This window comes from Coregonus clupeaformis, chromosome 21 (assembly GCF_020615455.1).
Source record: "Coregonus clupeaformis isolate EN_2021a chromosome 21, ASM2061545v1, whole genome shotgun sequence".
Lineage (NCBI taxonomy): Eukaryota > Metazoa > Chordata > Actinopteri > Salmoniformes > Salmonidae > Coregonus > Coregonus clupeaformis.
In genome coordinates this window covers 6,698,499-6,770,587 of record NC_059212.1, presented here as the reverse complement: position 1 = coordinate 6,770,587, position 72,089 = coordinate 6,698,499, and the positions used below count along the sequence as shown (strand labels likewise).

Here is a 72,089-nt window from a genome sequence, read left to right as displayed (position 1 = left end):
TTGCCTAAATGGGTAATGGAAACACCTCAATCACTAAATGTTTATTAGACACTAGGTTTTTGGAAACAATTATTTTTCTTAGGTGCAATGTCATTACGTCCAGCTGTTTTTAATCGACACAAGGCAGTTAAATGGAAACGCACCCTAGCAGGCAATTGTCACATCTATTTTCTATGCAAACTTTCTAAGTGTAGACAAAAAATCACTGGACAAGTTAATGGAAACTTGTCCCTGGAAAAAGGCTTTCTTCTAGTTCCATGTTACACTGGCGGTTGATCATCTTTAATGGGAGCAGCTCTATGGTAATCCTCGCAAAGGCCACTGTATCATTAATCAAATCCTGGAAAATTACAAAAACATAGATATTGAGGTAGAGAATCTGGCGGTGGAGGACAGCGAGCGACAACGATAATCTCCTCGACTTCAAAGACGACCACTCAAGTTTAATTCTTATACGCATGAAAGGACGTATAAGAATAGCAGTGCTCCCTCCGAACTGTCATTTACAGTCTTCTATAAACATACATGGTCAACCAGAAAGAATAACGCCAATGAATCACAGAGTGAACGTGACATTCAGATACACTACCGGTCAAAGGTTTTAGAACACCTACTCATTCAAGGGTTTTTCTTTATTTTTTTACTATTTTCTGACATCAAAACTATGAAATAACACATATGGAATCATGTAGTAACCAAAAAAGTAATGTGAGATTTTTGGTTCCAACCGCCGTGTCTTTGTGAGACGCGGTGTGGGTGAACGGATGATCTCCACATGTGTATTTCACACCGTAAAGCATGGAGGAGGTGTTTTGGTGTGGGGGTGCTTTGCTGGTGACACTGTCTGTGATTTATTTAGAATTCAAGGCACACTTAACCAGCATGGCTACCACAGCATTCTGCAGCGATACGCCATCCCATCTCATTCGGGCTTAGTGGCACTATCCTTTGTTTTTCAACAGGACAATGACCCAACACACCTCCAGGCTGTGTAAGGGCTATTTTACCAAGAAGAGTGATGGAGTGCTGCATCAGATTACCTGGCCTCCACAATCCCCCAACCTCAAACAAATTGAGATGGTTTGGGATGAGTCGGACCGCAAAGTGAAGGAAAAGCAGCCAACAAGTGCTCAGCATATGTGGGAACTCCTTCAAGACTGTTGGTAAAGCATTCCAGCTGAAGCTGGTTGAGTGAATGCCAAGAGTGTGCAAAGCTGTCATCAAGGCAAAGGGTGACTACTTTGAAGAATCTCAAATATAAAATATATTTTGATTTGTTTAACACTTCTTTGGTTACTACATTATTCCATATATGTTATTTCATAGTTTTGATGTCTTCACTATTATTCTACAATGTAGAAAATAGTAAAAAATAAAGAAAAACCCTTGAATGAGTAGGTGTTCTAAAACTTTTGACCGGCAGTATATGTGTGATATGAATATTGAAAGGACCTGCTGAGGTTTTGCTGTCAATATTTGTCCAACGAGTGAGTAGCCTATAGCTAGCTCTCATGCTGAGGTAAGAAATAATTTTTAGCTGTCACTGAAGTGTAGTTTCAACGTTGATCCTTTGTGAAAAATCATGTTTTGTCTGCTAAATGGTTCTTTATTGAGAGAGAAAAAAGCTACAATAAACATTAATTATAATAAACATGTAATTTATTTGTTTATGCATATTATTTCCCCGGTTTGGGGGTTATATGCAAAACAGCACTGAGATGCTTATTACTCACAATAGGATAGGAAGTCTTTATCTTGAAACCTCTCATGTAATAAATTAAACTGTGTACTGTATATGAAATGCATGCAATGCAACAGTAATAATAATTGATTGGATTTATACAGGGCTTTCCACCAAGTGCTCTAATGGCTTTATATAGTAGCCTAAAGGGGAATCTTGAGCAGGTAGCACAGGATTACAACCTCAATGCAATCTCGATCTGCAGTATTGTAAACTTGTTTTGCATGAATAGCCAATTCCCATCTACATTATAATTATTTTGTGCACTGCAAGTGTCCGACTATAAGTGGAAAATGTGAGCCTGGGTACTGAGTGTACAAAACATTAAGGACACCTTCCTAATATTGAGTTGCACCTCTCTCTCTCAAGGCTTAAAAATCCTTCTTTAACCTGTCTCTTTCCCTTCATCTGTACTGACTGAAGTGGATTTAACAAGTGACATCAATAAGGGATCATAGCTTTCACCTGGATTCACCTGAGCAGGTGTCCTTAATGTTTTGTACACTCAGTGTATAGTCTATTAATTGATTTTAGTGCGTTGCTAATGGTGTGGTGGTTTAGGTAGAGGGCTACGCTGTGCTGTGTGACTTCTCTCCAGATAGGTCCATACTGGCCAAGGCAACGTCCACTTCTACGACCAGCAGAGCACACGGACGCTGAACACGCTGCACTCACACCAGCAGGCCTGCGTGTGTCTCTGCACCCTGTGCTGCCCGCTGTGGTGGCGAGATCAGGATCTGGCAGTGATTGGCAAAGAACAGGGGAAGGTGAAGGACTCCGAGAGCTCTCATAGATGATTTTCTTCTTTGGAAATTTAATTGTAACACCCAGACACTACAAACATCCAGCCGTCCTTTCTATCAGAGCTGCCGGTGAGGAAGGAAACTGCCAAGGGATGTTACCATGAGGTCAATTGGGTGAAACGTTACACTTCATACTGAAATTTGCTTCCATTCAAAGACTTGCCTGTTTACCAAACTGCTGGCAGTTGTCCATTGGTTAGCTTATGACTTCAATCAAATGGATAGGCAAAAAATGTCAAATGGACTGTATTTGTATCGTACCATAGCTTACTCAGGAATTAGTGTACAGGATGTTCACTCATATTGTAGACGAACGACGTGATCAACCTCTGTCACAGGTACAATAAAAGTACCTCATTCCATTTGACAACCTATTTTACATTCATTCGCATGTATTGTACAGTGTCGTATGCTTGGCCTACAGCACTGAGCAAGGTGGCAACGTGAGAGGTGGCAACACAAAGGCTTTTTATGGAAATGTTGGGTTTTAAGTAAGTCACTCCCAAAGGGCTCGACTGCAGTTGCTTAGGCTTCCGTAATCCTGGATGGTGGGTGAGATGCAGTCAGGGCACGTTACAGTGCAGAGGATCAAAGACAAGTTTCCTAATTAACATTTCAAAGGGTAAACTGTTAAAAGCATTGGCTTTGTGAGTTTATTATTATTATCAGAAAGTAGCGGGTGTGGATCCAGCTCTAGCCTATCTGCCATATTCAGACACTGACCCAATTGCGAAGCAAGTCAGAATTACTCTCTAAATTCAGCAACTTGTATATTCTACCAATACAGTCTCTACCATTACATACATTTGTTCAGGAAATGTGCTTGCAATCTCATTCTGAAAATGATGGACAGAGAAAGTAGTTATTGGATTCTGAAAGTCTTTGGCAAGCAAACTTTCCTAACATTCTGGCTAGGTGAAATATAAAAGTTATGAAATCATGTGATGATTTGTTGTGGTATCCAGCTTCTCCTGCTTGATATGAGAGACTGCAACATGGTTCAATCTGCTTTGTGTCATTGTTGAGCGCAGCCACTTCTTCAACCTCCATAACAGCCAAATGAAATCAGAATGTACGCAATAACATTTGTTACAGCATTCAGGCTACAGTCAGCAAAAATGAGGAGCTGAACTGATAGTTCCAATCTGTGTGCGATGTAAATTGCTGTGCGACGTGCTTTACCAAACTGCCCTATAACTCAAATTCCAAATTCCCACTTGATAACCATCCTCTCCCTGTGCCTCAACATGGGCAGTGCTCAGGGTTGCAAGATGTAAACTGAACAATTTAGCAGCTTGCTCGGCGATTTCAAGGTAAGAAGTGCTTGTTTTTCCCAATAGCCTGCTGGAATAGGCTACTGAGGATGGGGTTGTCATTTCAATCACTGAATCAAATATTAATAATATACATATGAACTGAATATGCGTGTCAACAACAGCCAGTGTTTATTTGTATTTATTTACCTGTAGCCTAATCTGACTGACTGTTACCGTCAATCTAATGCCTTCTAACAACTGATCGGCAATTGCGACCCAAGGCTACAACAACAATACACTTACGTTATAGACAATTCATTAAATCCATTTGCCAGCTCCAGGTAGGCTACACAAGTGGCACAAATTGATTTGCAATGACTCCAGTGATATAGGCCTAGTCACATACTGTATTTATTGTGTCAAATGGTAGCCTACTTGGTCCAAATGGTAGCCTACTTGGTCCAAATGGTAGCCTACTTGGTCCAAATGGTAGCCTACTTGGTCCAAATGGTAGCCTACTTGGTCCAAATGGTAGCCTACTTGGTCCAAATGGTAGCCTACTTGGTCCAAATGGTAGCCTACTTGGTCCAAATGGTAGCCTACTTGGTCCAAATGGTAGCCTACTTGGTCCTTCCCCCGGGTGCACATTTTGTTTTTACACAGCTGATTCAAATAACCAACTCATCATCAAGTTTTTATTATTTGAATCAGCTGTGTAGTGCTAGGGAAAAAATCTAAACGTGCACCAAGGGGGGGCCCCAGGACCGAGTTTGGGAAACCCTGACCTACAGTAGCCTACAATGGCATATAAATGAATTGGCTACTTGATGGCCAACAGATGCAAATGTATCATTCACCACATTTAATGTCCGTTTCATTGAGGACTTTTCCCCATAACAGAAGCATGCGAGGGAGTTCCATACCTTACATTTCATATTTCCACTCGCGCAGTCCCCGAGACCCAAGAACTGAGCATGCATAAAACACTACGCTTGATACCGTTTTCCACAAGCAAAGTCGACGAATTATCTAATGTGCTCTAGTGCGACAAAGCCCAGTGCTTTGTCGCACTAGAGCACATTAGATAATTCGTCGACTTTGCTTGTGGAAAACGGTATCAAGCGTAGTGTTTTATGCATGCTCAGTTCTTGGGTGCTTTGTTCAGTGCTTTGTCACCGTTATTTCTTGATGGCGCATCAGTTCTAGCGTGTTAATATGTTTTATGGAAAAAGGTTTGAAAAAAAACAGGTGTCTCCATAATGACAAGTTAACTGGTAAAAAGTTGTCATGATGTGCGCTGCTCTGTCTCCTCTCACTCACGTGACTCAGCCAATAGTGGACTAAACTGCATGCTGCAGTGCTCGCTGAACACACACACAACCCTCCCCACTACTCACTCAGCAACAGCCTGCCTCACTTCCTGATATTCAGCAGCAGCAGGTCACAGTGAAATATATATATAAAAGAGAAATGCCATGGCTGCCACAGTGGAACATAGAAGTAGCCCAAAAACCCGCAACCCGCGACCAATACATTTTCACCCGTGACCTCATTTTCAAAGTAACTCAATTTGTCTGGAAAACCGCAGAAATGGCAATCCTGGCAGTGCTCTCTCTCTCTCAATCTACTGACTGTCTCTGACCTTTGCCATGACAACCAAATGAAATCAGAATGCAGGCAACAACATTTGTTACAGCACTTGGGTTATAGTCAGCAAAAATTAGGAGTTGAAATGATAGTGCTTTATAACTAAAATTCTCACCTGATGACCTGTTCGTCCACTCCCTGCCTCAACATGGGCAGTCCTCTCTCTTTCATTCTCGCTCTCTCTGTATTGCCTGCCGTAATCATATGACTAAATACCATTATCATGTGACAAAAATGGCTGGCCTTAACAATGAACTAACATGAATTCGATTCTGCTTTTGTTAGATCAATTATTAATTTACTGTCTGGCAATATGTAGAGCTAGCTAGCTGACTGCATAGTACCAGTCTATTATGAATTATAAACTGGGTGGTTCGAGCCCTGAATGCTGATTGGCTGAAAGCCGTGGTATATCAGACCGTATACCATGGGTATGACCCCCCAAAATATTTTTACTGTTCTAATTACATTGGTAACCAGTTTATAATAGCAATAAGGCACCTCAGGGTTTTGTGGTATATGGTCAATATACCACGGCTAAGGGCTGTATACAGTCGTGCCTAAGGACAGCCCTTAGCCGTGGTATATTGTCCATATACCACACCCCCTCGGGCATTATTGCTTAATTGTACAGTGTAGTTAGCTAGCTAGCTAGCTATGTAGCCATTTATAAATTTTTGTAGTCCTCTGCACTCCCCCCCCAAATCTTATGTCCTGCACTTTTCTCCTCTTTGGCGTTGGCACGTCCGTTAAGGGCGCTAGCTACTGTTACTAGGGTGACCACTGACTCACTGAGTGCTGCTCATCTGAAACTGAAGTTGAAAAGGGGAAGTTCCTGATACTGTGCTAGCTTTAGTGCTAGCTTAGCTAGCTAGCTCATGTTAGCCTGGCTAAAATAGCCAACCTAGCATCGCATCACTCTGTATAAGACTCTTTTTACACAATATCACCAATAGTTCGCTAGTTATACAACAACATAGGAATACATTTATGAAATGTTTACAAGTTTTAAACTTTAAAAACATTTATACATTGGAGAGCTAGCTACCTCTCCTCGGCAAACACCACAAAGAGAAAAAAAGAGAGCATGTAGTGTGAGCTGCTAAACTGTAACTGCAGACCAAAGCAAAACATTGCAGACCGATGAAAAAGGAAAGAGAGGAGAAATTGCTTGTTTCTCTGTTCTCCTTACAAGCCGTACTCAGCTCTTTTTCCCTTTACCACAAACTGGCTCTGGGGACCGGGCGCAACTAAAAATGAGGTACTGAGTCACTGTGATGAAAAGCCAGTAGCTGTCTGGGGATTGTTTTTTTATTCAATCAATCAAACTCATGGTATATTACTGGGGGGTCAAATTTGTCAATCTGAAGAAATATTCCCGAAGGCCAAAGATTCTGTACCAGGTGGCAATCATTCAATCTGCAGGTGTATTATTGATTATTGATGTCACTTGTTAAATCTACTTCAATCAGTGTAGATGAAGGGGAGGAGACAGGTTAAAGAAGGATTTTTAAGCCTTGAGACAATTGAGACATGGGTTGTGTATGTGTGCCTTCCAGAGGGTGAATGGGCAAGACAAAATATTTATGTGTCTTTGAAGAGGGTATGGTTGTAGGTGCCAGGTGTACCGGTTTGTGACAAGAACCGCAATACTGCTGGGTTTTTCACGCTCAACAGTTTCCCGTGTGTATCAAGAATGGTCCACCACCCAAAGGACATCCAGCCAACTTGACACAGCTGTGGGAAGCACTGGAGTCAACATGGGCCAGCATCCCTGTGGAAGGCTTTCGACACCTTGTAGAGTCCATGCCCCAACGAATTGAGGCTGTTCTGAGGGCAAAAGGGAGGGGCTGGTGCAACTCAATATTAGGAAGGTGTTCCTATTGTTTTGTACACTCAGTGTATAACGATGATAGGTGATCACAAAGCGTCAGTCCAACACTCCTCTTTATTAAGTCAATAAACATCCAGCAAAAATATAGAAACATGCATCAAACAACCAGCTGCCCTGTTGTTCCTTGAAAAGTTTTTTGTCGTACCGAGTCTGAGGTAGAACAGGACAGGTGAACATTTATTCAGGGGTCAAAGTAAAGAACATCAACGTAACCAGGATAAAAATATCAATAGTAACGATTACATATATTTATATTTTCTTATATTACATCCACAACAAAAATACTCTGTCAATGGGGGTCCGAATCTCGTTCCCTTCTGTACTGTAGTTAAGATTGAAGTACTGTTTCTCTTTAGGGAAACCATCAGGTCTGTTCACAATGTCACCTCTGCAAAAACGGACACAAAGAACCAAAATGGACACCTGGTGGAAGAGCTACTTTGCCCTCTCTGTCCCTGGCTTCAGCAGCATTTTGCAGGTGTCCACCTCCCCCAGATGGTATCCTGAGACCAGGGCATGAACAATGTATCCTGGTCATAAAGTTTTGGGGGAAGTTTATTCCCAAAATAATTGCCACAGTGAGAGGACTTGTCAGAGCAAGAAGTGCTTTGTTTTGGTTAGAGATCAATGTGGCTGCTGCCAACAATGTTCAAGATTGTAGAGTAGGAAACCTGGCTGGTATATTAACGATCTGTATGAAACATCAATGACAACATACAGTGCCTATAGAAAGTCTACACCCCCTTGAACTTTTTTCACATTTTGTTGCGTTACAAAGTGGGATTGAAATATATTTATTTGTAATGTTGTGTCATTGAGCTACACAAAATACTCCATAATTTCAAAGTGAAAATAAAATTCTATTTTTTTTAACCAATAATATGCAATAACTAAAATATAGTCGTTGCATAAGTATTCACCCCATTTTTTTAGGCAAGCCTAAATTAGTTCAGAAGTAAAATTTGCAGTGGTGTAAAGTACTTAAGTAAAAATACTTTAAAGTACTACTTAAGTAGTTTTGTGGGGTCTCTTTACTTTACTATTTATATTTTTTTGCCAACTTTTACTTTTACTTTACTACATTCCTAAAGAAAATAATGTACTTTTTACTCCATACATTTTCCCTGACACCCAAAAGTACTCATTACATTTTGACAGGAAAATGGTCCAATTCACACACTTATCATGTAACAACTTCCGCCAAGGCTGCCTCCCCTCCTTGTTCGGGCAGGCTTTGGCATTAGTCGTCACCAGCTTACTAACCACTGCCGCCCCAATTATCATCATCACATTTGTCTTGTCTTGTCAATCACACACACCTGGTTCTAATCCCCTCATTAGTCTGTGTATAAGTGTTCCCTCTGCCCCCTTGTCCTTGTGAGTGATTGTTTGAATGTGAGAGTAGTGTAGCTCGGTGGAGCTACTCGTACCATTTTGTTGCCAGGTTAGAATATTCCCCTGTGCCTATGTATTGTATGGAGATACCATTACAGTGTATTGCCAGGGTAGATAGTTTCCCCTGTGCCTGTTTCGTTTGTCACTATTCCAGCGTATTTCGTGTAATGAAGGAATAAACTCTGTATTCGGTGATTACCCTGACTCCTTCCATCACACGCATCACATATCAAGAGAACATCCCTGGTCATCCCTACTTCCTCTGATCTGGCAGACTCACTAAACACAAATGCTTCATTTGTAAATTATGTCTGAGTGTTGGAGTGTGCGCCTGGCTATCCGTCAATAAAAAATTAAAATAAATTGTGCCGCCTGGTTTGCTTAAAACAAGGAATTTGAAATGATTAATACTTTTATTTTTTACTTTTAATACTTAAGTATCTTTAAAACAAAATCTTTTTCCACCGCTGAAATTTTTTCTTAACAAATCACATAATAAGTTATATGGACTCACTCTGTTTTAAATAATAGGGTTGACATGATTTTTAAATGACTACCCCTTCCTCTGTCCCCCATACATACAACATCTGTAAGGTCCCTCAGTCAAGTATTGAATTTCAAGAACAGATTCAACTACAAAGACCAGGGTCGAAAGTCTCATAAAAAAGGGCAGTGATTGGTAGATGGGTAACAATAAAATATATCTTTAAGCATGGTCAAGTTAATAATTCTGCTGTGGATTATGTATTAAACCACCCAGACACATCAAAGATGCAGTCGACCTTCTGAACTGAGCTGCAGGACAGGAAGGAAACTGCTCAGGGATGTTACCATCCTGTGATGGAAGAAAAGTGACGATGGCTCAACAACATTGTAGTGACTCCACAATAATGACCTAAACGACAGAGTGAAAAGAAGAATACAAATATACAGAATAAAAATATTCCAAAACATGCATATGTATGCAACAAGACACTAAATTAATACTGCAAAAAAAAAAAAAAAAGACAGCAAAGGAATACACTTTTTGGCCTAAATGCAAAGCATTATGTTTGGGGCAAATCCAATACAACACATCACTGAGTAACTGCCTCCTTATTTTCAAGCATGGTGGTGGCTGCATCATGGTATGGGTATGCTTGTCATTGGTAAAGACTGGGGATGAAGCTGAGTGGCCAACTTACAGTTTTTACTTAAATCTGCTAGAAAATCTATGGCAAGACTTGAAAATGGTTGTCTAGCAATGATACCCAACACCATGACAGAGCTTGAAGTATTTTGAAAATAATAATGTGCAAATATTGCACAATCCAGGTGTGCAAAGCTCTTATGAGACTTACCCAAGAAGACTCACAGCTGTAATTGTTGCCAAAGATATTTCTAATATGTATTGACTCAGGGGGGTGAATACTTTTCTAATCAAGGTATATTAGTGTTTTTTTATTGTTTCATTCATCTTTTAAAAAACGTTAGATTTTTTCTTCCACTTTGAGATTAGAGTATTTTGTGTGGAATGTTGACCAGAAAATTACAATTAAATCCATTTTAATGTCACTTTGCAACATAATAAAATGTGAAGAAATCCGAGGGGGATGTACGCTTTCTGTATACAGTTGAAGTCGGAAGTTTACATACACCTTAGCCAAATACATTTAAACTCAAGTTTTCACAATTCCTGACATTTAATCCTAGTAAATATTCCCTGTTTAAGGTCAGTTAGGATCACCACCACTTTATTTTAAGAATGTGAAATGTCAGAATAATAGTAGAGAGAATTATTTATTTCAGCTTTTATTCCTTTCATCACATTCCCAGTGGGTCAGAAGTTTACATACACTCAATTAGTATTTGGTAGCATTGCCTTTAAATTGTTTAACTTGGGTCAAACGTTTGGTAGCTACAATAAATTCCACAATAAATTGGGTGAATTTTGGCATGACAGAGTGGTGTAGAGTCAGGTTTGTAGACCTCCTTGCTCGCACACGCTTTTTAAGTTCTGCCCACAAATGTTCTATAGGATTGAGGTCAGGGCTTTGTGATGGCCACTCCAATACCTTAACTTTGTTGTCCTTAAGCCATTTTGCCACAACTTTTGAAGTATGCTTGGGGTCATTGTCCATTTGGAAGACCCATTTAAAACCAAGCTTTAACTTCCTGACTGATGTCTTGAGATGTTGCTTCAATATATCCACATAATTTTCCTTCCTCATGATGCCATCTATTTTGTGAAGTGCACCAGTCCCTCCTGCAGCAAAGTACCCCCACAGCATGATGCTGCCACCCACGTGCTTCACGGTTGGGATGGTGTTCTTCGGCTTGCAAGCGTCCCCCTTTTTCCTCCAAACATAACGATGGTCATTATGGCCAAACAGTTCTATTTTTGTTTCATCAAACCAGAGGACAATTCTCCAAAAAGTATGATCTTTGTCCCCATGTGCAGTTACAAACCGTAGTCTGGCTTTTTTATGGCGGTTTTGGAGCAGTGGCTTCTTCCTTGCTGAGCGGCCTTTCAGGTTATGTCGATATAGGACTCGTTTTACTGTGGATATAGATACTTTTGTACCGGTTTCCTCCAGCATCTTCACAAGGTCCTTTGCTGTTGTTCTGGGATTGATTTGCACTTTTCGCACCAAAGTACGTTCAACTCTAGGAGACAGAATTCGTACTATTGTTTGTACAGATGAACGTGGTACCTTCAGGTGTTTGGAAATTGCTCCCAAGGATGAACCAGACTTGTGGAGGTCAACCATTTCTTTTCTGAGGTCTTGGCTGATTTATTTTGATTTTCCCATGATGTCAAGCAAAGAGGCACTGAGTTTGAAGGTAGGCCTTGAAATACATCCACAGGTACACCTCCAATTGACTCAAATTATGTCAATTAGCCTATCAGAAGCTTCTAAAGCCATGACATAATTTTCTGGAATTTTCCAAGCTTTTTAAAGGCACAGTAAACTTAGTGTATGTAAACGTCTGTCCCACTGGAATTGTGATACAGTGAATTATAAGTGAAATAATCTGTCTGTAAACAATTGTTGGAAAAATTACTTGTGTCACGCACAAAGTAGATGTCCTAACCGACTTGCCAAAACTATAGTTTGTTAACAAGACATTTGTGGTGTGGTTGAAAAACGAGTTTTAAGTGTATGTAAACTTCCGACTTCAACTGTACATGAATATACACCACTGTCAGATTTGTCGTAAAGGAGAAGACTAGCAACTTAACAGAATTAAGGCAAATGTACTTACTAGTTGATGGGTATTCATGAATTCAAGCAACAGCATTGAATTCATTATCTTTTCAAATTTGGGCATTAAAAACTTCTTAGTGGAGACATTGGGTGCTTTGGGCCAAATTCCTACATATAATATCCATACAAAATATAACTCGCCTGGATACATGGAATATTGGACACCCTGCTGTGTAACCTTTTAAATCATTTATCTCTTGTCAACGTCTGCTCTGTGGGGGTACTTTCCTGCCAATCATATTGTAAATATATTCCTTTATATTGTTAGTATTATTGGCAGGAAAATACCCCATACATCGCCAACAACTTTACAGTTGTTGTATTTACATAAATACTATGTCTTTGATATTGTGTTACTACTAACAGTATATTTATTTTAAAGCTGCCTTTGATTCATCTAATTCCAATACATGCCACATTTATTTTTTTCAGACTTGTTCCTCCTAAGTATCAATATGCATGTAAATTGAGTGAGAGGAATAAACCATTATTTCTGTAGTGCCTCCCCAATGTTCAGGAGCTAACCATGAGTTGCTGCCTGGAAGAAATCAGGCCATTCATTTATGCATAACTAACATGCAGTTTGTCAATGAGAAAAGGAGGCCTTGGAAGTTGTGTTAACAGCTTTTGAGTCAGCAGGACAGCCTATACATAATGGATAGCCTTTAGTTGGTGTTATGCCATGATAATGAAGTTCTGAATGGCAATGGGTTTAGTCAGTCTGTTGCCCAAATGAATGGGACGCGTTATGCTTGGTAATAAAGGATGCAAATGTGTTTGGTACTAAATGCCATGTTTTACAGACATACTTCAAATGCTAATAGCGTAGGGATGTAGCTCAGTTGGTAGAGCATGGTGTTTGCCACGCCAGGGTTGTGGGTTCGATTCCCATGGGGGGAATAATGTATGCACTAACTGTAAGTCGCTCTGGATAAGAGCGTCTGCTAAATGACTAAAATGTAAATGTAAAATGTAGTATAGTTACTGCATCAATACTGTCATTGTTAAGGAATGATTTGGTCTACTTTGAGCTCAATGGCTGTCTGAGAGACTAAGGGATGATTTGTCCTACTTTGAGCTGAATGGCTGTCTGTGAGACTAAGGGATGATTTGTCTTACTTTGAGCTGAATGGCTGTCTGAGAGACTAAGGGATGATTTGTCCTACTTTGAGCTGAATGGCTGTCTGAGAGACTAAGGGATGATTTGTCTTACTTTGAGCTGAATGGCTGTCTGAGAGACTAAGGGATGATTTGTCTTACTTTGAGCTGAATGGCTGTCTGAGAGACTAAGGGATGATTTGTCCTACTTTGAGCTGAATGGCTGTCTGAGAGACTAAGGGATGATTTGTCCTACTTTGAGCTGAATGGCTGTCTGAGAGACTAAGGGATGATTTGTCTTACTTTGAGCTGAATGGCTGTCTGAGAGACTAAGGGATGATTTGTCTTACTTTGAGCTGAATGGCTGTCTGAGAGACTAAGGGATGATTTGTCTTACTTTGAGCTGAATGGCTGTCTGAGAGACTAAGGGATGATTTGTCCTACTTTGAGCTGAATGGCTGTCTGGAGACTAAGGGATGATTTGTCTTACTTTGAGCTGAATGGCTGTCTGAGAGACTAAGGGATGATTTGTCTTACTTTGAGCTGAATGGCTGTCTGAGAGACTAAGGGATGATTTGTCTTACTTTGAGCTGAATGGCTGTCTGAGAGACTAAGGGATGATTTGTCTTACTTTGAGCTGAATGGCTGTCTGAGAGACTAAGGGATGATTTGTCTTACTTTGAGCTGAATGGCTGTCTGAGAGACTAAGGGATGATTTGTCTTACTTTGAGCTGAATGGCTGTCTGAGAGACTAAGGGATGATTTGTCCTACTTTGAGCTGAATGGCTGTCTGAGAGACTAAGGGATGATTTGTCTTACTTTGAGCTGAATGGCTGTCTGAGAGACTAAGGGATGATTTGTCCTACTTTGAGCTGAATGGCTGTCTGAGAGACTAAGGGATGATTTGTCTTACTTTGAGCTGAATGGCTGTCTGAGAGACTAAGGGATGATTTGTCTTACTTTGAGCTGAATGGCTGTCTGAGAGACTAAGGGATGATTTGTCCTACTTTGAGCTGAATGGCTGTCTGAGAGACTAAGGGATGATTTGTCTTACTTTGAGCTGAATGGCTGTCTGAGAGACTAAGGGATGATTTGTCTTACTTTGAGCTGAATGGCTGTCTGAGAGACTAAGGGATGATTTGTCCTACTTTGAGCTGAATGGCTGTCTGAGAGACTAAGGGATGATTTGTCCTACTTTGAGCTGAATGGCTGTCTGAGAGACTAAGGGATGATTTGTCTTACTTTGAGCTGAATGGCTGTCTGAGAGACTAAGGGATGATTTGTCCTACTTTGAGCTGAATGGCTGTCTGAGAGACTAAGGGATGATTTGTCCTACTTTGAGCTGAATGGCTGTCTGAGAGACTAAGGGATGATTTGTCTTACTTTGAGCTGAATGGCTGTCTGAGAGACTAAAGGGATGATTTGTCTTACTTTGAGCTGAATGGCTGTCTGAGAGACTAAGGGATGATTTGTCTTACTTTGAGCTGAATGGCTGTCTGAGAGACTAAGGGATGATTTGTCTTACTTTGAGCTGAATGGCTGTCTGAGAGACTAAGGGATGATTTGTCTTACTTTGAGCTGAATGGCTGTCTGAGAGACTAAGGGATGATATACTGTAGGAAACGGTACGGAACTCTAGTGGCTGGTCTCTCTGACAACTACCACCGTATCATGACATAAACAAACAGCCAAAACAACAACAACAGCTGTGTAGCTTCTCATACCGCTTGAAACGTGCCTTCGCCGGACTACAAAAACATCTCACGATCCACGCCAACTGTGTGTTTGCCACAGGAAACATGGAGACGTACATAATCACCATGCATAAGAGAAGAAGCTGTGGGTAACACTACTTCAAGCCGACCGGTATAATGCTTTATTACTTGTTGTAAGCACGTATGAGCTTTCATGTCTTATTAAAAGGTTTACAGTATGTTAAGTCCTTTTATGAAACACATTTTCAACTGGTTCAAAATTGCTGTTATTTAGTCATTGAGATAATATTAAGAATTTCTAAGGGGGTCATGCGTGCTTATGACAAGTCTTACAATGCATTATAACCGCATCATAATCCATGATAACCGCATCATAATGCATTTATAACCGCATCATAATGCATTATACTTGTCAGGTCGAAGTGTACCGAGCGGTTCAGTTCAGGAGGGTGCCGTACAGCTGGGCCTTGGTCAGACTGTCTTTCCTGCTCAGTCCTGTTCCTGTGCTTCCAAATTTTTGGTATTGTTGGGAACTCTTTTTGGGAAGAGCCGGGCTCGGGCTGGGCCTCATTCTCTCCCGCTGGTAGTGCTGCAGACTGGAGGCTTCAAGGGAGCTTTGGTGGTGTAAGGACTCGGCTGAGCTGTTGGGGCTCACATCCACGTATTCCTTGTTCATGCTCCCCCCTACCGCTCCAGCCGCCCCGCTCTCCTTGTCCTTCAAGCTCCCTGAGAGGAACTGCAGGCTGTACTCTGAGTCCTGGCTGTCTACCTTGGCTCTGTACAGGGGCGGAGGATTGTCCGGCTTGCCCCGCAGGCCCAGGCTGGGGTGTTTGGGACTGGGACTGGGGCTGGGTGAGAGGCCAACACCGGCGGCAGCAGCCAAGCACTGGTCCAGCACGTGGCTGTGGAGGAAGACGTTGTCGTCCCCCTCCTGGAAGCTGCTGTAGAGAGGCCCCAGTTTAATCTTGGCCGGGCCCATGGCAAAGTGCTGCTCGGAGAAGCTGTAAGGAGACACGCGGCCCGGGTTGCGGTTGAAGGAGTACGAGTTGATGTCCTCTACGCTCAGCTGCCTCCAGCGTCCAGTCAGTTCCTCCTCGGTGGGGACAACCATGCTGCCAATGCTGGCCTGACTGTCGGAGCGCTCCGCACCCCGGGGTCCTCCTCCTCCCTGGGCCGAGCCCACACTGTGTGACGACGTGACGAGCGGCGAGTGGTACGGCTCACTGTAGCTGCAGGATGCTGTGCGCTCGTATGCCGGTGAAGAGCCACCGCTGCCTTTCGCCGGGTTGGGGGAAGGCGGCATTGCCATGTGCTGGAAGCTGTGGGACTTGGGGAAGACGCTGGTGCCAGGAGGGCTGTCCTTCTCATAGGACGAGGTGCTCTTTCGCTCGCCGTAACCCCCATCCCGCCAGTCCATGTAGAGCGCCTGGTGGGAGGAGGACATGGTGCTGCTGGGGCCACCGCCGCAGCCTTCCCCACCCTTCTCATCCTCCGACGCCTGGCTGAAGCTGGAGTAGGAGCTAGAGGCCCGCAAGGAGCCCACGGCAAACTCTCCATGGAAGGAGGGTGCCCCGTGATGGGAGAAGTTACCCGAATGGAAGGCCTCCTCCTCGGGGTTGGAATCTGTGGAGTTCTGGGCCTGGAGGAGGAGACCCATGGGGCGGCCATGGACGTCCACGCTCTGTCTGCGCTCCTGCCAGCGCTCAGGGCAGTACAGGGCTGTGTCGCTGCAGTACAGGTCCGATGTCCGGTAAGCGGTGCGGCGCTGGAGGCTTTCGGTGCCGCCGCCCACGCTAGTGTGCACAAAGTTATGGTCATGGCCCTCATCCTCCAGTGGCTTGGGGCTGGGTGAACGGGTGTTGGGGCAGCTGCTGCCTGGCTCCGGCTTCTCTAGCACTTTGGCGATGACGGCAGTGGGCACAGCATCGGAGTAGGGCGAGTGGCACAGTGCCATGGTGACGCCGTGGCCTTGCTTCTCAATGTGGGAGCTCACCCGCTCCTGGAAGTCAATGGGCAGCTGGAGAGAGAGAAATAGAAAGGGACGGTGAGGAGAAATATTAAAAGAGAGAAAGGACATGGACAGACAAATAAATGAGAGTTCATTGAATATAAATAGATTCAGAAATTACAGCAATAAATGACAGAAAGGAGGACTACTACTCTAACAAAGTAATGTTTCAGAGATTTTTCCAGCAAAACTTTCTCTACAACAAGCATTCCCTATTTAGACCATGCTGTCTGACAACCACTATCATATCTCCCCATACATATTCACAAACTTGCCATTATGGAATGCTCGCCACATCTGCACAGCTTTTTATCAATTCTGTTCCCTAGGCTCCAATCTAGAGTTTGAGTTTAGAAAATTAATTTATTCTCGTCTGTTTACTCAGTCCAGCTCGGAGACCCGGTGGGACTTTCACTACACTGCCCTCTCTAATGAATTTGTCAGAAATTTGCTGACCACAACCCCTCCGCTCCTGTGCTTTGGCTAGGAGCTTTTCTTCTAATTCCTCAGTCGTTTACTTCACTGAGTTTTAGGTTACATCCATCAGCATGAATACGGGTACATCAATAAACACACACACACACACACAGATACACATGTGCACACACACGCGCGCGCACACACACACACACACACACACACACACACACACACACACACACACACACACACACACACACAACTCCCCCCTCTGCTAACAGTACATACAACTTCCCTTGTCTTTATTGGACAGCCACAAGAAGAACAAGTCCTGTAAATTATAGGCTGGTCTTCCTTCTATTTTTCTCTTGAGTTATTAATAGCATAGGGGGTCAGTGAGAAATGGAGATAGATTCTGTGGGGGTCTCTCTCTTCTCTTCCCTGCTCTCTGTGTCTCCTCTCCCCTGCTCTCCGTGTCTCCTCTCTGTGTCTCCTCTCTGTGTCTCCTCTCCCCTCCTCTCTGTGTCTCCTCTCTGTGTCTCCTCTCCCCTCCTCTCTGTGTCTTCTCTCCCCCTCCTCTCTGTGTCTCCTCTCCCCTGCTCTCTGTGTCTCCTCTCCCCCTCCTCTCTGTGTCTCCTCTCCCCCTCCTCTCTGTGTCTCCTCTCCCCCGCTCTCCATGTCTCCTCTCTGTGTCTCCTCTCTGTGTCTCCTCTCCCCCTCCTCTCTGTGTCTCTCTCTCTCCCCCCCCTCTCTGTGTCTCCTCTCCCCCGCTCTCTGTGTCTCCTCTCCCCCTCTCTCTGTGTCTCCTCTCTTCTCCCCCTCCTCTCTGTGTCTCCTCTCTGTGTCTCCTCTCCCCCTCCTCTCTGTGTCTCCTCTCCCCTGCTCTCTGTGTGTCCTCTCTGTGTCTCCTCTCTGTGTCTCCTCTCCTCCTGCTCTCTGTGTCTCCTCTCCCCCGCTCTCTGTGTCTCCTCTCTCCCGCTCTCTGTGTCTCCTTTCCCCCGCTCTCCGTGTCTCCTCTCTGTGTCTCCTCTCCCCCTCCTCTCTGTGTCTCCTCTCCCCCTCCTCTCTGTGTCTCCTCTCCCCATGCTCTCTGTGTCTCCTCTCTGTGTCTCCTCTCTGTGTCTCCTCTCCCCCTCCTCTCTGTGTCTCCTCTCTGTGTCTCCTCTCCCCCTCCTCTCTGTGTCTCCTCTCTCCCGCTCTCTGTGTCTCCTCTCCCCTGCTCTCTGTGTCTCCTCTCTGTGTCTCCTCTCCCCCTCCTCTCTGTGTCTCCTCTCCCCTGCTCTCTGTGTCTCCTCTCTCCCGCTCTCTGTGTCTCCTCTCCCCTGCTCTCTGTGTCTCCTCTCTCCCGCTCTCTGTGTCTCATCTCCCCGCTCTCTGTGTCTCCTCTCTGTGTCTTCTCTCCCCCTGCTCTCTGTGTCTCCTCTCCCCTGCTCTCTGTCTCCTCTCCCCCTCCTCTCTGTGTCTCCTCTCCCCTGCTCTCTGTGTCTCCTCTCCCCCTCTCTCTGTTTCTCCTCTCCCCTGCTCTCTGTGGCTCCTCTCTTCCTGCTCTCTGTGTCTCCTCTCCCCTCCTCTCTGTCTCCTCTCCCCCTCCTCTCTGTGTCTCCTCTCCTCCTGCTCTCTGTGTCTCCTCTCCCCTCCTCTCTGTGTCTCCTCTCCCCCTTCCTCTCTGTGTCTCCTCTCCCCCTCCTCTCTGTGTCTCCTCTCCCCCTCCTCTCTGTGTCTCCTCTCCCCTCCTCTCTGTGTCTCCTCTCCCCTCCTCTCTGTGTCTCCTCTCCCCCTCCTCTCTGTGTCCCCTCTCCCCTCCTCTCTGTGTCTCCTCTCCCCCTCCTCTCTGTGTCTCCTCTCCCCTCCTCTCTGTGTCTCCTCTCCCCCTCCTCTCTGTGTCTCCTCTCCCCCTCCCCTCTGTGTCTCCTCTCCTCCTGCTCTCTGTCTCTCCTCTCCTCCTCCTCTCTGTGTCTCCTCTCCCCCGCTCTCTGTGTCTCCTCTCCCCCTCCTCTCTGTGTCTCCTCTCCCCCTCCTCTCTGTGTCTCCTCTCCCCCTCCTCTCTGTGTCTCCTCTCCCCCTCCTCTCTGTGACTCCTCTCCCCCTCCTCTCTGTGTCTCCTCCTCCTCTCCCCCTCCTCTCCCCCTCCTCTCTGTGTCTCCTCTCCCCCGCCCGCTCTTCCCTCCACTATCAAACACACAGCTACAGGTCTCCAGCAAAAACACATGGCGTGTTCAGCAACTTTCCTGAGGGGCTCCGCTGCACACCGATCAATTTATCTGGCTGGTAATTAGCAGAGTTAAGTCCCAATGAAAATCATACAGCATCCCTTTGATCGCACTCAGCTATATTCACCACTGTTTTTTTTTACGGATTCGTCAATGCTCTGGAATTGGTCATTGACATTCGTTACTTGTGCCGGGTCTCACTTTCAGTCGACTCGGAGGGATGTGCTTTCAAAACCAATCACTGTTATTTCATTGGAGTATGATTATGGAGAGCTGAATGAGTCAATCGATAACAACCGCTGTGACCCTGGTATCTTGCTGTATTTCAATAACTCCTTCAATTTCATACCGTAGCTGCATTGCTACTTGGCCCATATATGCATGACATTACGTTGAAAAAATAGTCCCACGTCTGTGAGGCATTCTTAAGAGGAATTATGAGGATTTTCTCTCATACCTCACTTCCTACTCCCCTTTGTGTGGACTAGATGTTGTTGGAGTCCATTGGTCCTCTGTTGTACTCAGTTGTATGGTCAAATCAACAGGGGGATAATGAAGTGGCCATCAAGAGCCTGACAGAACAGCACTTGAGACAGGGCTGTTTGTTATCGTGAGTGAGTGGAGAGCAGAGCAGAACTCACCTCAGATAGTTTGTGGGCTCTGTGGTGTGACTTGGAACATTGAAGGAGCTGTGCTGCCAGGTTACAGTCCTTCCTGTACAGGTCCTGGCATGGGAAAGATAAACACTGTTGTTGAGTCATAGGTTGGGGTGCCATTCAGACTTAAGAACAGTATTAATTGTAATGGGAGTAACTGACCTAAATCTATTTCAAATAGGTTACTGCAATAATTACTTCGCAGTTCTATTAAATATACAAATACACCTAAATTCCATGTAATTCCATGGTATTTGTGCATCAGAGTAGAATGGGACCAAACAGTCATTTCAGCATGTGGCATTCGCATACACACCAATGCTTGACAAACAAAAAAGAATGCCCCCAAAAATTATATTACAAATTGATTACTAGCCTAGATCTGTTTTTCTCTCCCTCAAGCCTCTTCTGACAACCCCAAAAGTTGACTTCCATTTCAAGTTTTGAGGGTCTCACAAGGCAAGCCTCCACTTAGGAAGAACACAATCAAAGGAACAAACACAACATCAGTCACGGAACAAATCCATCCGCACAGGAAAATAGTGCTCGTTTTTCTGATCAGGCCCCTATTGATTTGAGGGTGACTACTGTACATCTTACACTTTAAAGAATGAAGAAGTCGTGATGATGACAATGTACTATGAGATTGTTATGTTCATGTTAGAGGTGGCACGGGTGGCAAAGGCCATCACCAGGCATTGGTCTAATTGGGTGTGTAGTTGTTTCAGTGGATCACTTCAAAAAACCTCATGAAGTAAGGATTTTGTGCAACGGCTGGCTGGTATACTCACATTGTCCTCTCTGAGCTTTTCAATGGTGATCTTGGCCTCCATGAGGTGATTGTTGAGGACGATGATCTCTCGACTCAGCACCCTTTTCTCGTCTTCATGGTGCTGGGACTAAAGCAGAGAGGAGAGGTGGAAAGAGGAGAGAAAGAGAGGAGATGAGGAATTGAGAGACCAGGAAGAGGGAGAAGAGGAAGAGAAAGGAAGAGAAAGGAAAAGGAAAGCAGGAGAAAGTAAAGGAGAGAAGAAGAGGAGAGCAGCCAGCCAGTCAGTGTTCACGCTCTTTCTCTGCCAGTAGCAGGTCATAATTAAAGGAAGATTACATTGGCCAGTGCCAATATCAAATCAATTACTCTGCCAGGGTGAGAGAAAGTAGCAATCATAGAGTCCTGAGAAATTAAAGCTTCTTGTGTTGCGATTGTCATTTTTTGACACCGAAACCTGACACCTTAGTATTTCCTGTGATTTAGCCTCAAACAATAAACGGTGACTAGATGCTTTCTTCAATCACCCAATAATTGTCAACCTCCTGTTGTGTGGCAGGATTGACAAAGGATGCATCATCGAGTCCCCAACGCACAATAGTCACGATTGTTTTGGAATACAGGGTGGGAGATCAATTAAATAGAAGTCAATTAATGTCAATTTAAGCAATAGGTTGGCATTGATATCCAAAACCATTCTGTAAGCCTCTTATTAATCAGTTCTAGCACGTTGCTTTGGCGGTCTCATTCATTCCTATGACGTTCCACATTGTAATCATATTTCACTCTGGTTGGTCTTTGGCAGTCTCATTCATTCCTATGACATTCCACATTGTAATCATATTTCACTCTGGTTGGTCTTTGGTAGTCTCATTCATTCCGATGACGTTCCACATTGTAATCATATTTCACTCTGGTTGGTCTTTGGTGGTCTCATTCAGAACTTAACACCAGAACGGCTAAAGCAGTTCATTTTGACTGCTCATGATTATTTATTTTGTACTTGATTAATACTTTGTATTTTTTTTGTCATGCCCCCTCTGTCCTTGACTTTTCCTAAATAAGTCTATATAACACACTGTCGGTGTTAGAATCTTAATACCACAAACAGAACCGGAGTTATAACCAGTTTTAGGAGGGAATGTCATTTTTTAAATGGTTTTCCCCCGTTCCCCCTCCTTCTCCCGACAGCAGGGCCTGCTCCGCTCATTCTTCTGACAGTTGAAAGTGAAGTGTCCAGCTAATAATATCCCAGATATTTGCCTCGAAAGTGAACATAAACTATACCGAAACTAATTTCACACATATAACAACAGATTAAATCAATTAAGTATGATGGGGAGAATGGTGAGTTAATGAGCGAGGGGAAGCGAACTATGCCTAATTATGTAATCACCAATTGTGAATGAAGAACAGGGCGGGCCATTCTATTGTATTGATCCATTCTAATTATAATCATAAATGGTATGTACCCTATATCAGTCCACCGAATCAAAGCAGTCTTAACAGTCTACTCCGGCCTACTTGGAGTAGGCTACACAGTGGGAGTGTGCATAATTGTACATGCTGAACGGCTTTCAATATCTGGGAAAATATCCACATCGGGCAGCAGGTGATCGAGTGTCGGAGAATGCAGTGATGAAGCTTGTGGAACCTTAGGTTGGCAAGGGGAGAAATATCACCATGTCTTCCCTTCACTGTCAATGGCGGACAAGTTGCTTGCAAAAAGAAAGAAAACAAGTCTGCCGGCACCATGAACAAAATGAGATGGGAGCTCCCTCCCTCTGCGCAAAATAAGGCACCTTCACAGCCGTTGCAACAGTGCTGAAGAATGACAAGACGACTGGGACACAATAATGAGAAAATTGGAGACATAAGCACTACAACCAAACAAAGGTGTGTCAGTGTGCCAAGTGAAAGTTAAGAAAATTATGTCATCTGTTAGGACAAGGGATAACAGCTACACAGAACAAAAATGTAAACGCAACATGCAAAGAGTTAGAGTTCATATAAGGAAATCAGTCAATTTAAATAAATTCATTAGGGCCTAATCTATGGATTTCACATGACTGGGAATACAGATATGCATCTGTTGGTAGGGGCGTGGATCAGAAAACCAGTCAGTATCTGGTGTGACCACCATTTGCCTCATGCATCGCGACACATCTCCTTCACATAAAGTTGATCAGGCTTTTGATTGTGGCCTATGGAATGTTGTTACACTCCTCTTCAATGGCTATGCGAAGTTGCTGGATATTGGCGGGAACTGGAACACGCTGTTGTACACGTCAATCCAGAGCATCCCAAACATGCTTAATGGGTGACGTGTCTGGTGAGTATGCAGGCCATGGAAGAACTGGGACATTTTCAGCTTCCAGGAATTGTGTAGAGGTCCTTGCGACATGGGGCCGTGCATTATCATGCTGAAACATGAGGTGATGGTGGCGGATAAATGGCACAAAAATGGGCCTCAGGATCTCGTCATGGTATCTCTGTGCATTCAAATTGCCATCGATAAAATGTAATTGTGTTCATTGTCCGTAGCTTATGTCTGCCCATACCATAACCCCACCGTCACCATGGGGCACTCTGTTCACAACGTTGACATCAGCAAACCGCTCACCCACACGACGCCATCTGCCATCTGCCCGGTACTCCTCCAGCTTTCCAGAGCCATCGAAGGTGAGCATTTGCCCACTGAAGTCGTTTACGACGCCGAACTGCAGTCAGGTCAAGACCTTGGTGAGGACAACGAGCACGCAGATGAGCTTCCCTGAGACGGTTTCTGACAGTTTGTGCAGAAATTCTTCGGTTGCCCACAGTTTTATCAGCTGTCTGGGTGGCAGGTCTCAGACGATCCCTCAGGTGAAGAAGCCGGATGTGGAGGTCCTGGGCTGGTGTGGTTACATGTGGTCTGCGGTTGTGAGGCAGGTTTGACGTACTGCAAATTCTCTAAAATGGAATTGGAGGCGGCTTATGGTATAGAAATGAACATTACATTCTCTGGCAGCAGCTCTGGTGGACATTCCTGCAGTCAGCATGCCAATTGCACGCTCCCTTAAAACTTGAAACATTTGTGGCATTGTGTTGTGTGACAAAACTGCACATTTTAGAGTGGCCTTTTATTTTCCCCAGCACAAGGTGTTCCTGTGTAATTATCATTCTGTTTAATCAGCTTCTTGATATACCACCCCTGTCAGGTGGATGGATTATCTTGGCAATGGAGAAATTCTCACTAACAGGGATGTAAACAAATTTGTGCACAGAATTTGAGAGAAATATGTTTTTTGTGCGTTTGGAACATTTCTGGGATCTTTTATTTCAGCTCATGAAACATGGGACAAACACTTTACATGTTGTTTATATTTTTGTTCAGTATAAATTAAATCCAACTGATTCCGTTGCGTGAAGACGCAAACAAAAACGAGTTGTCAATAATTGACAATTTTTGACTGCTATCATATTGACCCTTATATTAATTATAATGCCATTATTACTTTTGTGCTGAGTTTCACTATTTATTAAGACCACTTGGCGCTTATAATGATGTTTAGGCTACTGATGTTTTCATAATTTGAACACGTGTCTTGACCGTGCGGCTTGGTGGTTGGGGTATTTCTGATATTATTTTGTCGTTATAAAAATAAGCTTTTACAGTGTTCCAACATCAATGCTTTCTGTTCCATAATTCTAACAAAGACACTCCACAAATAAAATGGATTGAACCCTTGAATTTTTAGTTTTTTTTAGTTTTTACATAAACTAATGAAAATGCTATTGTGTTATTTAAAATAAATTACTAATCGTATTCTGTTACCCAACCAAATTATTATTTTTGCGATAGCATATCTGAAATGTATTAACTGAATGTTGCAGTCAGAATGACTGCTCATTAGCTTGAAGGGCCCAGCAGTTCTAATGTTAATTGGGAGGAAGGATGTTTAACATGCTTTTTTACATTTTTATCACAAACTATTTTTTAGAAAATTATGATGAAATTGGCCATTTTAGGCCCTTTTTAGACCTATACATGCCTCCTGTAAGACCCTAAGATCTGTGAACCGTACATGATACAGACAACATCTTGGTGTCTGTCACGCCCTGACATAGAGTTGGCTAGTTGGTTTAGTCAGGGTGGGAATATCTATGTGTGGGAATTTCTATGTGGACATTCTATGTCATTGTATTTCTATGTTGGCCAGGTGTGGTTCCCAATCAGAGGCAGCTGTCGATCGTTGTCTCTGATTGGGGATCATACTTAGGTAGCCTGGTTGCCTACCTTAGTTGTGGGATCTTGTTTGTGTTCCTGTTTGGCTTGTTGTGTGTATAGCCCATAGGACTTCACGTTTTCGTTGTGTTTTGTTATTTTGTCAAGTGTTTATTCGTATTAATAAACATGTACGCATATCACGCTGCACCTTGGTCTGACCCGTCTCTCAACGATCGTGACAGTGTCATTATACTCCATATGGTGTTCTCTCAAATATGGAGTATGTTTAGATTCTGAAATACACATTTTCACATTCATTTATTCAAGATAAAAAATATGAATATCTCAAAACTACCCTTTTTGATTTTGCTTTTTTTTTTTTTACAAATTGTTTGTAACAATATACTCTTCAAACACATAACATTTCCAGAGTGGGCTCTCTTGTACTTTTAATGATATGACCCATTTTATACATAGAAATTGACATTACAGTTCATTAACCAATCACAGCCCTCCGTTAGGATTGCACTATCAGCAAGTCACCAGCAGAGGGAGTTCCCTTTGAATCCATTTTCCCATTCCCTGTGTTGTTGGTGCTCTTAAAATGTATCATACCTTCAGAATTAGCAGAGAACCCACTCTGGAAATGTGATCTACTTGTAGAGTATATTTTTTTACAAACAATATGTCTTAAAATGAACAAAATCAAAAAGGGTAGTTTTTAGATTTTAATATTAATATTTGTAGCTCTTTACACTAGTTCCCTTATATGGGTTAAAATAGCAGATTTGGACACGGATAAGTGCCTAAATTGGAAAGCAGTGGCTGTACAGTAACATGCTATACATGACGTCAGAGCTCAAGGTCTCCAGCTGTTCTGAACTTGAACACTGCGCGCAACAAGTTGCCTCCATCCCTCCAGCTAATTGGGCAACTTTTGAACATTATTTGTTGTCTGAGTGAGGGAAATACTGGAAATGAAGAGGGCTCTATGTATTTTGAAAGATGAGACGTTAAGGATTACAATAAATACCGCTTTGATGTCATACAAGTAAGCCAAATATCCGTTTGTCCAAATGTGCACTTCACATTTCCATCTAATAAAACTCACGTCATATACAGTGTCAACGTTTAGGATCACTATGATCGATGAACAGTTACAATATGACAGAGCGTCATACCCTGGGTTGTTCTGAACAGAATGAGCCTGTTTGTATAGAAATTTGGTGGGGAACACACATCTGAATGCACTAGTTGTGATTCTATTCTATGCGCACCAATATTACGATCTGCTTCTCTGAATTGCCATGACACTGTAAGATCATATTTTGTAACTTAGCTAGCCATGTTGGCAATAGAACACGCTTTCAAATGATTCCTGCCTGACCAGATTACGATTTATAATGGACCGTTTTTGGAACGCGTAAAGATTGTGTGAGGGTGGGGATGCAGGGCTGCGTTCCAAAGAAAACAACTTCAAGTGTGCTTGGTCTAGTTCCTCAACGGCACAGCTAAGAGAGCTTAAAATAGCACCTTACAGTTGAATACTCTTCTTTGAGTCATAAAATTGCATTGAAATTACGTAGAAACTGTGCACACTTTGGAGAGGTGTGTGGCCACTTGGAGACACCAGTTAGTCCTCTCACTCAAACCCTTGTCATTTTTTTGTCTTATGTTCCATCTACCCCAAATTGGCCATTAATATTCTTATCATGTTACTAAATGTATCCAGAGTATTTTCAGATTTCGTTATCAACAAATGCAGCGAAAAGTGCAGTAAAAATATAATTCACATAAAATCAACAGTGTAATGTTTGGATTCTGTTTTGTGTCAGATTAACTGTTTTGTCCTCACCTTCAGTCTAATAATTTCCCTATAATCTCCAAACTGTTCCCTTTTGATTGCTACCATGGTTATGCATTTGCTTTCCATATTTCTTCTGTAAGAAACATTTCAATTTAGCCCTATCCATATAGGTCAATTCCCACGAGTGTAAGGGTTTAATGTTTAATAAATGAATGTGGAAATGTTTATTTAAGAATCAAGACATACTCCATATTTTAGAGCACACTATAAGGAGTCTTGACACCAAGATGTAGTCTGTTTCATATACAGTTCAAATATCATAGGGTCTTACAGGAGGCATGTACTGTATCTAAAAAGGGCATAAAATGGCCACTTTCATCTTGATTTTCTAAAAATTGTTTTCATACAAATTTAAAAAGCATTTCAAACTTCCTTCCTTCCAATTAAGTTTTTATGTGAGAATTGCCAGAACAATCTGAGATACCAAAAATATTTTCTGCTCCTGCTGCCGTGGATTTACCCATATACTACTGGGATTATAGGTGAATATTGAAAAATCATATTCATACATGCAGATGTAGTCTGTGACCCTCACTTGTGATATTCTTGTCAATTTGGAGCTAAATTGCTTTTTTCAGTGAGTTTATTTATATACATTGCTCAAAAAAATAAAGGGAACACTTAAACAACACAATGTAACTCCAAGTCAATCACACTTCTGTGAAATCAAACTGTCCACTTAGGAAGCAACACCGATTGACAATACATTTCACATGCTGTTGTGCAAATGGAATAGACAACAGGTCGAAATTATAGGCAATTAGCAAGAGACCCCCAATAAAGAAGTGGTTCTGCAGGTGGTGACCACAGACCACTTCTCAGTTCCTATGCTTCCTGGCTGATGTTTTGGTCACTTTTGAATGCTGGCGGTGCTTTCACTCTAGTGGTAGCATGAGACGGAGTCTACAACCCACACAAGTGGCTCAGGTAGTGCAGCTCATCCAGGATGGCACATCAGTGCGAGCTGTGGCAAGAAGGTTTGCTGTGTCTGTCAGCGTAGTGTCCAGAGCATGGAGGCGCTACCAGGAGACAGGTCAGTACATCAGGAGATGTTGAGGAGGCCGTAGGAGGGCAACAACCCAGCAGCAGGACAGCTACCTCCGCCTTTGTGCAAGGAGGAGCAGGAGGAGCACTGCCAGAGCCCTGCAAAATGACCTCCAGCAGGCCACAAATGTGCATGTGTCTGCTCAAACGGTCAGAAACAGACTCCATGAGGGTGGTATGAGGGCCCGACGTCCACAGGTGGGGGTTGTGCTTACAGCCCAACACCGTGCAGGACGTTTGGCATTTGGCAAATTCGCCACTGGCGCCCTGTGCTCTTCACAGATGTAAGCAGGTTCACACTGAGCACATGTGACAGACGTGACAGAGTCTGGAGACGCCGTGGAGAACGTTCTGCTGCCTGCAACATCCTCCAGCATGACCGGTTTGACGGTCTCACAGCCCTCCATGTGCTCGCCAGAGGTAGCCTGACTGCCATTAAGTACCGAGATGAGATCCTCAGATCCTTGAGAGACCATATGCTGGTGCGGTTGGCCCTGGGTTCCTCCTAATGCAAGACAATGCTAGACCTCATGTGGCTGGAGTGTGTCAGCAGTTCCTGCAAGAGGAAGGCATTGATGCTATGGACTGGCCCACCCGTTCCCCAGACCTGAATCCAATTGAGCACATCTGGGACATCATGTCTCGCTCCATCCACCAACGCCACGTTGCACCACAGACTCTCCAGGAGTTGGCGGATGCTTTAGTCCAGGTCTGGGAGGAGATCCCTCAGGAGACCATCCGCCACCTCATCAGGAGCATGCCCAGGCGTTGTAGGGAGGTCTTACGGGCACGTGGAGGCCACACACACTACTGAGCCTCATTTTGACTTGTTTTAAGGACATTACATCAAAGTTGGATCAGCCTGTAGTGTGGTTTTCCACTTTAATTTTGAGGGTGACTCCAAATCCAGACCTCCATGGGTTGATAAATTTGATTTCCATTGATCATTTTTGTGTGATTTTGTTGTCAGCACATTCAACTATGTAAAGAAAAAAGTATTTAATAAGATTATTTCATTCATTCAGATCTAGGATGTGTTGTTTAAGTGTTCCCTTTATTTTTTTGAGCAGTGTATTACAATCCCAAGGGAACAATGTAAACTTGTATCTATTGACATCAGATTGACAAATGGCTCATGCACTGTCATTTTAATCAAATCTGAGTCAGCCATTCCTTGCTTAAACCGTGAGATGAGGAAACATGATGAGAATACATAACACCAACCTCACTCGTAAATGGCTATTGTATCTACATACAGATTGGCTCTGAATAGACTAAGGTAGCAACCAAACAATTTATAATGACGAGGTCACATTGTGTCCTCTCTGCTGAATAGAACGCTCCGCGGGTGACAATGAAACGAGAATTACTCTTAGATTGAGTCGTGTCCTGCTCCATTTCCTACTGTACAATATAACGATGCCAAAGGTCCCATTGACACGTATTGTGACGGACTGTTATTAGGGTCAGAGCAGAAGGCAATTAGACGTTTCCCCTCACCTTCCCATCTAATCACTGCCGCAGGATTGGGCGAAGTGGTTTCCATGACAACCTTTCAAATCAGAATGGTACCCTGTTTCGCACAAACCCAATGGATATTGATTCCCCTCACAGCATGATTTAAAATTGTAATGGAATAGTAAGATGAACAAGGTTGGTTCTTAGTCTGACTTCTTGGGTTCTGTTTTCCCGTAATGATTTTCAGGGGAGAGGGTTTAATAAGTGCAAAGCTGTGTTGGGTGAGAAATATACTCGTTTGTGAGAGAGTGCGGTATCGTAATTCCCCCCTGCCATTTTGGCTGTCTGTCTCCGCTGAGCTGCTGTCTTCACCGGACAACAAATGGAGCTTCCCCAAAGTTTTAAATGATCGATCTGTAAAATATTATCTGAAATGTCTACAAGTCCCTAAAGGAGAGGGCTGGCCGTATGTGACTTAAAAGCCATTTAATTAAAAGTTTGATGTGCTTCAACTGAACAATAGGTTTTCTTTAGCTAATTTTCCCCTTTTGGCACAATTTCAATTCTTAGGGCGAGAGACAGTATATTTTAAAGAAGTTAATATCCAGTTTGATAGCTGTTTGAGATATTTCCATCAATCGATGACAAGCCCAGTTAATGGATAAGGAGTAACGGATGATTGAAGAAGATCAAGACAAACATTTCAGCAAATCATCAAATCCTCTCTGATATCTTTGGCACTTCGAGTAGCAACATCAATGAAAACCCAACTAGCATGTGCCCTTTTTATATAATAATATGCCATTAAGCAGACGCTTTTATCCAAAGCGACTTACAGTCATGCGTGCATACATTTTTGTGTATGGGTGGTCCCGGGGATCGAACCCACTACCTTGGCGTTACACGCGCCGTGCTCTACCTGCTGAGCTACAGAGGACCACCTCCACTTTTTGCTGAACAAAGCAGAACGATGGCTCCAATAACCCAGTCTGGTGAGCTGTGTGTTCTGTGGTGCCTCTCCCCTGGGTGTAATGAGCACTTTTCATTTTCACCTTCAGAAATCTGCGACTCAGAAAACAGGCACTTCTGGCATACTGGTGAGCATGGCAGAAAGGCAGCACACCCTGATGAGAACTGTTGTTAGAGATGGAGTGTCTCTGCACCGCTCACTGCAGTGCCAGTAGGGCCGGGAGCTGCCTACTTAGTCAAGGTCTAGGAAAGCACACACACACCCTCAATCAGAACAGCCTCAATTCGTCGGGGCACGGACTGTACAAGGTGTCGAAAGCGTTCCACAGGGATGCTGGCCCATATTGACTCCATTGAACATTGACGTCACTTGTTAAATCCACTTCAATCAATGTAGATGAAGGGGAGGAGACAGGTTAAGAATTATTTTTAAGGAGCACCAGCCAACTTGAGACAACTGTGGGAAACCACTGTGTGAAGTTGTCTGGATGTCTTTTGGGCGGTGGACCATTCTTGATACGCACGGAAAACTGCTGATCGTGAAAAACCCAGCAGTGTTGCAGTTGACACAAACCGGTGCGCCTGGCACCTACTACCATACCCCGTTCAAAGGCACTTAAATATTTTGTCTTGCCCATTCACCCTCTGAATGGCACACACACATTCCATGTCTCAATTGTCTCACGGCTTAAAAATCCTTCTTTAACCTGTCTCCTCCCCTGATTGAAGTGGATTTACCAAGTGACATCAATAAGGGATCATAGCTTTCACCTGGATTCACCTGGTCAGTCTATATCATGGAAAGAGCAGATGTTCTTAATGTTTTGTACACTCAGTGTATGTATATATATATATATATATATATACACTGAACAAAAATATAAATGCAACATGCAACAATTATAAAGATTTTACTGAGTTACAGTTAATATAAGGAAATCAGTCAATTTAAATGAATGTATTAGGCCCTAATCTATGGATTTCACATGACTGGGAATACAGATATGCAGCTGTGGTCACAGATACCTTAAAAAAAAAAAGAGGTAGGGGCGTGGATCAGAAAACCAGTCTGTATCTGGTGTGACCACCATTTGTCTCATGCAGCGCGACACATCTCCTTCGCATAGAGTTGATTGTGGCCTGTGGAATGTTGTCCCACTCCTCTTCAATGGCTGTGCGAATTTGCTGGATATTGGCGGGAACTGGAACATGCCGTCGTACACGTCGATCCAGAGCATCCCAAACATGCTCAATGGGTGACATGTCTGGTGAGTATGCAGGCCATGGAAGAACTGGGAAATGTTCCGCTTCTAGGAAGTGTGTACAGATCCTTGCGACATGGGGCTGTGCATTACCATGCTGAAACATGAGGTGATGGCGGTGGATGAGTGGCACAACAATGGGCCTCAGGATCTCGTCACAGTATCTCAGTGCATTGAAATTGCCATCGATAAAATGCAATTGTGTTCGTTGTCCGTAGCTTACTGTATGCTTGCCCATACCATAACCCCACTGCCACCATGGGGCACTCTGTTCACAAAGTTGACATCAGTAAACCGCTCGCCCACACAACGCCATACACGTGGTCTGCAAGAGGCCATTTCGATGTACTGCCAAACTCTCTAAAATGACATTGGAGGCAGCTTATGGTAGAGAAATTAACATTCAATTCTCTGCCAACAGCTCTAGTGGACATTCCTACAATCAGCATGCCAATTGCACACTCCCTCAAAACTTGAGACATCTGTTGCATTGTGTTGTGTGACAAAACTGCACATTTTCGAGTGGCCTTTTATTGTCCCCAGCACAAGGTGCACCTGCCTAATGATCATGCTGTTTAATCAGCTTCTTGATATGCCACACCTGTCAAATGGATGGATTATCTTGGCAAAGGAGAAATGCTTACTAACAGGGATGTAAACACATTTGTGCATAAAAATTTTTGAGAAGTAAGCTTTTTGTGTGCGCATGGAATATTTCTGGGATGAAATATTTCAGCTCATGAAACATGGGACCAACACTTTACATGTTGCGTTCATATTTTTGTTCAGTATATTATAGTTTAATCATAGTGCCCAGAACCAAATGTGCATGCACTTCTAGTCTGTTATTATGAGAGACTATGTTTAGTTCCATGTAGAGCTTTAAAGGTGGTATGGTTGATGTACAGGACAGATATCTAATCTTGTTCAGTGTGCTGCTGGCTGGGTTCAGTGTGCTGCTGGCTGGGTTCAGTATGCTGTTGGTTTGGTTCAAAATCTAATTAAATCCAGTTGTATTGGTCGGGTACACATATTTTGCAGATGTTATCGCGGTTGTGGCGAATTGTTATGTATTACTGCACTATTGGAGCTAGGAACATAAATCAAATCAATTTGATTTGATTTGATTTATGTTCCTAGCTCCAACAGTGCAGTAATACATAACAATACAAAACAATGCACGCAAATCCTAAAGAAATTAAGAAATATATAAACATTAGAACGAGCAATGTCAGAGTCCGGAATATACACTCACCTGACAGTTTATTAGGTACACCATCCCGTTCACAAAAATGGATCGCGTCTACAGACATTGAGTCACGTGGCCTTGGCTTGCTATATAAAGCAGGCAGACATGCGTCGAGGCATTCAATTATTGTTTGATTGATCATTGGTGCCAGGCGCGCTGGATCCAGTATCTCAGAAATGGCCGCCCTCCTGGGTTTTTCACGCATGACAGTGTCTACAGTTTATCGAGAATGGTGCGACAAACAAAAAACATCCAGTCAGTCCTGTGGGTGAAAACAGCTCGTTGATCAGAGGTTGAAAGAGAATGGCAATAATCATGCAAGCTAACAGATGGGCCACAAACAGGCAAATAACGGCACAGTACAACGGAACGGAATCTCGGAACGCACAATGTTTTGATTTGATTTATTAGGATCCCCATTAGCCGACGCCAATGGCGACAGCTAGTGTTACTGGGGTCCGACACATAACGAAAAAGGAATTACAGACAAAAGACTACAATTTACAAAATGTAAAAACATTAACATTTAATGTGCGTGTGTCACACGTACATGTCAGTACATACACACAACAAGTAGGTCACATGGGGGAGTGGCGTTGTGCCTTGATGTGTTGCTTTATTTGTTTTTTGAAACCAGGTTTGCTGTTCACATGCGCTATATGCGATGGAAGGGAGTCCATGCACTCATGGCACTGTATGATACTGTACGTTTCCTTGAATTTGTTCTGGACCTGGGGACAGTGAAAAGACCCCTGGTGGCATGTCTGGTGGAGTAAGTGTGTGTGTCAGTGCTGTGTGTAAGTTGACTATGCAGACTATTTTGAATTTCCAACACATTCATGTTTCTTATAAAAACAAGAAGTGATGCAGTCTCCAGTATCTATGCTGCAATAGTCTATGTGCCGGGGGGCTATGGTCAGTCTGTTATATCTGGTGTTATTCTCCTGTCTTATCCGGTGTCCTGTGTGAATTTAAGTATGCTCCCTCTAATTCTCTCTCTCTCCCTCTCTCCCTCCCATCCCGGAGGACCTGAGCCATAGGACCATGCCTCAGGACTACCTGGCCTGATGACTCCTTGCTGTCCCCAGTCCACCTGGTCGTGCTGCTGCTCCAGTTTCCACTCTTCTGCCTGCGGCTATGGAACCATGACCTGTTCTCCGGACGTGCTACCTTGTCCCAGACCTGCTGAGTTCAACTCTCTCTCCATACCGCACCTGCTATTTCAACCTCTAAATGCCCGGCTATGAAAAGCCAAGTGACATTTACTCCTGATGTACTGACCTGTTGCAACCTCTACAACCACTGTGATTATTATTTTACCCTGCTGGTCATCTATGAACGTTTGAACATTTTGGAGAAAAATCTGCCCTTAATGGCCATGTACTGTTATAATCTGCACCCGGCACAGCCAGAAGGGGACTGGCCACCCCTCAGAGCCTGGTTCCTCTCTAGGTTTCTTCCTAGGTTTCTTCCTTTCTAGGGAGTTTTTCCTAGCCACTGTGCTTCTACATCTGCATTGCTTGCTGTTTGGGGTTTTAGGCTGGGTTTCTGTATAGCACTTTGTGCTTTATAAATAAAATGTGATTGATTGATGCAGTCAGTCTTTCCTCAACTCTAAGCCAAGAGAGACTAGTATGCATAGTATTAATATTAGCCCTCTGATTACAATGAAGAGCAAGACATGCCGCTCTGTTCTGGGCCAGTTGCAGCTTAACTAGGTCTTTCTTTGCAGCACTTGACCATATGACTGGACAATAATCAAGATAAGATAAAGCTAGAGCCTGCAGGACTTGCTTTGTGGAGTGTGGTGTCAAAAAAGCAGAGCATCTCTTTATTACGAACAGACCTATCCCCATCTTTACAACAATTTAATCTATATGTTTTGACCATGACCGTTTACAATCTAAGGTAACACCAAGTAATTTAGTGTCCTCAACTTGTTCAACAGCCACACCATTCATTACCAGATTCAGCTGAGGTCTAGAACTTAAGGAATTATTTGTACAAAATACAATGCTCTTAGTTTTAGAGATGTTCAGGACCAGTTTATTACTGGCCACTCATTCCAAACTGACTGCAACTCCTTGTTAAGGGTTTCAGTGACTTCATTAGCTGTGGTTGCTGACACTTATATGGTTGAATCATCAGCATACATTGACACACATGCTTTGTTTAATGCCAGTGGCGTGTCATTGGTAAATATAGAAAGAGTAGAGGGCCTAGAGAGCTGCCCTGCCATACACCACACTTTACATGTTTGACATTAGAGAAACTTCCATTAAAGAAAACCCTCTGAGTTATATTAGATAGATAGCTCTGAATCCACAATATGGCAGAAGTTGAAAAGCCATAATAAATAGGTTTTCTCAACAACAGGTTATGGTCAATAATATCAAAGGCTGCACTGAAATCTAACAGTACAGCTCCCACAATCCTCTTATTATCAATGATCAGTCATTTGTGTCAGTGCAGTACATGTTGAGTGCCCTTCTTTATAAGCATGCTGAAAGTCTGTTATTAATTTGTTTACAGAGAAATGGCATTGTATTTGGTCAAACACCATTTTTTCCAACAGTTTGCTAAGAGCTGTAAGCAAGCTGATAAGTCTGCTGTTAAAACCAGTAAAGGCTGCTTTACCACTCTTGGGTAGCGGAATGACTTTGGCTTCCCTCCAGGCCTGAGGACAAACACCTTTGTCTAGACTCAGATTAAAGATATGACAGATAGGAGTGGCTATAGAGTCAGCTAACATCCTCAGAGGCTTTCCATCTAAATTGTCAATGCCAGGAGGTTTGTCATTATTGATCGATAACAATTTCTCCACCTCTCCTACACTAACTTTACAAAATTCAGACTTACAATGCTTTTCTTTCATTATTTGTTTTTTTATGCATTAATACGATTGCTCACTGTTCGTTGTTGACATTTCCTGCCTAGGTTTGCCCACTTTGCCAATGAAGTAATCATTAAAATAATTGGCAACATGAAATTGTTTTGTGATGAATAAGCCATCTGATTCTATGAAAGATGGAGTTGAATTTGTCTTTCAGCCCATAATTTCATTTAAAGTCCCCTCATTCTAGATATCATTGAGGTTGGCTTCATAATACAGTTTCTTCCATTTTTTGTGTTAACTTGATTTCTCAATTTACAGTAAGTCAGCCAGCCAGATGTACAGCCAGACTTATTAGCCACTCCTTTTGCCCCATCTCTTTCAACCATACAGTTGTTCAATTCCTCATCAATCCATGGAGCCTTAACAGTTCTAACAGTCAGTTTCTTAATCATCAGACTCTTTTGGAACTTTGGCTTTCCCTGATATACAGTGAGGGAAAAAAGTATTTGATCCCCTGCTGATTTTGTACGTTTGCCCACTGACAAAGACATGATCAGTCTATAATTTTAATGGTAGGTTTATTTGAACAGTGAGAGACAGAATAACAACAACAAAATCCAGAAAGACGCATGTCAAAAATGTTATAAATTGATTTGTATTTTAATGAGGGAAATAAGTATTTGACCCCTCTGCAAAACATGACTTAGTACTTGGTGGCAAAACCCTTGTTGGCAATCACAGAGGTCAGACGTTTCTTGTAGTTGGCCACCAGGTTTGCACACATCTCAGGAAGGATTTTGTTCGACTCCTCTTTGCAGATCTTCTCCAAGTCATTAAGGTTTCGAGGCTGACGTTTGGCAACTCGAACCTTCAGCTCCCTCCACAGATTTTCTATGGGATTAAGGTCTGGAGACTGGCTAGGCCACTCCAGGACCTTAATGTGCTTTTTCTTGAGCCACTCCTTTGCTGGAATACCCATCCACGACCCATTTTCAATGCCCTGGCTGAGGGAAGGAGGTTCTCACCCAAGATTTGACAGTATATGGCCCCGTCCATCGTCCCTTTGATGCGGTGAAGTTGTCCTGTCCCCTTAGCAGAAAAACACCCCCAAAGCATAATGTTTCCAGTTTCCGGTGGGGATGGTGTTCTTGGGGTTATAGGCAGCATTCTTCCTCCTCCAAACACGGCGAGTTGAGTTGATGCCAAAGAGCTCGATTTTGGTCTCATCTGACCACAACACTTTCACCCAGTTCTTCTCTGAATCATTCAGATGTTCATTGGCAAACTTCAGACGGCCCTGTATATGTGCTTTCTTGAGCAGGGGGACCTTGCGGGCGCTGCAGGATTTCAGTCCTTCATGGCGTAGTGTGTTACCAATTGTTTTCTTGGTGACTATGGTCCCAGCTGCCTTGAGATCATTGACAAGATCCTCCCGTGTAGTTCTGGGCTGATTCCTCACCGTTCTCATGATCATTGCAACTCCACGAGGTGAGATCTTGCATGGAGCCCCAGGCCGAGGGATATTGACAATTATTTTGTGTTTCTTCCATTTGCGAATAATCGCACCAACTGTTGTCACCTTCTCACCAAGCTGCTTGGCAATGGTCTTGTAGCCCATTCCAGCCTCGTGTAGGTCTACAATCTTGTCCCTGACATCCTTGGAGAGCTCTTTGGTCTTGGCCATGGTGGAGAGTTTGGAATCTGATTGATTGATTGCTTCTGGGGACAGGTGTCTTTTATACAGGTAACAAACTGAGATTAGGAGCACTCCCTTTAAGAGTATGCTCCTAATCTCAGCTCGTTACCTGTATAAAAGACACCTGGGAGCCTGAAATCTTTCTGATGGAGAGGGGGTCAAATACTTATTTCCCTCATTAAAATGCAAATCAATTTATAACGTTTTTGACATGTGTTTTTCTGGATTTTTTTGTTGTTATTCTGTCTCTCACTGTTCAAATAAACCTACCATTAAAATTATAGACTGATCATTTCTTTGTCAGTGGGCAAACGTAGAAAATCAGCAGGGGATCAAATACTTTTTTCCCTCACTGTAGCCACTATATTGTGATGACTGTATCCAATGGATACGGATACAGCTTTAGAACAAAGTTCTACAGTATTAGTAAACATGTGATCAATACATGTGGATGATCTTGTTCCTGTAGTGTTTGTAAACACCCTGGTAGATTGATTAATACCCTGAACCAGATTACAGGCACTGGCTACAGTGAGAAGCTTTGAGAGGACAGCTTGAAAGTAGACCTCTCTGTTTACATCACATACTATCAAGCATTTCACACACATTATTTAAATACTGACTGTTAGCATTTGATGGCCTATAGCAACACCCCAAAATAATGGGCTTTAAATGAGGCAGGTGAACCTGAAACCACAACACCTTAATAACACTTGACATAATATCTTCTCTAAGCATTACAGGGATATGGCAGTGAATATATACAGCAACACCTCCCCCATAAGCATTCCTGTCTCTTCTGTAGATGTTATATCCTTGTATTGCTACTGCTGTATCATCAAAGGGATTATCTAAGTGAGTCTCAGAAATGGCTAATATATTAATGTTATCTGATATTAGCAAGTTATTCATTTCATTAACCTTATTTCTAATGCTACAAATATTACTATGGGCTATTTTTTAGCCCTTTCCTGGGTAGCTTATCAGAGACACACATAATATGGAAAAGAGCAAACAAAGCAAGAGAGAAAGAAAACATTAAACAGTCAATTAATCAGTTGTAAGCGTGCGTGTGTGCTGCGGGTTTGAAGCTACGAGTCCATAGACTTGGCTCTCTCATCCCTTCCAGGCTTCTGGGAGGGAGGGTGGACAATGAGCCTGTCATAGCGGATGTAAGCAATGTCCACACGCGCTCTGGCAGATTTCATGGCTGGGATAAATTCTTTCCTCTTCTGGTACACAGCATCAGGATAGTCCTCGTCGAGGAAGATGTACGTTCCGCTACCTTGTCCTTGAACCTCAGGAACTTGACCATTATCGGGCCTGTCAGCTGGGCCGGTGGTGGGTTTTCCAGTCCTGTGGGCGCGCTCCACCTCTTCAGTTTCTCTGAGATCATTTCCCTGACTTTGTCCTCAGACTCCATCCAGTTCTCAAGTGGAGATTCTGCAATTCCGTCCACAACAATGTTGTTCCGCATTGACTGTGCCTCAGAATAATCATAGATTCACATGCAGAACTGATGTCCTCTCTCAATGACTTACAGACTGCTGTCATCTTGCCGTTCTCCTGTTTCAACTCATCGAGCTGACCCTGGGAGAACTGCAAACTGTTCTTCAGGTCCTGGACCTCTCTGGTCAGGTCGTCCATTCTTTTATTAGTTGACTCTTCCAGTAATTGGACACAACACTTGAAGCTATTTTCTTGTTGTTGTAACAACTGCTTGTAGAACAATTTATTTTCATTAAAAAAATCCTTCACCTGTGATTGAGAGACACCACTGTCCTCAACGGAACTCCCTCTGGCTTTGGTCTTTGTCATGGTAGCAACGTAGGCTACGCTGTTACTCCTCGCAGTTCCAGACAGGTTAGGTCGCAGGGAAGATGGAAACAGCAACAAACAGCAGGGATCTAAACAGCCACAAGCCCGGGACAATCCGCGGTCCCAGCCACATTGGCTAACCACATCGCGGGCTGCATTCATGCCCTCAAGAAAACCCTGCTAGCTTGATATGCAGCTAGGCTAGCTGCTACTCCAAGCAGCTCCTCAGACCCTTGGTCAGGATCCCTGGACTGATAGCAGCGGTCCCAGCAACTGATGCTAGCCGGCCGCGTCGCGGGTAACCCAACTTTATCAATAGAACACTTTTTCAGAGACTTTCAAAACTTTCCAAAACAACAAACTTTCCAAAACAACAAACAGCGCTCTCCCTCGTTCCGCGTTCAACAGGAAGAGACGCAAATTGGAATGGGCTGTTCACAGCATGAATGTACTGCTGTCCAATCTGCAGCAACTGCGTGATGCCATCGCGTCAGCATGGACCAACATCCCTGTGGAAAGTTTCCGACACCTTGTAGAATGCACCGAAGAATTCAGGTTGTTCTGGAGTACCTAATAAACTTAACTAGCACTTGCACTTGACCCCCCCACGTTCTAGCTCTGACTCTACTAATAGCTACATTATTGAGGAAACATTTACTTTCTATGCCTGTAACATGTGGTTGTCCCACCTAGCTATCTTAAGATGAATGCACTAACTGTAAGTCGCTAAATGAATAAAATGTAAATGTATGTATATTATGTTTTGTATAGACATTATGGACAGTATATGAACAGAAAATGTGTGTACAGCAGTAGTTATATAGGATAAGACTTGACTAGAATACAGTATATACATACGAAGTGGGTAAAACAGTGTGTAAACATTATTAAAGTGACCAGTGTTCAATGACTGTGTACATAGGGCAGTAGTCTCTAAGGTGCAGGGTTCAATACCGGGTGGTAGCCGGCTAGTAACAGTGAATTAAAGTTCAGGGCAGTGTACTGGGTGGATGCCGGCTAGTGGTGACTATTTAACAGTCTGATGGCCTGGAGATAGAAGCTGTTTTTCAGTCTCTCGATCCCAGCTTTGATGCAACTGTACTGTCTCCGCCTTCTAGATGGTAGCGGGGTGAACAGGCCATGGCTCGGGTGGCTGAGGTCCTCGATGATCTTCTTGGCCTTCCTGTGATACCGGGTGCTGTAGATGTCCTGGAGGGCCCTGCGGTTGCGGACGGTGCAGTTGCCGTACTGGGCGTTGTTACAGCCCAACAGGATGCTCTCAATGGTGCATCTGTAGAAGTTTGTTTCTTTAGCCTCCTGAGGTTGAAGAGGCGCTGTTGCGCCTTCGTCACCACACTGTCTGTGTGGATGGACCTTTTCAGGTTGTCAGTGATGTGCACGCAGAGGAATCTGAAGCTTTTCACCCTCTCCACAGTGGCCTCGTTGATGTGGATGGGGCGTGCTCCCTTTGCTGTCTCCTGAAGACCACGATCAGCTCCTTCGTTTTGTTGACGTTGAGGGAGAGGTTATTTTCATGGCACCACTCCTCCAGGGCCCTCACCTCCTCACTGTAGGCTAACTCATCATTGTTGGTAATCAGGCCTACCACTGTTGTGTCATCTGCAAACTTGATGATCGAGTTGGAGACCATGCAGTCATGGGTGAACTGGGAGTACAGGAGGGGACTGAGCATGCACCCTTGTGGTGCCCCCCTGTTGAGGATCAGCGTAGCGGAGGTGTTGTAGCCTACTTTCAACACCTGGGGTCGGCCCGTCAGGAAGTTCAAGGACCCAGTTGCACAGGGGGGAGTTCCAGTCTGCACATGCTCTGAGGACGCGACTAGGGATGCTGTCTTTGCCGGAAATCTTGTGAGGGTTAACACGCTGAAATGTGTTACTCACGTCAACCACGAAGAACAAAAGCTCACAGTCCTCGTGAGCATTGGTGGCACTGTGTTTTCCTCAAAGAAGGCTAAGAAGGTGTTTAGCTTGTCCGGGTGCAAGGCTTCAGTGTCCGTGACGTGGCTGGTTTTCCCTTAATAATCCGTGATTGTCTGCCGTTCCTGCCACATACGTCTCATGTCTGAGCAGTTGAATTACGACCACTGTTTTGCCTGTGTCACGACTTCCTCCGAAGCTGCCACCTCTCCTTGTTCGGGCAGGATTCGGCGTTCATCGTCACCGGCCTTCTAGCCACTGCCATTCCTCGTCTCATCATTCAATTTGTTTTGTCTTTTTATTACACACACCTGGTTCATATCCCCTCATCAGTACCTGTATATGTGTTCCCTCTGCCCCCTTGTCTTTGTGTGTGATTGTTTATTGTGGAGGATAGAGAAGCTTGGTGGAGCTTCGTGTATTCTGTATCGCCGGGATATTTCCCCGTGTGGCTTGTATTTTCCAGTTTTTTGACACATTTCTGCGTAACTCTGTGTTGCAGAATAAAGCCTGTTATTCTGTGATTTACCCTCCTGCGCCTGACTCCTTCGAAATCACCTCATCACAGCCTGTCTGTTTGCCTTACGGAGGGCATAACTGGACTGTTTGTCCTCTTCCATGTTCCCAGTCACTTTTCCGTGGTTAAATGCAGTGGTTCGTGCTTTCAGTTTTGTGCAAATGCTGCCATCTATCCACGGTTTTTGATTTGGATAAGTTCTAATTGTCACAGTGGGAACAACATCTTCTATGCACTTCCTGATGAACTCAGTCACCGAGCCAGTGTATGCGTCAATGTTACCAGCCACTGCGGAAGCATAGTTCCCGCTCAGCCCAGTCAAAACTGTTCGCTGCTCTGGCACCCCAATGGTGGAACAAGCTCCCTCACGACGCCAGGACAGCGGAGTCACTCACCACCTTCCGGAGACATTTGAAACCCCACCTCTTTAAGGAATACCTGGGATAGGATAAAGTAATCCTTCTACCCCCCCGCCCCCCCCCCCAAAAAAAAAATTAATAAATAAATATTGTAAAGTGGTTATCCCACTGGCTATAGGGTGAATGCACCAATTTGTAAGTCGCTCTGGATAAGAGCGTCTGCTAAATGACGTAAATGTAAATGTAAATGTTATTCTCAGAGGCAACCCGGAACATACTGTATTTTTTCAAAATTACCTTCTTGGTTTATGCTCAGAATTTTTTTATTGCAAGTTTGATTTGATTGAACCCATTTTCTCACAGTGTCTATCTAAGACTGTTTCCTACTCTATAAATATTTCCCCCTTGAAATGCCATTGCAAGACATCAAAAGGAATGGCAATCAGAATGAGGTACGCTTCTGAGGAAATCCTATACTATTTCCTGTCAATGAACAGTGGTCTTCGTGCTAGACGGACTATTCTTTTGAAAAGCCAACATACTTCAAAAATGTTTTTCACATGACTGGAATACAAAAGAAGTGTGCGTGACAGAATATGATTCGTGATTCATTTTTCGGCTGTTGTCTTTTCCCCGTATGACAATACAATGAGGATTACTCAGACCTGACAAAAAGCCAGGCTAAGCGATGGGTGAAGGAACAATGAATAATACACAAACACCGTAGAATTGGTGTAAATTATAGAGTTTTCTTAGATCAATGTTCAAAATCTGTCATATAGTCTTATGCCTCAGCACCAATGGACAGAATACAAAACATGTAGCTCACAAATAGGGACGGCTGGAATCAACGTTGAGACAACGTTGTGCGTTGGTTGTGCTTTGATGGCCATACTTTTGGAACTAGTCAAATCACTATCTTCTGTATGAACAGTGGCCCGAGGAAATCGCTTTGTCTTAATCATCTAAGAAGAGGTGGTTGGGAAAATAAATTAATTTCACACACAGTCGTCTTCCAACACGGATAGGGAGCCATGGTGACTCAAAGTTCTGTTCTGATGAGATTTAAAAAATCGTATTTTAATCATGATACGTCTTAAATATGGACCGTAGCGTGGCCGCGGTCTCATCTTGAACAGTAATGACATTGTCTTCACGGTCTGAAGGAGGAACGAATGGGAATGGGATCTCTCGACTGGGGATATAGGGGGGAGATAGGGTCTGTAATAGTCTTCTAACAAGGTTCCATGGCAGGGCAATCACTTTGGACATTGATTGCGCTGCGTCTCTGATCATGTAACTACTTTGAGAGTGACGAGAGGGGCCTCTCAACCACGAGATTGCGTGTTTGGATCGATTATACTAGAGTTCTCATCTAAGATCTCAAACCACAGACCACATACAGTAGCCGATCACTGAGATAGACCGCCCCACCTCAATTCAGGAGTAGTATGGAATAATCAATAAACCCATTCTTAGGTGTTCTTACTCTTATCATTTTCATCATAGGTTTTAGGATTCTTTTTTAAACATGATAGTTGTTGTTGGTTATTATGCCTGTGTTATATTGGGTCCTACTTTAAACGAAATACAACTTATAAAGATGTTATATAGCATACGTAAAGGCTTCGTAAGCACTACACGAATGCTTCACAAATCATCTAATGAGCGTAAGTCATACTCTATAAATGGGGTATAAACATACATAGTGCGTTATGTCACATTTGACAATTCAGCCTACAGTGGGAATTGTTATGTCACCCGTTAGACAACATTGAGAGTATGACATACGCTTATAGATGATTTTTGACGCATTTATTTAGAAGCACACACACACACACGCGCACACACACACACTAGAGCCAATCTGGCCCAGCTCCAATTACAGGCGCCAAGGTGCCTCAGAGCCGTGTGTGTGTGTGTGTATGTTTGTGTGTGTGTGACGGGTGGTTGGGTGTGTGTAATCTCGGAAACCCAGAGAAATCTTGCGTAATTGCATTAGATGCTTGATTAGGTTCTGGGGGGAGATGCATGAGAAAAGATACTAACGAGACTAGCTAAGTCTCCACTAGCCTAAACAGAAACTCAGCCAAAGCCCCACCCCTTCCAAAAAAATTCTGCTTGAAATCTTTGCTTGAAACTCCGCCCCCACTTTAAGCACCACCTTCACCCAAACCTTATGCATCCAAATAACCAGTGACGGAAGACCAAAGCATTTACATTTAAGTCATTTAGCAGACGCTCTTATCCAGAGCGACTTACAGTTAGTGAGTGCATACATTATATTTCTTTACTTTTCATACTGGCCCCCGGTGGGAATCGAACCCACAACCCTGGCGTTGCAAACACCATGCTCTAACCAACTGAGCTACATCCCTGCCCGCCATTCCCTCCCCTACCCTGGACGACGCTGGGCCAATTGTGCGCCGCCCCATGGGTCTCCCGGTCGCGGCCGGCTACGACAGAGCCTGGATTTACATTTACATTTAAGTCATTTAGCAGACGCTCTTATCCAGAGCGACTTACAAATTGGTGCATTCAACTTAGGATAGCCAATGGTACAACCACTCAATGTTTTAAAATTATAATTATTATTATTTTTATTTATTTTTTAATGGGGGGGTGGGGGAGGGGGGTGGGGGAGGGGGGGTAGAAGGATTACTGTTATACTATTCCAGGTATTCCTTAAAGAGGTAGGGTTTCAAGTGTCTCCGGAAGGTGGTCAGTGAATCCGCTGTCCTGGCATCGTGGGGGAGCTTGTTCCACCATTGGGGTGCCAGAGCAGCGAATAGCTTTGACTGGGCTGAGCGGGAACTGTGCTTCCGTAGAGGTAGGGGCGCTAGCAGGCCAGAGGTGGATGAACGTAGTGCCCTCGTTTGGGTGTAGGGTCTGATCAGAGCCTGAAGGTAAGGAGGTGCCGTTCCCCTCACAGCTCCGTAGGCAAGCACGATGGTTTTGTAGTAGATGCGAGCTTCAACTGAAAGCCAGTGGAGTGTGCGGAGGAGCGGGGTGACATGAGAGAACTTGGGAAGGTTGAACACCAGACGGGCTGCAGCGTTCTGGATAAGTTGTAGGGGTTTAATGGCACAGGCAGGGAGGCCAGCCATCAGCGAGTTGCAGTAATCCAGACGGGAGATGACAAGTGCCTGGATTAGGACCTGTGCCACTTTCTGTGTAAGGTAGGGTCGTACTCTGCAAATGTTGTAGAGCATGAACCTGCAGGATCGGGTCACCGCTTTGATGTTAGCGGAGAACGACAGGGTGTTGTCCAGGGTCACGCCAAGGTTCAAAGCACTAGAACTACTGTTGCTCGTTAGTTGTCATATCCAGCAGTCTTTTGACCGACGTTACGATACCATTTAGAGAGCTGTCTTATAGAGAGCTGCCTTATAGAGAGCTACCTTATAGAGAGCTGCCTTATAGAGAGCTGCCTGACCGACTGTCTTATAGACTGTCTTATGTGACTGTCTTATAGACTGTCTTATGTGGTCCTCTGTAGCTCAATTGGTAGAGCATGGCGCTTGTAACGCCAGGGTAGTGGGTTCGATCCCCGGGACCACCCATATGTAAAAATTTATGCACACATGACTGTAAGTCGCTTTGGATAAAAGCGTCTGCTAAATGGCATATTATTATTCTTATAGTGGGCTGCCTGACCGACAGTCTTATAGAGAGCTGCCTTATAGAGAGCTGTCTTACAGAGAGCTGCCTGACCGACTGTCAAAGAGAGCTGTCTTATAGAGAGCTGCCTTATAGAGAGCTGCTTTATAGAGAGCTGCCTGACCAGCTGCCTTATAAAGAGCATCCTGACCAGCTGCTTTATAGAGCACTTATTCCTTAGTTGCTTTATTCACATGGTGAGCTGCAAGACCCCAGGGGACCACTGGAATGGCCGACGGGCAGAGCAAGCCTCCATACACCTCCTACATTATTTATGAGAACAAAGTGAGTGAGAGCTGAGGTACTTACAGGGATCATTAGGACACAACTAATCTATCCCAGTAATGTCAATACCAACATCTCATTAATGCCCCTCCATCCCAGCTGTGAAGAGGTGGAGACTCGTACAGGAGGGGTGAAGAAGTGGATGCTAAAGGGACTTTATGGGTGCATAAGGTGATGTAATACATAGTAACTTTAAGGTCGGAATGCCAATTAATGTTGTAATGTTGCCAATTCAAATAGTCTTTCTAATATACAGCGGCTTGCGAAAGTATTCACCCCCCTTGGCATTTTTCCTATTTTGTTGCCTTACAACCTGGCATGAAAATTAATTTTTTGGGGGTTTGTATCATTTGATTTACACAACATGCCTACCATTTTGAAGATGCAAAATATTTTTTCTTGTGAAACAAACAAGAAATAAGACAAAAAAACAGAAGACTTGAGCGTGCATAACTTTAGAAAGCTGACTTATAGAGAGCTGCCTGACTGACTGTCTTATAGAGAGCTGTGTTATAGAGAGCTGTCGTTTAGAGAGCTGCCTGACTGACTGTCTTATAGAGAGCTGCCTGACTGACTGTCTTTTAAAGAGCTGTCTTATAGAGAGCTGCCTGACTGACTGTCTTATAGAGAGTTGATTTATAGAGAGCTGCCTGACTGACTGTCTTATAGAGAGTTGATTTATAGAGAGCTGCCTGACTGACTGTCTTATAGAGAGTTGATTTATAGAGAGCTGCCTGACTGACTGTCTTATAGAGAGCTGACTTATAGAGAGCTGCCTTATAGAGAGCTGCATTATAGAGAGCTGCATTATAGAGAGCTGTCTTACAGAGAGTTGCCTGACCGACTGTCTTATAGAGAGCTATTTAATAGAGAACTGTCTGACTGACTGTCTTATGAGAGCTGCCTTATAGAGAGCTATTTTTTAGAGAGCTGAGTTATAGAGAGCTGTCTTATAGAGAGCTATTTTTTAGAGAGCTGAGTTATAGAGAGCTGTCTTATAGAAAGATGCCTGACTGACTGTCTTACCGAGAGCTGTCTTATAGAGAGAGCTGCCTGACCGACTCTATTATAGAGAGCTGTATACAGAGAGCTGTCTTATAGAAAACTGTCTCATAGAGAGCTGCTTGACCGACTGTCTTATAGAGAGCTGTCTTATAGAGAGCTGTCTTATAGAGAGCTTTCTGACTGACTGTCTTACAGAGAGCTGTTTTATGGAGAACTGTCTTATAGAGAGCTGTATTATAGAGAGCTTTCTTACAGAGAGCTGTCTTATAGATAACTGTCTTATAGAGAGCTGTCTTATAGAGAGCTACCTGGCCGACTGTCTTATAGAGAGCTGTTGAATAGAGAACTGTCTTATAGAGAGCTATCTTATAGAGAGCTGTATTACAGAGAGCTGTCTTATAAAGACCTGTCTAATAGAGAGCTGCCTGACCGACTGTCTTATAGAGAGCTGTCTTATAGAGAGCTGTATACAGAGAGCTGTCTTAAAGAGAACTATCTTACAGAGAGCTGTTTTACAGAAAACTGTCTTATAGAGAGCTGTCTTATAGAGAGTTGTTTTATAGAGAGCAGTCTTATGGAGAACTGTCTTATAGAGAGCTGTATAATAGAGAGCTGTCTTATAGAGAGCTGCCAGAACGACTGTCTTATAGAGAGCTGTCTTATAAAGAGCTGTCTTACAGAGAATTGTCTTAAAGAGAGCTGCCTTATGGAGAGATGCCTTACAGAGAGCTACCTGACCGACTGTCTTATAGAGAGCTGTATTATAGAGAGCTGTCTTATTGAGAGCTGTCTTACAGAGAGCTGCCTTATAGAGAGCTGTCTTATTGAGAGCTGTCTTAGAGAGAGCTGCCTGACCGACTGTCTTAGAGAGAGTTGCCTTATAGAGAGCTGCCTTATAGAGAGCTGCCTAACCGACTGTCTTATAGAGAGCTGTCTTATAGAGAGCTGCCTTATAGAGCTGTCTTACAGAGAGCTATCTTACAGAGAGCTGCCTTATAGAGTGCTGCCTTATAGAGAGCTGCCTGACTGACTGTCTTATAGAGAGCTCTTTTATAGAGAGCTGCCTGACCGACTGTCTTATAGAGAGCTGTCTCACAGTGGGCTGTCTGACCGACTGTCTTATAGAGAGCTGTCTTATAGAGAGCTGCCTTATAGAGCTGTCTTACAGAGAGCTGTCTTACAGAGAGCTGCCTTATAGAGAGCTGTCTTATAGAGAGCTGCCTGACCGACTGTCTTATGGAGAGCTGTCTCACAGAGAGCTGCCTGACCGACTGTCTTATAGACTGTCTTATGTGACTGTCTTATAGACTGTCTTACGTGGTCCTCTGTAGCTCAATTGGTAGAGCATGGCGCTTGTAACGCCAGGGTAGTGGGTTCGATCCCCGGGACCACCCATATGTAAAAATGTATGCACACATGACTGTAAGTCTCTTTGGATAAAAGCGTCTGCTAAATGGCATATTATTATTCTTATAGTGGGCTGCCTGACCGACCGTCTTATAAAGAGCATCCTGACCAGCTGCTTTATAGAGCACTTATTCCTTAGTTGCTTTATTCACATGGTGAGCTGCAAGACCCCAGGGGACCACTAGAATGGCCGACGGGCAGAGCAAGCCTCCATACACCTCCTACATTATTTATGAGAACAAAGTGAATGAGAGCTGAGGTACTTACAGGGATCATTAGGACACAACTAATCTATCCCAGTAATGTCAATACCAACATCTCATTAATGCCCCTCCATCCCAGCTGTGAAGAGGTGGAGACTCGTACAGGAGGGGTGAAGAAGTGGATGCTAAAGGGACTTTATGGGTGCATAAGGTGATGTAATACATAGTAACTTTAAGGTCGGAATGCCAATTAATGTTGTAATGTTGCCAATTCAAATAGTCTTTCTAGTATACAGCGGCTTGCGAAAGTATTCACCCCCCTTGGCATTTTTCCTATTTTGTTTTCTTACAACCAGTCATGAAAATGGATTTTTTGGGGGATTGTATCATTTGATTTACACAACATGACTACCAATTTGAAGATGCAAAATATTTTTTCTTGGGAAACAAAAAGTCAATACTTTGTAGAGCCACTTTTTGCAGCAATTACAGGTGCAAGTCTCTTGGGGTATGTCTCTATAAGCTTAGCACATCTAGCCACTGGGATTGTTGCCCATTCTTCAAGGCAAAACTGCTCCAGCTCCTTCAAGTTGGATGGGTTCTGCTGGTGTACAGCAATCTTTAAGTCATACCACAGATTCTCAATTGGATTGAGGTCTGGGCTTTGACTAGGCCATTCCAAGACATTCAAATGTTTCCCCTTAAACCACTTGAGTGTTGCTTTAGCAGTATACTTAGGGTCATTGTCCTGCTGGAAGGTGAACCTCCGTCCCAGTCTCAAATCTCTGGAAGACTGAAACAGGTTTCCCTCAAGAATTTCCCTGTATTTAGGGCCATCCATCATTCCTTCAATTCTGACCAGTTTCCCAGTCCCTGCCGATGAAAAACATCCCCACAGCATGATGCTGCCACCACCATGCTTCACTGTAGTGATGGTGTTCTCGGGTGATAAGAGGTTTTGGGTTTGCGCCAGACATAGCGTTTTCCTTGATGGCCAAAAAGCTCAATTCTAGTCTCATCTGACCAGAGTACCTTCGTCCATATGTTTGGGGAGTCTCCCACATGCCTTTTGGCGAACACCAAACGTGTTTGCATATTTATTTTTTTAAGCAATGGCTTTTTTCTGGCCACTCTTCCATAAAGCCCAGCTCTGTGGATTGAATGGCTTAAAGTTGTCCTATGGACAGATACTCCAATCTCCGCTGTGGAGCTTTGCAGCTCCTTCAGGGTTATCTTTGGTCTTTTTGTTGCCTCTCTGATTAATGCCTGGGCCGTGAGTTTCGGTGGGCGAGCCTCTCTTGGCAGGTTTGTTGTGGTGCCATATTCTTTCAATTTTTTAATAATAGATTTAATGGGATGTTCAAAGTTTGGGATATTGTTTTATAACCCAACACTGATCTGCACTTCTCCACAACTTTGTCCCTGACCTGTTGGGAGAGCTCCTTGGTCTTCATGGTGCCGCTTGCTTGCTGGTGCCCCTTGCTTAGTGGTGTTGCATACTCTGGGGCCTTTCAGAACAGATGTATATATATTGAGATCATGTGACACTTAGTTTGCACACTGGTGGACTTTATTTAACTAATTATGTGACTTCTGAAGGTAATTGGTTGCACCAGAACTTATTTAGGGGCTTCATAGCAAATGGGGTGAATACATATGCACGCACCACTTTTCCGTTATATATTTTGTAGAATTCTTTGAAACATGTAATTTTTTTCATTTCACTTCACAAATTTGGACTAATAAAAATCCATTTAAACGACAGGTTGTAATGCAACAATATAGGAAAAACGCCAAGGGGGATGAATACTTTTGCAAGGCACTGTATACAAGGCTAGCTCTACACAAGCCCTGCTAAATGGAGTGCACTTTAGTTCAATAGCCTATAAGCTTGGAAAGGACTGAGGAGAGCCATTGACAACCCACACTGTCGGATGTAGGCTAGTTTTGGATGTCTGTTTCCAGGAGACCTGAGGTGAGATGGTGTATCTGAGCTGCTTCGTTGACCCCAGTATAGCCTGTCGGAGGCAGACGCCGTGCTGTCGGAGTCTTGCAACAAAACTGCCAGCTGCAATACAGTTGATTTTAGGTCATTACACTGTGTATATCAGCTCAGTGATGTCAAATGTGAAGGTTGATGTTACCTTAGTTCTGCTTGATTGAGTTTGACTGGCGGAACCAATCGAAAAGTCCCAAAGGTGCAAACACGGTGTGTGGTCCTCTGTAGCTCAATTGGTAGAGCACGGCGCTTGTAACGCCAGGGAAGTGGGTTCGATCCCCGGGACCACCCATACGTAAAAATGTATGCACACGTGACTGTAAGTCGCTTTGGACAAAAGTGTCTGCTAAATGGCATATTATTATTATTCAGAGGAGGCTGGTGGGATGAGCTATAGGACGACGGGCTCATTGTAATGGCTGGAATGGAATACATGGAATGGAGTCAAACAGATTAAACATATGGAAACCACATGTTGGACTCCATACCATTGATTTAATTCCAGCCATTACAATAAGCCTGCCTCCTATAGCTCCTCCCACCAGCTTCCACTGACTGTGTGGTATTGGAGTGGGTGTCAGCGGAGTGTATGACTGAAGTGGTGTGGTGTATGGCTGAGCAGTGTGGTGTATGGCTGAGTAGTGTGGTGTATGGCTGAGTAGTGTGGTGTATGGCTGAGTAGTGTGGTGTATGGCTAAAGCAGTGTGGTGTATTGCTGAAGCAGTGTGATGTATGGCTGAAGTAGTGTGGTGTATGGCTGAAGTAGTGTGGTGTATGGCTGAAGTAGTATGGTGTATGGCTGAAGCAGTGTGGTGTATGGCTGAAGCAGTGTGATGTATGGCTGAAGCAGTGTGTTGTATGTTTGAAGTAGTGTGGTGTATGGCTGAAGTAGTGTGGTGTATGGCTGAAGTAGTGTGGTGTATGGCTGAAGTAGTGTGGTGTATGGCTGAAGTAGTGTGGTGTATGGCTGAAGCAGTGTGTTGTATGGCTGAAGTAGTGTGGTGTATGGCTGAAGTAGTGTGGTGTATGGCTGAAGCAGTGTGGTGTATGGCTGAAGTAGTGTGGTGTATGGCTGAAGCAGTGTGGTGTGTGTAGCTCAGTTGGTAGAGCATGGCATTTGCAACGCCAGGGTTGTGGGTTCGATTCCCACGGGGGGCCAGTATGAAAATGTATTCACTCACTAACTGTAAGTTGCTCTGGATAAGAGCGTCTGCTAAATGACTAAAATGTAAAATGTATGGCTGAAGCAGGTGTCTTACCGTCCTGTGCACCTTGTCCTCCAGGTCTTGATTGATCCTCTGTTGAGCTGCATAACTGCTCTGGATCCTGCAGGACAGGAAAGAGTACACATTGGTGAAACATTGGCTATGTAATTCAGAGTATGAATACGCTTTCAAAACCAAGTATTCATTTACTTTTTTTCAAGATGATGAATATGAAAATCCAAAGCAGTGGTTTGGATTTGAAAATCATTCAATGGATATCTCTGGTTGTCTGTACTGGACTATATATACTGTACAGTGATACTTTTTGGACGAGAGTCCTAGTCTCACAATGGAAGCATGGAAAAACCAATTTCATGTGATCAAAGCAAAATTTGAATTCCTTTCGTGTTATTTTTTGTTGTTGAGAAAATGCGGTGAAAAATGCATAATCAAACCTGTAGGACTGACGCATGACTCATGAATGAGTGGAGGATTTTGGCAACGTTTCAGCACCCGTCGAGGTGTGTTTCCTAGCACAAAACACTGTTTTCTGGTCGGCTTCCAAAACATTAGTGGGCTTAATGGAATAAGCTGTTCTTCCACCTCCACTTTCCATTAGTTAAATCATTACCAGCATTAGGCTACTATCTAGTTTTTAGCACACAGCGCTGCATGTCATTATCATTGGCCCCGGTCTCATGGGGGTTTGGATACATTGTGGCATTTATGACCCCATTTACCAAGCAGCTATGGAGATTCATTGTTAAAAATGTCTGTTATAGAAGAAAAGACGGTGCTCTAGAACTAAAGTGGATTTGGAGGTTAAACTGCAGGACGGTCAACAATGATTTCTCTCAAAACATGTTCTATATGCTTTCTTTGTTCGCTGTCACAAGTTTAACTGACATTGCTATTGTAGGCGGATACAGGTTAAATAACTCAAATTAGAAACCAAGGTGTTATTCAATGTGCCAATGCTTGGTTAGTGTCTCCACATGTATATGAAGATTCTTTGAAATTCATCAATTGTGGGTTTTATATATATATTTTTAAATAAGGTTGTTTCTCTCTTTTTTTTTATTGACCTGTGGAACATTCTCCATGTATCTCAACTCAGCAAAAAAAGAAACGTCCCTTTTTCAGGACCCTGTCTTTCAAAAATAATTCATAAAAATCCAAATAACTTCACAGATCTTCATTGTAAAGGGTTTAAACACTGTTTCCCATGCTTGTTCAATGAACCATAAACAATTAATGAACATGCACCTGTGGAACGGTCGTTAAGACACTAACAGCTTACAGACGGTAGGCAATTAAGATCACAGTTATGAAAACTTAGGACACTAAAGAGGCCTTTCTACTGACTCTGAAAAACACCAAAAGAAAGATGCCCAGGGTCCCTGCTCATCTGCGTGAACGTGCCTTAGGCATGCTGCAAGGAGGCATGAGGACTGCAGATGTGGCCAGGGCAATAAATTGCAATGTCCGTACTGTGAGACGCCTAAGACAGCACTACAGGGAGACAGGACGGACAGCTGATCGTCCTCGCAGTGGCAGACCACGTGTAACAACACCTGCACAGGATCGGTACATCCGAACATCACACCTGCGGGACAGGTACAGGATGGCAACAACAACTGCCTGAGTTACACCAGGAGCGCACAATCCCTCCATCAGTGCTCAGACTGTCCGCAATAGGCTGAGAGAGGCTGGACTGAGGGCTTGTAGGCCTGTTGTAAGGCAGGTCCTCACCAGACATCACCGGCAACAATGTCTCCTATGGGCACAAACCCACCGTCGCTGGACCAGACAGGACTGGCAAAAAGTGCTCTTCACTGACGAGTCGCGGTTTTGTCTCACCAGGGGTGATGGTCAGAATCGTGTTTATCGTCGAAGGAATGAGCGTGACACTGAGGCTTGTACTCTGGAGCGGGATCGATTTGGAGGTGGAAGGTCCGTCATGGTCTGGGGCGGTGTGTCACAGCATCATCGGACTGAGCTTGTTGTCATTGCAGGCAATCTCAACGCTGTGCATTACAGGGAAGACATCATCCTCCCTCATGTGGTACCCTTCCTGCAGGCTCATCCTGACATGACCCTCCAGCATGACAATGCCACCAGCCATACTGCTCGTTCTGTGCGTGATTTCCTGCAAGACAGGAATGTCAGTATTCTGCCATGGCCAGCGAAGAGCCCGGATCTCAATCCCATTGAGCAAATCTGTGACCTGTTGGATCGGAGGGTGAGGATAGGGCCATTCCCCCCAGAAATGTCCGGGAACTTGCAGGTGCCTTGGTGGAAGAGTGGGGTAACATCTCACAGCAAGAACTGGCAAATCTGGTGCAGTCCATGAGGAGAAGATGTACTGCAGTACTTAATGCAGCTGGTGGCCACACCAGATACTGACTGTTACTTTTGATTTTGACCCCCCCTTTGTTCAGGGACACATTATTCCATTTATGTTAGTCACATTTCTGTGGAACTTGTTCAGTTTATGTCTCACTTGTTGAAGCTTGTTATGTTCATACAAATATTTACACATGTTAAGCTTGCTGAAAATAAACGCAGTTGACAGTGAGAGGACGTTTCTTTTTTTGCTGAGTTTATATATATTTATCAGTAAGATAAGGTATTTTGATTAGTATAAACTTTAATAAGTAAAGGCCCCTATGCTTGGGGTTAGTTACAACTTACCCCTTACCTAAAACTATATAATATATAGACACATTCCCATATTTATAGCAAATTTCACTGCTTTATATCAACTTTGGCAGTGCAACTAAGAAAATACCTTAGAAAGAGGAAAAAAGTTAATATGTAACACTTTGAACACTAATACAAAATATAATATTTCACTATGACATGCCTAAAATATAAAATATTTAGTGTATTTTCATCCAAATATCAGTAACATTGTTGTATTACCCCTCATTTTTACCATTAAAGACATTGGTACAACTGTCCCATATACGGTTACAACTAACCTTGCTATTGGGGTTAATTGTAACATCAGGACTTTTTCTGACTTTGGGTCTTCAAGCTAAAGTTGTGAAAAATCCACATTTAGCACAGGTCTCTAAACTGTACTATAAGTTATTTGTGTGAAATTTTGAAATCTCTACATTATTAAACATTGTTAGAGTAAATACATTCCAAAATGTGTGGTAATTGTCCCTGTCTCCAAAGTAATTTGGAATGTTCATTACTTTAAGTCAATATGGTAACTCAGAAAACTTCCAAATCAAACCTTATTTTTCTTTGTCTCTGGCCCAAATGAGGCCTAATTCATTTAGTGAAAGGAAAAGCCACAGGCTACATAAGTAATGATGTTGTAAATTGCTTTACCTTTCATGGTTAATGGCTTTTGATCCAGCTCTGAAGTAAAACAGAAGATTTAGCTAATTATGGTCCGGACTGAAGACATTGATAAGTTGAATCAAGGTGTGTCACTGCAGGGATGGATCATAGGCAATAGTTGGAGAACCTTGCATTAGATTATTCCCAATGCGGATTCAGTTGAATTAGTAGATTTGTAAATACATTGACTCATTGAGTTAAGGTGAAAGATGACATAGTCACACTTTGTTAGATACAGCAGTTGTTGTAAGAGACTAAAGATGGTGTAACAGGACTGACATGGTGTAACGTGACTGACATGGTATAACAGGACTGACATGGTGTAACGGGACTGACATTGTATAACGGGACTGACATGGTGTAACGGGACTGAAATGGTGTAACGAGACTGACATGATGTAACAGGACTGACATGGTGTAATGGGACTGACATACCTGCGTAGTTTGTCAGTGAATTTCTCCAACTCTTCCTGGGCCCGACGGAGTTCCGTCTCCAGGTACTGACGGGTGGAGTCAAACTCCGACTCCACCATCTCTAGTTTGTGGGTGGTGTAAGACAGACGCTTGCGAAGATCATCCTTGTGATCATGTAGAGAACTAGGTAGGAAGTAGAGTGACAGTCAGACAGACAACAAGGTCAAATCAGTAACATAACTTTTGGATTACACAAACTCAGTAATGTAATCTGATTACTTTCCCCTTAAGAGGCATTAGAAGAAGATAAAAAAGATCCATCAAATGCATTTGGTGCGTCATCATAGTGGTCTCTGACATCATAGTGGTCTCTGTCATCATAGTGGTCTCTGTCATCATAGTGGTCTCTGACATCATAGTGGTCTCTGACATCATAGTGGTCTCTGTCATCATAGTGGTCTCTGTCATCATAGTGGTCTCTGACATCATAGTGGTTCTCTGACATCATAGTGGTCTCTGTCATCATAGTGGTCTCTGACATCATAGTGGTCTCGGACATCATAGTGTCACTCAACTACCTCAACTAGCCGGTGCCCCCGCACATTGACTCTGCAACGGTACCCCCCTGTATATATAGCCTCCCTACTGTCACTTTATTTTACTGTATATATAGCCTCCCTACTGTCACTTTATTTTACTTCTGCTCTTTTTTTCTCAAAACTTTTTTTGTTGTTGTTTTATTCTTACTGTTTTTGTTTAAAATAAATGCACTGTTGGTTAAGGGCTGTAAGTAAGCATTTCACTGTAATGTCTGTACCTGTTGTATTCGGCGCATGTGACCAATAAAATTTGATTTGATTGATTTGATTTGACATCATAGTGGTCTCGGACATCATAGTGGGTCTCTGACATCATAGTGGTCTCTGTCATCATAGTGGTCTCGGACTTGTGGTCAGGCTCACTCAGGTGGAACGAACTTAAATTTGCGCCTTTTTTCGATGTTGAATTGAATGCCATTGATAATGTTGTTTTTCTCGCAAAAATCCGTTCTGAATTTAAAAGTAATACAAGAAGTAATCATCAAGTTTTTCAAAAGTATCTGTAATCCAATTACAATATTTTTGCTGGTTACAGTTAGTTTTTTGTAATCGGGTTACATGTAACTGTAATCAAGTACTCCACAACAATGGATGTGAGCAATGCTGAATATGCTTTATGTACTAATTCAAGTTCATGACTGGACATAACGCACATTATAAATTCATGATCTAAACAAAATGTTTCACTAATTTTGAAAAAGAATATAATATCTACACGTATTGATAATTATACAATATGTCATCTACAGTGGGGAAAAAAAGTATTTAGTCAGCCACCAATTGTGCAAGTTCTCCCACTTAAAAAGATGAGAGAGGCCTGTAATTTTCATCATAGGTACACGTCAACTATGACAGACAAAATGAGGAAAAAAAATCCAGAAAATCACATTGTAGGATTTTTAATTAATTTATTTGCAATTTATGGTGGAAAATAAGTATTTGGTCAATAACAAAAGTTTCTCAATACTTTGTTATATACCCTTTGTTGGCAATGACACAGGTCAAACGTTTTCTGTAAGTCTTCACAAGGTTTTCACACACTGTTGCTGGTATTTTGGCCCATCCCTCCATGCAGATCTCCTCTAGAGCAGTGATGTTTTGGGGCTGTCGCTGGGCAACACGGACTTTCAACTCCCTCCAAAGATTTTCTATGGGGTTGAGATCTGGAGACTGGCTAGGCCACTCCAGGACCTTGAAATGCTTCTTACGAAGCCACTCCTTCGTTGCCCGGGCGGTGTGTTTGGGATCATTGTCATGCTGAAAGACCCAGCCACGTTTCATCTTCAATGCCCTTGCTGATGGAAGGAGGTTTTCACTCAAAATCTCACGATACATGGCCTCATTCATTCTTTCCTTTACACGGATCAGTCGTCCTGGTCCCTTTGCAGAAAAACAGCCCCAAAGCATGATGTTTCCACCCCCATGCTTCACAGTAGGTATGGTGTTCTTTGGATGCAACTCAGCATTCTTTGTCCTCCAAACACGACGAGTTTAGTTTTTACCAAAAAGTTATATTTTGGTTTCATCTGACCATATGACATTCTCCCAATCCTCTTCTGGATCATCCAAATGCACTCTAGCAAACTTCAGATGGGCCTGGACATGTACTGGCTTAAGCAGGGGGACACGTCTTGCACTGCAGGATTTGAGTCCCTGGTGGCGTAGTGTGTTACTGATGGTAGGCTTTGTTACTTTGGTCCCAGCTCTCTGCAGGTCATTCACTAGGTCCCCCCGTGTGGTTCTGGGATTTTTGCTCACCGTTCTTGTGATCATTTTGACCCCACGGGGTGAGATCTTGCGTGGAGCCCCAGATCGAGGGAGATTATCAGTGGTCTTGTATGTCTTCCATTTCCTAATAATTGCTCCCACAGTTGATTTCTTCAAACCAAGCTGCTTACCTATTGCAGATTCAGTCTTCCCAGCCTGGTGCAGGTCTACAATTTTGTTTCTGGTGTCCTTTGACAGCTCTTTGGTCTTGGCCATAGTGGAGTTTGGAGTGTGACTGTTTGAGGTTGTGGACAGGTGTCTTTTATACTGATAACAAGTTCAAACAGGTGCCATTAATACAGGTAACAAGTGGAGGACAGAGGAGCCTCTTAAAGAAGAAGTTACAGGTCTGTGAGAGCCAGAAATCTTGCTTGTTTGTAGGTGACCAAATACTTATTTTCCACCATAATTTGCAAATAAATTCATAAAAAATCCTACAATGTGATTTTCGGGATTTTTTTCTTCTCAATTTGTCTGTCATAGTTGACGTGTACCTATGATGAAAATTACAGGCCTCTCTCATCTTTTTAAGTGGGAGAACTTGCACAATTGGTGGCTGACTAAATACTTTTTTTCCCCACTATACATATTAACTGTCTTCTGAGGTGTGATAAAAAAGAAACATTTTACATTCTCAAAGGTACTAATTGTTTACAGTACTGTTGCATAACATGAACACAATCGGACATAGATAAGAGTGAAAGAGAGAGGTATGAAATGGAGGTGAAATCTAATTCAGCTAGTGTGAAAGGTCCCAGCCAAGGAAGGCCTGTGGGGAATGTATTGATGGATGGAGGCTAGAGAGGTAATGATTTTCCATTGACAGCCAGGGAACAGCAACATGCTCACAATTCTGTAATGGGTCACTCCCGTTACACACCTCTCCAGCATGAAATCACTGGCAAACCAGGAAGAGATTCTGATTCTATCGAGATACAGTACCAAGAGCGATGTGTGTGTGTGTGTGTGTGTGTGTGTGGGAGGAGGGATGTGAATGGTGTTGTGGGGTTCAGTTGGTGAATATATACAGTACCAGTCAAGAGCTTGGACACACCTACTCATTCTGTGGCAGGTGGTTTGGACTGAGTCAGGCGCAGGAGGGTAAATCACAGAATAAATGGTTTATTCGGTAAGATAAATGGTTTAAGCGGTAAGCAGCAATGCACAAAACACTCCAGTGCGGTATTGCGGCGCACTGGAGACAACAAGGCGCACGGGTGAATATCCCGGCGATGCAAAATACAATAGAGCTCCACCGAGCTAAACTAACCTCCACAATAAACAATCACAAACAAAGACAAGAGGGTCAGAGGGAACACTTATACAGGTACTGATGAGGGGATATGAACCAGGTGTGTGTAATAAACAAGACAAAACAAATGGAATGATGAGATGAGGAGCGGCAGTGGCTAGAAGGCCGGTGATGACGAACGCCGAAGCCTGCCCGAACAAGGAGAGGAGGCAGCTTTGGAGGAAGTCGTGACACATTCAAGGGTTTTTTATTTTTAATATGTTCTACATTGTAGAATAATAGTGAAGACATCAAAACTATAAAATAACACATATGGAATCATGTAGTAAACAAAAAAGTGTTCAACAAATCTAAATATATTTTATATTTGAGATTCTTCAAATAGCCACCCTTTGACTTGATGACAGCTTTGCACACTCTTGGCATTCTCTCAACCAGCTTCACCTGGAATGCTTTTCCAACAGTCTTGAAGGAGTTCCTACGTATGCTGAGCACTTGTTGGCTGCTTTTCCTTCACTCTGCCGTCCGACTCATCCCAAACCATCTCAATTGGATTGAGGTTGGGGGATTGTGGAGGCCAGGTCATCTGATGCAGCAAAATTTGGATCCAGACCAAAGGACACATTTCCACCGGTCTAATGTCAATTGCTTGTGTTTCTTGGCCCAAGCAGGTCGCTTCTTCTTATTGGTGTCCTTTAGTAGTGGCTTCTTTGCAGCAATTCGACCATGGAGGCCTGATTCACACAGTCCCCTCTGAACAGTTGATGTTGAGATTTGTCTGTTACTTGAACTCTGTGAAGCATTTATTTGGGCTGCAATTTCTGATGCTGGTAACTCTAATGAACTTATCCTCTACAGCAATTCAAATCAAATCAAATGTTATTTGCCACGTGCCGAATACAACAGGTGTAAACCTTACAGTGAAATGCTTACTTACAAGCCCTTCACCAACAATGCAGTTTTAAGAAAATAAAAAAAGTGTTAAATAAAATATAGATAAGTAAAAAATAAATAATTAAAGACCAGCAGTAAGATAAAATAACAGTAGGAAGGCTATATACAGGGGGTACCGGTACAGAGTCAATGTGCGGGGGCACCGGTTAGTCGAGGTAATTGAGGTAATATGTAGAGTTAAAATTACCATGACTAGATAATAAACAGAGTAGCAGCAGCAGCGTAAAATATGGGGTGGGGTGGGGTGGGGGGGGACAATGCAAATAGTCCGGGTACCCCTGATTAGCTGTTCAAGAGTCTTATGGCTTGGGGGTAGAAGCTGTTAAGAAGCCTTTTGGACCTAGACTTAGCGCTCGGGTACCGCTTGCCGTGCGGTACCAGAGAGAACAGTCTATGACTAGGTTAGCTGGAGTCTTTGACAATTTTTAGGGCTTTCCTCTAACAACGCCTGGTATAGAGGTCCTTGATGGCAGGAAGCTTGGCCCCAGTGATGTACTGGGCCGTACGCACTACCCTCTGTAGTGCCTTGCGATCGGAGGCCGAGCAGTTGCCATACCAGGCAGTGATGCAACCAGTCAGGATGCTCTCGATGGTGCAGCTGTATAACTTTTTGAGGATCTGAGGACCCATGTCAAATCATTTCAGTCTCCTGAGGGGGAATAGGCTTTCTTGTGCCCTCTTCATGACTGTCTTGGTTTGTTTGGACCATGATAGTTTGTTGGTGATGTGGACACCAAGGAACTTGAAGCTCTCAACCTGTTCCACTACAGCCCCGTCGATGAGAATGGGGGCGTGCTCAGTCGTCTTTTTTTTCCTGTAGTCCACAATCATCAATCAATCAATCAATCAATTTTATTTTATATAGCCCTTCTTACATCAGCTAATATCTCGAAGTGCTGTACAGAAACCCAGCCTAAAACCCCAAACAGCTAATAATGCAGGTGTAGAAGCACGGTGGCTAGGAAAAACTCCCTAGAAAGGCAAAACCTAGGAAGAAACCTAGAGAGGAACCAGGCTATGAGGGGTGGCCAGTCCTCTTCTGGCTGTGCCGGGTGGAGATTATAACAGAACCATGCCAAAATGTTCAAAAATGTTCATAAGTGACAAGCATGGTCAAATAATAATCAGGAATAAATCTCAGTTGGCTTTTCATAGCCGATCATTAGAGTTTAAAACAGCAGGTCTGGGACAGGTAGGGGTTCCATAACCGCAGGCAGAACAGTTTAAACTGGAATAGCAGCAAGGCCAGGCGGACTGGGGACAGCAAGGAGTCACCACGGCCGGTAGTCCCGACGTATGGTCCTAGGGCTCAGGTCTCTCAGTTGGCTTTTCATAGCCGATCATTTAGAGTTGAAAACAGCAGGTCTGGGACAGGTAGGGGGTTTCGTAGCCGCAGGCAGAACAGTTGAAACTGGAATAGCAGCAAGGCCAGGCGGACTGGGGACAGCAAGGTGTCATCATGCCCGGTAGTCCTGACGTATGGTCCTAGGGCTCAGGTTCTCAGAGAGAAAGAGAGAACGAGAGAATTAGAGAGAGCATACTTAAATTCACACAGGACACTGGATAAGACAGGAGAAGTACTCCAGGTATAACCAACTAACCCCAGCCCCCGACACATAAACTACTGCAGCATAAATACTGGAGGCTGAGACAGGAGCGGTCCGGAGACACTGTGGCCCCATCCGAAGAAACACCGGACAGGGCCAAACAGGAAGGATATAACCCCACCCACTCCGCCAAAGCACAGCCCCCGCACCACTAGAGGGATATCCCCAACCACCAACTTACAATCCTGAGACAAGGCCGAGTATAGCCCACAGAGGTCTCCACCACAGCACAAACCAAGGGGGGGCGCCAACCCAGACAGGAAGATCACGTCAGTAACTCAACCCACTCAAGTGACGCACCCCTCCCAGGGACGGCATGAAAGAGCACCAGCAAGCCAGTGACTCAGCCCCTGCAACAGGGTTAGAGGCAGAGAACCCCAGTGGAGAGGGGAACCGGCCCGGCAGAGACAGCAAGGGCTGTTCGTTGCTCCAGCCTTTCCGTTCACCTTCACACTCCTGGGCCAGACTACACTCAATCATATGACCTACTGAAGAGATAAGTCTTCAGTAAAGACTTAAAGGTTGAGACCGAGTCTGCGTCTCTCACATGGGTAGGCAGACTGTTCCATAAAAATGGAGATCTATAGGAGAAAGCCCTGCCTCCCGCTGTTTGCTTAGAAATTCTAGGGACAATTAGGAGGCCTGCGTCTTGTGACCGTAGCGTACGTATTGGTATGTACGGCAGGACCAACTCGGAAAGATAGGTAGGAGCAAGCCCATGTAACGCTTTATAGGTTAACAGTAAAACCTTGAAATCAGCCCTTGCCTTAACAGGAAGCCAGTGTAGGGAAGCTAGCACTGGAGTAATATGATCAAATTTCTTGGTTCTAGTCAGGATTCTAGCAGCCGTATTTAGCACTAACTGAAGTTTATTTAGTGCTTTATCCGGGTAGCCGGAAAATAGAGCATTGCAGTAGTCTAATCTAGAAGTAACAAATGCATGGATTAATTTTTCTGCATCATTTTTGGACAGAAAATTTCTGATTTTTGCAATGTTACGTAGATGGAAAAAAGCTGTCCTTGAAACAGTCTTGATATGTTCGTCAAAAGAGAGATCAGGGTCAAGAGTAACGCCTAGGTCCTTCACAGTTTTATTTGAGACGACTTTACAACCATCAAGATGAATTGTCAGATTTAACAGAAGATCTCTTTGTTTCTTGGGACCTAGAACAAGCATCTCTGTTTTGTCCGAGTTTAAAAGTAAAAAGTTTTCAGCCATCCACTTCCTTATGTCTGAAACACAGGCTTCTAGCGAAGGCAATTTTGGGGCTTCACCATGCTTCATTGAAATGTACAGCTGTGTGTCATCCGCATAGCAGTGAAAGTTAACATTATGTTTTCGAATAACATCCCCAAGAGGTAAAATATATAGTGAAAACAATAGTGGTCCTAAAACGGAACCTTGAGGAACACCGAAATGTACAGTTGATTTGTCGGAGGACAGACCATTCACAGAGACAAACTGATATCTTTCCGACAGGTAGGATCTAAACCAGGCCAGAACTTGTCCGTGTAGACCAATTTGGGTTTCCAGTCTCTCCAAAAGAATGTGGTGATCGATGGTGTCAAAGGCAGCACTAAGGTCTAGTAGCACGAGGACAGATGCAGAGCCTCGGTCTGACGCCATTAAAAGGTCATTTACCACCTTCACAAGTGCAGTCTCAGTGCTATGATGGGGTCTAAAACCAGACTGAAGCATTTCGTATACATTGTTTGTCTTCAGAAAGGCAGTGAGTTGCTGCGCAACAGCTTTTTCTAAAATTTTTGAGAGGAATGGAAGATTCGATATAGGCCGATAGTTTTTTATATTTTCCGGGTCAAGGTTTGGCTTTTTCAAGAGAGGCTTTATCACTGCCACTTTTAGTGAGTTTGGTACACATCCGGTGGATAGAGAGCTGTTTATTATGTTCAACATAGGAGGGCCAAGCACAGGAAGCAGCTCCTTCAGCAGTTTAGTAGGAATAGGATCCAGTATGCAGCTTGAAGGTTTAGAGGCCATGATTATTTTCATCATTGTGTCAAGAGATATAGTACTAAAACACTTAAGTGTCTCTCCCGATCCCAGGCCCTCGCAGAATCTGTGCAGATCCAGGACAGCTAAGCCCTGGAGGAATACGCAGATTCAAAGAGGAGTCCGTAATTTGCTTTCTAATGGTCATGATCTTTTCCTCAAAGAAGTTCATGAATTTATCACTGCTGAAGTGAAAACCATCCTCTCTTGGGGAATGCTGCTTTTTAGTTAGCTTTGCAACAGTATCAAAAAGAAATTTTGGATTGTTCTTATTTTCCTCGATTAATTTGGAAAAGTAGGATGATCGAGCAGCAGTGAGGGCTCTTCGGTACTGCACGGTACTGTCTTTCCAAGCTAGTCGGAAGACTTCCAGTTTGGTGTGGCGCCATTTCCGTTCCAATTTCCTGGAAGCTTGCTTCAAAGCTCGGGTATTTTCTGTATACCAGGGAGCTAGTTTCTTATGACAAATGTTTTTCGTTTTTAGGGGTGCAACTGCATCTAGGGTATTGCGCAAGGTTAAATTGAGTTCCTCAGTTAAGTGGTTAACTGATTTTTGTCCTCTGACGTCCTTGGGTAGGCAGAAGGAGTCTGGAAGGGCATCAATGAATTTTTGTGTTGTCTGAGAATTTATAGCACGACTTTTGATGCTCCTTGGTTGGGGTCTGAGCAGATTATTTGTTGCGATTGCAAACGTAATAAAATGGTGGTCCGATAGTCCAGGATTTTGTGGAAAAACATTAAGATCTACAACATTTATTCCATGGGACAAAACTAGGTCCAGAGTATGACTGTGGCAGTGAGTAGGTCCAGAGACATGTTGGACAAAACCCACTGAGTCGATAATGGCTCCGAAAGACTTTTGGAGTGGGTCTGTGGACTTCTCCATGTGAATATTAAAATCACCAAAAATTAGAATATGATCTGCTATGACTACAAGGTCTGATAGGAATTCAGGAAACTCAGAGAGGAACGCTGTATATGGCCCAGGAGGCCTGTAAACAGTAGCTATAAAAAGTGATTGAGTAGGCTGCATAGATTTCATGACTAGAAGCTCGAAAGATGAAAACGTCATTTTTTTTTTGTAAATTGAAATTTGCTATCGTAAATGTTAGCAACACCTCCGCCTTTGCGGGATGCACGGGGAATATGGTCACTAGTGTAACCAGGAGGTGAGGCCTCATTTAACACAGCAAATTCATCAGGCTTAAGCCATGTTTCAGTCAGGCCAATCACATCAAGATTATGATCAGTGATTAGTTCATTGACTATGACTGCCTTTGAAGTGAGGGATCTAACATTAAGTAACCCTATTTTGAGATGTGAGGTATCACGATCTCTTTCAATAATGGCAGGAATGGAGGAGGTCTTTATCCTAATAAGATTGCTAGGGTGAACACCACCATGTTTAGTTTTGCCCAACCTAGGTCGAGGCACAGACACAGTCTCAATGGGTATGGCTGAGCTGACTACACTGACTATGCTATTGGCAGACTCCACTAAGCTGGCAGGTTGGCTAACAGCCTGCTGCCTGGCCTGCACCCTATTTCACTGTGGGGCTAGAGGAGTTAGAGCCCTATCTATGTTGGTAGATAAGAGGAGAGCACCCCTCCAGTTAGGATGGAGTCCGTCACTCCTCAGCAGGTCAGGCTTGATCCTGTTTGTGGGTGAGTCCCAGAAAGAGGGCCAATTATCCACAAATGTTATCTTTTGGGAGGGGCAGAAAACAGTTTTCAACCAGCGATTGAGTGCTGAGACTCTGCTGTAGAGCTCGTCACTTCCCCTAACTGGGAGGGGGCCAGAGACAATTACTCGATGCCGACACATCTTTCTAGCTGATTTACACGCTGAAGCTATGTTGCACTTGGTGACCTCTGACTGTTTCATCCTAACATCGTTGGTGCCGACGTGGATAACAATATCTCTATACTCTCTACACTCGCCAGTTTTAGCTTTAGCCAGCACCATCTTTAGATTAGCCTTAACGTCGGTAGCCCTGCCCCCTGGTAAACAGTGTATGATCGCTGGGTGATTCGTTTTAAGTCTAATACTGCGGGTAATGGAGTCGCCAATGACAATCATCTCCTTTGTATTGATCACGTTGAGGGAGAGTTTGTTATCCTGGCACCACACGGCCAGGTCTCTGACCTCCTCCTTATAGGCTGTCTCATCATTGTTGGTGATCAGGCCTACCACTGTTGTGTCGTCTGCAAACTTAATGATGGTGTTGGAGTCGTGCCTGGCCATGCAGTCATGGGTGAACAGGGAGTACAGGAGGGGACTGAGAACGCACCCCTGAGGGGCCCCCGTGTTGAGGATCAGCGTGGCAGATGTGTTGTTACCTACCTTTACCACCTGGGGGCGGCCCGTCAGGAAGTCCAGGATCCAGTTGCAGAGGGAGGTGTTTAGTCCCAGGGTCCTTAGCTTAGTGATGAGCTTTGAGGGCACTATAATGTTGAACGCTGAGCTTTAGTCAATGAATAGCATTCTCACGTAGGTGTTCCTCTTGTCCAGCTGGGAAAGGGCAGTGTGGAGTGCAATAGAGATTGCATCATTTGTGGATCTGTTGGGGCGTTATGCAAATTGGAGTGGGTCTAGGGTTTCTGGGATAATGGTGTTGATGTGAGCCATGACCAGCCTTTCAAAGCACTTCATGGTTACAGACATGAGTGCTATGGGTCGGTAGTCATTTAGGCAGGTTACCTTAGTGTTATTGGGCACAGGGACTATGATGGTCTGCTTGAAACATGTTGGTATTACAGATTCAGTCAGGGACATGTTGAAAATGTCAGTGAAGACAATTGCCAGTTGGTTAGCGTATGCTCGGAGTACACGTCCTGGTAATCCGTCTGGCCCTGCGGCCTTGTGAATGTTGACCTGCTTAAAAGTTTTACTCACATCGGCTACGGAGAGCGTGATCACATAGTCATCCGGAACAGCTGATGCTCTCATGCATGCTTCAGTGTTGTTTGCCTCGAAGCGAGCATATAAGTGATTTAGCTCATCTGGTAGGCTTGTGTCACTGGGTAGCTCGCGTCTGTGCTTCTCTTTGTAGTCTGTAATAGTTTGCAAGCCCTGCCACATCCGATGAGCATCGGAGCCGGTGTAGTACGATTCAATCTTAGTCCTGTATTGACTCTTTGCCTGTTTGATGGTTCGTCGGAGGGCATAGTGGGATTTCTTATAAGCGTCCGGGTTAGAGTCCCGCTCCTTGAAAGCAGCAGCTCTACCCTTTAGCTCAGTGCGGATGTTGCCTGTAATCCATGGCTTCTGGTTGGGGTATGTACGTACGGTCACTGTGGGGATGACGTCATCGATGCACTTATTGATGAAGCCAGTGACTGATGTGGTGTACTCCTCAATGCTATCGGAAGAATCCCGGAACATATTCCAGTCTGTGCAAGCAAAACAGTCCTGTAGCTTAGCATCTGCGTCATCTGACCACTTCCTTATTAACCGAGTCACTGGTGCTTCCTGCTTTAGTTTTTGCTTATAAGCAGGAATCAGGAGGATTGAGTTATGGTCAGATTTGCCAAATGGAGGGCGAGGGAGAGCTTTGTACGCGTCTCTGTGTGTGGAGTAAAGTTGGTGTTTTTTTCGTCTGGTTGCACATTTAACATGCTGGTAGAAATTAGGTAGAACGGATTTAAGTTTTGCTGCATTAAAGTCCCCGGCCACTAGGAGCGCTGCCTCTGGATGAGCGTTTTCCTGTTTGCTTATGGCCTTATACAGCTCATTGAGTGCAATCTTAGTGCCAGCATCAGTTTGTGGTGGTAAATAGACAGCTACAAAAAATATATATGAAAACTCTCTTGGTAAATAGTGTGGTCTACAGCTTATCATGAGATACTCTACTTCAGGCGAGCAAAACCTAGAGACTTCCTTAGTATTAGATTTTATGCACCAGCCAGCCATTCTATCCTGCCGATATAGCGTATATCCTGCCAGCTGTATGTTATCCATGTTGTCGTTCAGCCACGACTCGGTGAAACATAAGATATTATTTTAAAAAAAATTAAAAAAAATATTACAGTTTTTAATGTCCCGTTGGTAGGATAACCTTGATTTTAGGTTGTCCAATTCATTTTCAAATGATTGAAGATTGGCTAATAGGATTGATGGAAGAGGCAGTTTACTCGCTCGCCGTCGGATCCTTACAAGGCACCCCGACCTACGTCCACGATATCTCCTTCTCTTTCTCATGCGAATGACGTGGATTTGGGCCTTGTCGGGTGTCTGTAGAATATCCTTTGCGTCCGACTCGTTGAAGAAAAAATCTTTGTCCAATACGAGGTGAGTAATTGCTGTCCTGATATCCAGAAGCTCTTTTTGGTCATAAGACGGTGGCAGAAACATTATGTACAGAATTAATTACAAATAACGCGATAAAACACACATAATAGCACAATTGGTTAGAGGGCCGTAAAACAGCAGCCATCTCCTCTGGCGCCATCACTGACAGAGGTAACTCTGGGTCTTCCATTCCTGTGGCGGTCCTCATGAGAGCCAATTTCATCATAGCGCTTGATGGTTTTTGCGACTGCACTTGAAGAAACTTTCAAAGTTCTTGACATTTTCCGTATTGACTGACCTTCATGTCTTAAAGTAATGATGGACTGTCATTTCTCTTTGCTTATTTGAGCTGTTCTTGCCATACTGTAATATGGACTTTTACCAAATAGGGCTATCTTCTGTATAGCCCCCACTACCTTGTCACAACACAACTGATTGGCTCAAACGCAATAAGAAGGAAAGAAATTCCACAAATTAACTTTTAAGAAGGCACACCTGTTAATTGAAATGCATTCCAGGTGACTACCTTATGAAGCTGGTTGAGAGAATGCCAAGAGTGTGCAAAGCTGTCATCAAGGCAAAGGGTGGCTATTTGAAGAATCAAATATAAAATATATTTTGATTTGTTTAACACCTTTTTGGTTACTATGTGATGCCATGTTTGTTATTTCATCTTTTTGATGTCTTCACTATTATTCTACAATGTAGAAAATAGTAAAAATAAAGAAAAACCCTGGAATGAGTAGGTGTGTCCAAACATTTGACTGGTACTGTAGATTGTGTACAGAATGTATTTATAGGAGTGTATTTAAAGTCATTCTGCTACCCAAGAATAGTATAGCCCCCTTACTTGCTCAAATAGCCGACCAATCAGCCTGTTACCAACCCTTAGTAAACTTCTAGAAAAAATGGTGTTTGACCAGATACAATGCTACTTCACAGTAAACAAATTGACAACAGACTTTCAGTACGCTTATATGGAAGGACACTCAACAAGCACAGCACAGATGACTGATAATTCACTGAGAGAAATTGATGATAAAATGATTGTTGGGGCTGTCTTGTTAGACTTCAGTGCAGCTTTTGACATTATCGATCATAGTCTGCTGCTGGAAAAAATTATGTGTTATGGCTTTACACCCCCTGCTATAATGTGGATAAAGAGTTACTTGTCTAACAGAACACAGAGGGTTTTCTTTAATGGAAGCCTCTCAAACATAATCCAGGTAGAATCAGGAATTCCCCAGGGCAGCTGTTTAGGCCCCTTACTTTTTTCAATTTTTACTAACGACATGCCACTGGCTTTGAGTAAAGCCAATGTGTCTATGTATGCCGATGACTCCACACTAGACACGTCATCTACTACAGCAACTGAAATGACTGCAACACGTAACAAAAAGCTGCAGTTAGTTTCAGAATTGGTAGCAAGGAATAAATATTTCCAAAACTAAAATCATTGTATATGGGACATATCATTCACTAAACCCTAAACCTCAACTACATCTCGTAATGAATAATGTGGAAATTGAGCAAGTTGAGGTGACTAAACTGCTTGGAGTAGCCCTGGATTGTAAACTGTCAAGGTCAACACATATTGATACAACAGTAGATAAGATGGGGAGAAGTCTGTCTATAATAAAGCGCTGCTCTGCCTTCTTAACAGCACTATCAACAAGGCAGGTCCTACAGGCCCTAGTTTTGTCACAGCTGGACTACTGTTCAGTTGTGTGGTCAGTTGCCACAAAGAGGGACTTGGGTAAATTGCAGTTGGCTCAGAACAGGGAAGCACGGCTGGCCCTTAAAAGTACACAGAGAGCTAACATTAATGACATGCATGTCAATCTCTCATGGCTCAAAGTGGAAGAGAGATTGACTTCATCACTACTTGTTTTTGTAAGAGGTGTTGACAATCTGAATGAACCGAGCTGTCTGTTTAAAATACTAGCACACAGCTCGGACACCCATGCATACCCCACAAGACATGCCACCAGAGGTCTCTTCACAGTCCACAAGTCCAGAACAGACTATGGGAGGCGCACAGTACTGCATAGAGCCATGACTACATGGAACTCTATTCCACATCAGGTAACTGATGCAAGCAGACAAAAAACAGGTAAAAATGCACCTTATGGAACAGCGGGGACTTTGAAGAGGCACACACAAGGGTACAGACACATGCATATACGCGCACAGTGATATTGTTGTACGGTGGTATTAAACATTTTGTATTGTGGACATGTGGTGGTGTAATAATGTTATATGATGTATTGTTTTATCTTTTGTTTTCTATGTAATGTAACTGCCTTGGCAGCAGCTAATGGGGATCCTAATAAATACAAATACAAATGCAAATAGGAGAATACTGAGAATATTTATCTGGAGAGTGCATGAGTCAATGAGTTCCTCTGACATGCAGAGGTGTTTCTATGGTAAATGAGAGAAAGAATGTGTGTGTGTGTGTGTGTGTGTGTGTGTGTGTGTGTGTGTGTGTGTGTGTGTGTGTGTGTGTGTGTGTGTGTGTGTGTGTGTGTGTGTGTGTGTGTGTGTGTGTGTGTGTGTGTGTGTGTGTGTGTGTGTGTGTGTGTGTGTGTGTGTGTGTGTGTGTGTGTGTGTGTGTGTGTGTGTGTGTGTGTGTGTGTGAGAGACAAAGACAAACACAGACAAAGAAAAAGAGAGAGGCTGGGAATGAAGTAGGTAGGAAAGGGAGTGAGGGAGAATAGAAATAGCACACATAGAACAGATCTACCGCTTCTTAGACTTGTTTCAATGACAATCACAGAGCTATAACACACATTTCTATGCTAATTTGGTTGGGTCGCCCAAAGAGTTTCATATTGCAGCTTTAAATATACTGTAAACACATTATGCCTGCCGGTCTGGACTTCATGATAGGTGTCTTAGTGGCTTAAGTTGTGGGTTAAACCCAGACTCTGGCATGCTAGGCTAGCCCTTGCATTTCCTACAAAGTCTTTACAAGGCTCTCACTGAAAGCAGTAAGTGATGCCTTAATAAGTTGGCGGGCACAGTGCATGGACTGAAGTACATGTGATTAACCTCTACGGGACGGTTGAGCTAACATGTGCTAATGTGATTAGCATGACTGTTGTAAGTAACAGCAAACTTTCCAGGACATAGATTTTCAGTATGAAAATGTATGCACTCACTAAACTGTAAGTCGCTCTGGATAAGAGCGTCTGCTAAATGACTAAAATGTAAAATGTAGAAGGCTTTCTTTTGGGCGGCAGGTAGCTTAGTGGGTAAGAGCGTTGTGCCGGTAACCGAAAGGTCGCTGGTTCTAATCCCCGAGCCGACTAGGTGAAACATCTGTCGATGTGCCCTTAAGCAAGGCACTTAACCCTAATTGCTCCTGTAAATCGCTCTGGATAAGAGCGTCTGCTAAATTACTAAAATGTAAAGAAATAGACATGTCTAATATGGGCAGAAAGCTTAAATTCTTGTTAATCTAACTGCACAATTTACAGTAGCTATTAGAGTGAAAAAATACCATGCTATTGTTTGAGGAGAGTGCACAACAACAAAAAACTTATCACGGCAACTGGTTTGATACATTCTCCTCTGAAGGTAAATAATGTACTTACATTCAGTAATCTTGCTCTGATTTGTCATCCTGAGGGTCCCAGAGATAAAATGTAGCATAGTTTGGTTTGATAAAATCCATTTTCATATTCAAATGTAGGAAATGGGTTCTACAGTTTGAACCCTTGCTGTCTCTGGCTCCACACCCACCCCGCCCGTTGAGAAAGTTAGTGTATAAGTTAATCCATCATGTATGACATTCCTGGGAGTGTGTAAACTTACATTTTGTATTACCATATAATTTTTGTATGTTCTCTATAGTTATGTACTTGAAAATGTATCAATTGACCAATTCGGCACATTTGGGCAGACTTGATACAAAATAGTCCAGTATTGCAATGCTTCACTGGATCAATCTGAAACTTTGCACACACACTGCTGCCATCTAGTGGCCA

The 72,089-nt window shown here is 43.5% G+C and overlaps 1 protein-coding gene across 1 annotated transcript; it reads right to left on the bottom strand.

Moving 5' to 3' along the window:
- Positions 1–13,555: 13,555 nt before the first annotated feature.
- On the bottom strand, positions 13,556–55,980 carry LOC121539707 (brain-enriched guanylate kinase-associated protein-like). Its single transcript, XM_045206116.1, has 6 exons — positions 55,976–55,980; positions 55,639–55,800; positions 51,901–51,967; positions 20,883–20,990; positions 20,077–20,160; positions 13,556–16,814 (listed from the first exon to the last, which is right to left on the bottom strand). Exons 1-6 carry the CDS (start codon positions 55,978–55,980, stop codon positions 15,234–15,236), a joined length of 2,007 nt encoding a protein of 668 aa, XP_045062051.1. The 3' UTR covers positions 13,556–15,233.
- Between the last annotated feature and the right edge of the window lie 16,109 nt (positions 55,981–72,089).

What these genes read in the sequence shown, in the direction of transcription:
- LOC121539707 (XM_045206116.1), bottom strand. An exon ending in TTCACTGACAAACTACGCAG is followed by an intron (nt 51,968 to 55,638) that starts GTATGTCAGTCC and finishes CCTGTCCTGCAG; the next exon opens with GATCCAGAGCAGTTATGCAG. An exon ending in AGGACAAGGTGCACAGGACG is followed by an intron (nt 20,991 to 51,900) that starts GTAAGACACCTG and finishes TCTCTGCTTTAG; the next exon opens with TCCCAGCACCATGAAGACGA.